The sequence below is a fragment of the Schistocerca americana genome, unplaced genomic scaffold, assembly GCF_021461395.2.
Source record: "Schistocerca americana isolate TAMUIC-IGC-003095 unplaced genomic scaffold, iqSchAmer2.1 HiC_scaffold_13, whole genome shotgun sequence".
Lineage (NCBI taxonomy): Eukaryota > Metazoa > Arthropoda > Insecta > Orthoptera > Acrididae > Schistocerca > Schistocerca americana.
The window spans coordinates 16,952,635-17,024,723 of NW_025725371.1; positions in this window are offsets into that span (position 1 = coordinate 16,952,635).

Below are 72,089 nucleotides of genomic sequence, written 5' to 3' on the forward strand. Positions count from 1 at the left end.
TTCACTTCAGGTTTACTGTATCCCTCTGACGTTCTTATTGACGATGAAACACAGTAATTGCATCGGAATTAGATACAAAAGGCACAATGCCGACTCATGTACAAAGAGACTGACTCTTCCTACTGTCTATGTTTTGAACCTTTCTGTGACACTAGATATATATTCCGATGCTTCACATCAGGTTCACTGTATCCCTTGGACCTTCGTATTGACGACGAAACACAGAAATTGCATAGGAATTAAATACAAAAGGCACAATTCCGACTTAAGTACAAGAAGACTGACTCTTCCTACTGTCTAAGTTTTGAACCATTCCCGTGACACTAGTTATAGATTCCGATGCTTCACTTCAGGTTTACCGTATTCCTCTGACTTTCATATTAACGATGAAACACAGAAATTGCATCGGAATTATATACAACAGGCGCAATCCCGACGTACGTACTAGAAGACTGACTCATCTTACTGTCTATGTTTTGAACCATTCCTGTGACACTAGTTATACATTCCGATGCTTCACTTCAGGTTTACTGTATCCCTTGGACCTTCTTATTGACTACGAAACACAGAAATTGCATCGGAATTAAATAGAAAAGGCACAATGCCGACTTAAGTTCAAGAAGACTGGCTCTTCCTACTGTATATGTTTTCAACCATTCCTGTGACACTAGTTATAGATTCCGATGCTTCACTTCATGTTTACTGTATCCATCTGACCTTCTTATTGACTATGAAGCACAGAAATTGCATCGGAATTAAATACAAAATGCACAATGCCGACTTAAGTACAAGAGGACTTACTCTTCTTACTGTCTATGTTTTGAACCATTCCTGTGACACTAGTTATAGATTCCGATGCTTCACTTCAGGTTTACTGCATCCCTTGGACCTTCTTGTTGACGACGAAACACAGAAATTGCATCGGAATTAAATAGGAAAGGCACAATGCCGACTTAAGTACAAGAAGACTGACTCTTCCTATTGTCTATGTTTTGAACCATTCCTCTGACACTAGTTATAGATTCCGATGCTTCACTTCGGGTTTACTGTATCCCTCTGACCTTCTTATTGACGATGAAACACAGGAATTGCATCGGAATTAAATAGAAAAGGCTCAATGCCGACTTAAGTACAAGCAGACTGACTCTTCTTACTGTCTATGTTTTGAACCATTCCTGTGACACTAGTTATAGATTCCGATGCTTCAGGTTTACTGTATCCCTTGGACATTCTTATTGACGACGAAACACAGAATTTGCATCGGAATTAAATAGAAAAGGCACAATGCCGACTTAAGTACAAGAAGACTGACTCTTCTTACTGTCTCTGTTATGAAGCATTCCTGTGACACTAGTCTTAGATTCCGATGCTTCACTTCAGGTTTACTGTATCCCTCTGACCTTCTTATTGACGATGAAACACAGAAATTGCATCGGAATTAAATCCAAAAGGCACAATGCCGACTTAAGTACAAGAAGACTGACTCTTCTTTCTGACTATGTTGTGAAAATTTCCTGTGAGACCAGTTTTTGATTCCGATGCTTCACTATATGTTTATTGTATCCCTTGGACCTTCTTGTTGACGACGAAACACAGAAATTGCATCGGAATTAAATAGAAAAGGCACAATGCCGACTTAAGAATAAGAAGACTGACTCTTTCTACTAACTACGATTTGAACATTTCATGTGAGACCAGTTTTAGATTCCGATGCTTCACTATATGTTAACTGTATCCCTTGGACCGTCTTATTGACGATGAAACAAAGAAATTGCATCGGATTTAAATACAAAAGGCACAATGCCGACTTAGTACATGAAGACTGACTCTTCTTTCTGTGTATGTCTTTAACCATTCCTGTGACACTAGTTACAGATTCCGATGCTTCACTTTAGGTTTACTGTATCCCTGTGACATTCTTATTGATGACAAAATACAGAAATTGCATCGGAATTAAATAGAAAAGGCACAATGCCGACTTAAGTACAAGCTACTCACTCTTCCTACTGTCTATGCTTTGAACCATTCCTGTGACACTAGTTATAGATTCCGATGCTTCACTTCAGGTTTACTGTATCCCTCTGACGTTCTTATTGACGATGAAACACAGTAATTGCATCGGAATTAGATACAAAATGCACAATGACGACTCATGTACAAGGAGACTGACACTTCCTACTGTCTATGTTTTGAACCTTTCTGTGACACTAGATATAGATTCCGATGCTTCACATCAGTTTCACTGTATCCCTTGGACCTTCTTATTGACGACGAAACACAGAAATTGCATCGGAATTAAATACAAAAGGCACAATTCCGACTTATGTACAAGAAGAAACACAGAAATTCCTACTGTCTATGTTTTGAACCATTCCCGTGACACTAGTTATAGATTACGATGCTTCACTTCAGGTTTACTCTATTCCTCTGACCTTCTTATTAACGATGAAACACAGAAATTGCATCGGAATTAAATACAAAGGGCGCAATCCCGACGTACGTACAAGAAGACTGACTCATCTTACTGTCTATGTTTTGAACCATTCCTGTGACACTAGTTATAGATTCCGATGTTTCACTTCAGGTTTACTGTATCCCTTGGACCTTCTTATTGAGGACGAAACACAGAAATTGCATCGGAATTAAATAGAAAAGGCACAATGCCGACTTAAGTACAAGAAGACTGGCTCTTCCTACTGTATATGTTTTCAACCATTCCTGCGACACTAGTTATAGATTCCGATGCTTCACTTCAGGTATACTGTATCCATCTGACCTTCTTATTGACTATGAAACACAGAAATTGCATCGGAATTAAATACAAAAGGCGCAATCCCGACGTACGTACAAGAAGACTGACTCATCTTACAGTCTATGTTTTTAACCATTCCTGTGACACTAGTTATAGATTCCGAAGCTTCGCTTCAGGTTTACTGTATCCCTTGGACCTTCTTATTGACTACGAAACACAGAAATTGCATCGGAATTAAATAGAAAAGGCACAATGCCGACTTAAGTACAAGAAGACTGGCTCTTCCTACTGTATATGTTTTCCACCATTCCTGTGACACTAGTTGTAGATTCCGATGCTTCACTTAAGGTTTACTGTATCCATCTGACCTTCTTATTGTCTATGAAACACAGAAATTGAATCGGAATTAAATACAAAATGGACAATGTCGACTTAAGTACAAGAGGACTTACTCTTCTTACTGTCTATGTTTTGAACCATTCCTGTGACACTAGTTATAGAATCCGATGCTTCACTTCAGGTTTACTGCATCCCTTGGAAATTCTTATTGACGACGAAACACAGAAATTGCATCGGAATTAAATAGGAAGGGCACAATGCCGACTTAAGTACAAGAAGACTGACTCTTCCCATTGTCTATGTTTTGAACCATTCCTGTGACACTAGTTATAGATTCCGATGCTTCACTTCAGGTTTACTGTATCCCTCTGACCTTCTTATTGACGATGAAACACAGAAATTGCATCGGAACTAAATAGAAAAGGCTCAATGCCGACTTAAGTACAAGCAGACTGACTCTTCTTACTGTCTATGTTTTGAACAATTCCTGTGACACTAGTTATAGATTCCGATGCTTCAGGTTTACTGTATCCCTTGGACATTCTTATTAACGACGAAACACAGAATTTGCATCGGAATTAAATAGAAAAAGCACAATGCCGACTTAAGTACAAGAAGACTGACTCTTCTTACTGTCTCTGTTATGAAGCATTCCTGTGACACTAGTCTTAGATTCCGATGCATCACTTCAGGTTTACTGTATCCCTCTGACCTTCTTATTGACGATGAAACACAGAAATTGCATCGGAATTAAATACAAAAGGCACAATGCCGACTTAAGTACAAGAAGACTGACTCTTCTTTCTGACTATGTTGTGAACCTTTCCTGTGAGACCAGTTTTAGATTCCGTTGCTTCACTATATGTTTATTGTATCCCTTGGACCTTTTTGTTGACGACGAAACACAAAAAATTGCATCGGAATTAAATAAATGAGGCACAATGCCGACTTAAGTACAAGAAGACTGACTCTTCCTAGTTTCCATGTTTTGAACCATTCCTGTGACACTAGTTATAGATTCCATTGCTTCACTTCAGGTTTACTGTATCCATCTGACATTCTTATTTACGATGAAACACACAAATTGCATCGGAATTAAATAGAAAAGGCACAATGCCGACTTAAGTACAAGAAGACTGACTCTTCTTACAGTCTATGTTTTGAACCAGTCCAGTAACACTAGTTAAAGATTCCGATGTTTCACTCAAATTTACTGTATCCCTCTGACCTTCTTATTGACGACGAAACACAGAAATTGCATCGGAATTAAATAGATAAGGCACAATGCCGACTTAAGAATAAGAAGACTGACTCTTCTTACTAACTATGATTTGAACATATCCTGTGAGACCAGTTTTAGATTCCGATGCTTCACTATATGTTAACTGTATCCCTTGGACCTTCTTATTGACGATGAAACACAGAAATTGCATCGGATTTAAATACAAAAGGCACAATGCCGACTTAGTACATGAAGAGCGACTCTTCATGCTGTGTATGTTTTTAACCATTCCTGTGACACTAGTTATGGATTCCAATGTTTCACTTTAGGTTTAGTGTATCTCTGTGACATTCTTATTGATGACAAAATACAGAAATTGCATCGGAATTAAATAGAAAAGGCACAATGCCGACTTAAGGACAAGCAGACTGACTCTTCCTACTGTCTATGCTTTGAACCATTCCTGTGACACTAGTTATAGATTCCGATGCTTCACTTCAGGTTTACTGTATCCCTCTGACGTTCTTATTGACGATGAAACACAGTAATTGCATCGGAATTAGATACAAAAGGCACAATGCCGACTCATGTACAAAGAGACTGACTCTTCCCACTGTCTATGTTTTGAACCATTCTGTGACACTAGATATATATTCCGATGCTTCACATCAGGTTCACTGTATCCCTTGGACCTTCTTATTGACGACGAAACACAGAAATTGCATAGGAATTAAATACAAAAGGCACAATTCCGACTTAAGTACAAGAAGACGGACTCTTCCTACTGTCTATGTTTTGAACCATTCCCGTGACACTAGTTATAGATTCCGATGCTTCACTTCAGGTTTACCGTATTCCTCTGACTTTCTTATTAACGATGAAACACAGAAATTGCATCGGAATTATATACAACAGGCGCAATCCCGACGTACGTACTAGAAGGCTGACTCATCTTACTGTCTATGTTTTGAAACATTCCTGTGACACTAGTTATACATTCCGATGCTTCACTACAGGTTTACTGTATCCCTTGGACCTTCTTATTGACTACGAAACACAGAAAGTGCATCGGAATTAAATAGAAAAGGCACAATGCCGACTTAAGTTCAAGAAGACTGGCTCTTCCTACTGTATATGTTTTCAACCATTCCTGTGACACTAGTTATAGATTCCGATGCTTCACTTCAGGTTTACTGTATCCATCTGACCTTCTTATTGACTATGAAACACAGAAATTGCATCGGAATTAAATACAAAATGCACAATGCCGACTTAAGTACAAGAGGACTTACTCTTCTTACTGTCTATGTTTTGAACCATTCCTGTGACACTAGTTATAGATTCCGATGCTTCACTTCAGGTTTACTGCATCCCTTGGACCTTCTTATTGACGACGAAACACAGAAATTGCATCGGAATTAAATAGGAAAGGCACAATGCCGACTTAAGTACAAGAAGACTGACTCTTCCTATTGCCTATGTTTTGAACCATTCCTCTGACACTAGTTATAGATTCCGATGCTTCACTTCGGGTTTACTGTATCCCTCTGACCTTCTTATTGACGATGAAACACAGAAATTGCATCGGAATTAAATAGAAAAGGCTCAATGCCGACTTAAGTACAAGCAGACTGACTCTTCTTACTGTCTATGTTTTGAACCATTCCTGTGACACTTGTTATAGATTCCGATGCTTCAGGTTTACTGTATCCCTTGGACATTCATATTGACGACGAAACACAGAATTTGCATCGGAATTAAATAGAAAAGACACAATGCCGACTTAAGTACAAGAAGACTGACTCTTCTTACTGTCTCTGTTATGAAGCATTCCTGTGACACTAGTCTTAGATTCCGATGCTTCACTTCAGGTTTACTGTATCCCTCTGACCTTCTTATTGACGATGAAACACAGAAATTGCATCGGAATTAAATCCAAAAGGCACAATGCCGACTTAAGTACAAGAAGACTGACTCTTCTTTCTGACTATGTTGTGAACATTTCCTGTGAGACCAACCTTTCTGTGACACTAGATATAGATTCCGATGCTTCACATCAGTTTCACTGTATCCCTTGGACCTTCTTATTGACGACGAAACACAGAAATTGCATCGGAATTAAATACAAAAGGCACAATTCCGACTTATGTGCAAGAAGAAACACAGAAATTCCTACTGTCTATGTTTTGAACCATTCCCGTGACACTAGTTATAGATTCCGATGCTTCACTTCAGGTTTACTCTATTCCTCTGACCTTCTTATTAACGATGAAACACAGAAATTGCATCGGAATTAAATACAAAGGGCGCAATCCCGACGTACGAACAAGAAGACTGACTCATCTTACTGTTTATGTTTATAACCATTCCTGTGACACTAGTTATAGATTCCGATGTTTCACTTCAGGTTTACTGTATCCCTTGGACCTTCTTATTGAGGACGAAACACAGAATTTGCATCGGAATTAAATAGAAAAGGCACAATGACGACTTAAGTACAAGAAGACTGGCTCCTCCTACTGTATATGTTTTCAACCATTACTGTGACACTAGTTATAGATTCCGATGCTTCACTACAGGTATACTGTATCCATCTGACCTTCTTATTGACTATGAAACACAGAAATTGCATCGGAATTAAATACAAAATGCACAATGCCGACTTAAGTACAAGAGGACTTACTCTTCTTACTGTCTATGTTTTGAACCATTCCTGTGACACTAGTTATAGATTCCGATGCTTCACTTCAGGTTTACTGCATCCCTTGGACCTTCTTATTGACGATGAAACACAGAAATTGCATCGGAATGAAATAAAAAATGCACAATGCAGACATAGGTACAAGCAGACTGACTCTTCTTACTGTCTATGTTTTGAACCATTCCTGTGACACTAGTTATAGATTCCGATGCTTCAGGTTTACTGTATCCCTTGGACATTCTTATTGACGACGAAACACAGAATTTGCATCGGAATTAAATAGAAAAGGCACAATGCCGACTGAAGTACACGAAGACTGACTCATCTTATTGTCTCTGTTATGAAGCGTTCCTGTGACACTAGTCTTAGATTCCGATGCTTCAGTTCAGGTTTACTGTATCCCTCTGACCTTCTTATTGACGATGAAACACAGAAATTGCATCGGAATTAAATACAAAAGGCACAATGCCGACTTAAGTACAAGAAGACTGACTCTTCTTTCTGACTATGTTGTGAACATTTCCTGTGAGACCAGTTTTAGATTCCGATTCTTCACTATATGTTTATTGTATCCCTTGGACCTTCTTGTTGACGACGAAACACAGAAATTGCATCGGAATTAAATAAATAAGGCACAATGCCGACTTAAGTACAAGAAGACTGACTCTTCATAGATTCCATGTTTTGAACCATTCCTGTGACACTAGTTATAGATTCCATTGCTTCACTTCAGGTTTACTGTACCCATCTGACATTCTAATTTACGATGAAACACTCAAATTGCATCGGAATTAAATAGAAAAGTCACAAAGCAGACTTAAGTACAAGAAGACTGACTCTTCTTACAGTCTATGTTTTGAACCATTCCTGTGACACTAGTTATAGATTCCGATGCTTCACTTCAGGTTTACTGCATCCCTTGGACCTTCTTATTGACGACGAAACACAGAAATTGCATCGGAATTAAATAGGAAAGGCACAATGCCGACTTAAGTACAAGAAGACTGACTCTTCCTATTGTCTATGTTTTGAACCATTCCTGTGACACTAGTTATAGATTCCGATGCTTCACTTCAGGTTTACTGAATCCCTCTGACCTTCTTATTGACGATGAAACACAGAAATTGCATCCGAATTAAATACAAAAGGCACAATGCCGTCTTAAGTACAAGAGGACTGACTCTTCTTACTGACTACGTTGTGAACATTTCCTGTAAGACCAGTTTTAGATTCCGATGCTTCACTATATGTTTACTGTATCCCTTGGACCTTCTTATTGACGATGAAACACAGAAATTGCATCGGAATTAAATACAAAAAGCACAATGCCGACTTAAGTACAAGAAGACTGACTCTTCCTACTGTCTATGTTTTGAACCATTCCTGTGACACTAGTTATAGATTCCGATGCTTCAGGTTTACTGTATCCCTTGGACATTCTTATTGACGACGAAACACAGAATTTGCATCGGAATTAAATAGAAAAGGCACAATGCCGACTTAAGTACAAGAAGACTGACTCTTCTTACTGTCTCTGTTATGAAGCATTCCTGTGACACTAGTCTTAGATTCCGATGCTTCACTTCAGGTTTACTGTATCCCTCTGACCTTCTTATTGACGATGAAACACAAAAATTGCATCGGAATTCAATAAATAAGGCACAATGCCGAATTAAGTACAAGAAGACTGACTCTCCCTAGTTTCCATGATTTGAACCATTCCTGTGACACTAGTTATAGATTCCATTGCTTCACTTCAGGTTTACTGTATCCATCTGACATTCTTATTTACGATGAAACACACAAATTGCATCGGAATTAAATAGAAAAAGCACAATGCCGAATTACGTACAAGAAGACTGACTCTTCTTACAGTCTATGTTTTGAACCATTCCTGTAACACTAGTTAAAGATCCCGATGTTTCACTTTAAATTTACTGTATCCCTCTGACCTTCTTATTGACGACGAAACACAGAAATTGCATCGGAATCAAATAAAAAATGCACAATGCCGAATTAAGTATGAGAAGACTGACTCTTCTTACTGACTATGATTTGAACATTTCCTGTGAGACCAGTTTTAGATTCCGATGCTTCTCTTCAGGTTTACTGTATCCCTCTGACCTTCTTATTGACGATGAAACACAGAAATTGCATCCGAATTAAATACAAAAGGCACAATGCCGTCTTAAGTACAAGAGGACTGACTCTTCTTACTGACTATGTTGTGAACATTTCCTGTAAGACCAGTTTTAGATTCCGATGCTTCACTATATGTTTACTGTATCCCTTGGACCTTCTTATTGACGATGAAACACAGAAATTGCATCGGAATTAAATACAAAAGGCACAATGCCGACTTAAGTACAAGAAGACTGACTCTTCCTACTGTCTATGCTTTGAACCATTCCTGTGACACTAGTTATAGATTCCGAAGCATTACTTCAGCTTTACTGTATCCCTCTGACGTTCTTATTGACGATGAAACACAGTAATTGCATCGGAATTAGATACAAAAGCACAATGACGACTCATGTACAAGGAGACTGACACTTCCTACTGTCTATGTTTTGAACCTTTCTGTGACACTAGATATAGATTCCGATGCTTCACATCAGTTTCACTGTATCCCTTGGACCTTCTTATTGACGACGAAACACAGAAATTGCATCGGAATTAAATACAAAAGGCACAATTCCGACTTATGTACAAGAAGAAACACAGAAATTCCTACTGTCTATGTTTTGAACCATTCCCGTGACACTAGTTATAGATTCCGATGCTTCACTTCAGGTATACTGTATCCATCTGACCTTCTTATTGACTATGAAACACAGAAATTGCATCGGAATTAAATTCAAAAGGCGCAATCCCGACGTACATACAAGAAGACTGACTCATCTTACAGTCTATGATTTTAACCATTCCTGTGACACTAGTTATAGATTCCGATGCTTCACTTCTTATTGACTACGAAACACAGAAATTGCATCGGAATTAAATAGAAAAGGCACAATGCCGACTTAAGTACAAGAAGACTGGCTCTTCCTACTGTATATGTTTTCCACCATACCTGTGACACTAGTTGTAGATTCCGATGCTTCACTTCAGGTTTACTGTATCCATCTGACCTTCTTATTGTCTATGAAACACAGAAATTGCGTCGGAATGAAATACAAAATGGACAATGCCGACTTAAGTACAAGAGGACTTACTCTTCTTACTGTCTGTGTTTTGAACCATTCCTGTGACACTAGTTATAGATTCCGATGCTTCACTTCAGGTTTACTGCATCCCTTGGACCTTCTTATTGGCGACGAAACACAGAAATTGCATCGGAATTAAATAGGAAAGGCACAATGCCGACTTAAGTACAAGAAGACTGACTCTTCCTATTGTCTATGTTTTGAACCATTCCTGTGACACTAGTTATAGATTCCGATGCTTCACTTCAGGTTTACTGAATCCCTCTGACCTTCTTATTGACGATGAAACACAGAAATTGCATCGGAACTAAATAGAAAAGGCTCAATGCCGACTTAAGTACAAGCAGACTGACTCTTCTTACTGTCTATGTTTTGAACCATTAATGTGACACTAGTTATAGATTCCGATGCTTCAGGGTTACTGTATCCCTTGGACATTCTTATTGACGACGAAACACAGAATTTGCATCGGAATTAAATAGAAAAGGCACAATGCCGACTTAAGTACAAGAAGACTGACTCTTCTTACTGTCTCTGTTATGAAGCATTCCTGTGACACTAGTCTTAGATTCCGATGCATCACTTCAGGTTTACTGTATCCCTCTGACCTTCTTATTGACGATGAAACACAGAAATTGCATCGGAATTAAATACAAAAGGCACAATGCCGACTTAAGTACAAGAAGACTGACTCTTCTTTCTGACTATGTTGTGAACATTTCCTGTGAGACCAGTTTTAGATCCGTTGCTTCACTATATGTTTATTGCATCCCTTGGACCTTCTTGTTGACGACGAAACACAGAAATTGCATCGGAATTAAATAAATAAGGCTCAATGCCGACTTAAGTACAAGCAGACTGACTCTTCTTACTGTCTATGTTTTGAACCATTAATGTGACACTAGTTATAGATTCCGATGCTTCAGGGTTACTGTATCCCTTGGACATTCTTATTGACGACGAAACACAGAATTTGCATCGGAATTAAATAGAAAAGGCACAATGCCGACTTAAGTACAAGAAGACTGACTCTTCTTACTGTCTCTGTTATGAAGCATTCCTGTGACACTAGTTATAGATTCCATTGCTTCACTTCAGGTTTACTGTATCCATCTGACATTCTTATTTACGATGAAACACACAAATTGCATCGGAATTAAATAGAAAAGGCACAATGCCGACTTAAGTACAAGAAGACTGACTCTTCTTACAGTCTATGTTTTGAACCATTCCGGTAACACTAGTTAAAGATTCCGATGTTTCACTCAAATTTACTGTATCCCTCTGACCTTCTTATTGACGACGAAACACAGAAATTGCATCGGAATTAAATAGAAAAGGCACAATGCCGACTTAAGAATAAGAATACTGACTCTTCTTACTAACTATGATTTGAACATATCCTGTGAGACCAGTTTTAGATTCCGATGTTTCACTATATGTTAACTGTATCCCTTGGACCTTCTTATTGACGATGAAACACAGATATTGCATCGGATTTAAATACAAAAGGCACAATGCCGACTTAGTACATGAAGACCGACTATTCTTGCTGTGTATGTTTTTAACCATTCCTGTGACACTAGTTATAGATTCCAATGTTTCACTTTAGGTTCAGTGTATCTCTGTGACATTCTTATTGATGACAAAATACAGAAATTGCATCGGAATTAAATAGAAAAGGCACAATGCCGACTTAAGGACAAGCAGACTGACTCTTCCTACTGTCTATGCTTTGAACCATTCCTGTGACACTAGTTATAGATTCCGATGCTTCACTTCAGGTTTACTGTATCCCTCTGACGTTCTTATTGACGATGAAACACAGTAATTGCATCGGAATTAGATACAAAAGGCACAATGCCGACTCATGTACAAAGAGACTGACTCTTCCTACTGTCTATGTTTTGAACCTTTCTGTGACACTAGATATATATTCCGATGCTTCACATCAGGTTCACTGTATCCCTTGGACCTTCTTATTGACGACGAAACACAGAAATTGCATAGGAATTAAATACAAAAGGCACAATTCCGACTTAAGTACAAGAAGACTGACTCTTCCTACTGTCTACGTTTTGAACCATTCCCGTGACACTAGTTATAGATTCCGATGCTTCACTTCAGGTTTACCGTATTCCTCTGACTTTCTTATTAACGATGAAACACAGAAATTGCATCGGAATTATATACAACAGGCGCAATCCCGACGTACGTACTAGAAGACTGACTCATCTTACTGTCTATGTTTTGAACCATTCCTGTGACACTAGTTATACATTCCGATGCTTCACTACAGGTTTACTGTATCCCTTGGACCTTCTTATTGACTACGAAACACAGAAATTGCATCGGAAATAAATAGAAAAGGCACAATGCCGACTTAAGTTCAAGAAGACTGGCTCTTCCTATTGTATATGTTTTCAACCATTCCTGTGACACTAGTTATAGATTCCGATGCTTCACTTCAGGTTTACTGTATCCATCTGACCTTCTTATTGACTATGAAACACAGAAATTGCATCGGAATTAAATACAAAATGCACAATGCCGACTTAAGTACAAGAGGACTTACTCTTCTTACTGTCTATGTTTTGAACCATTCCTGTGACACTAGTTATAGATTCCGATGCTTCACTTCAGGTTTACTGCATCCCTTGGACCTTCTTATTGACGACGAAACACAGAAATTGCATCGGAATTAAATAGGAAAGGCACAATGCCGACTTAAGTACAAGAAGACTGACTCTTCCTATTGTCTATGTTTTGAACCATTCCTCTGACACTAGTTATAGATTCCGATGCTTCACTTCGGGTTTACTGTATCCCTCTGACCTTCTTATTGACGATGAAACACAGAAATTGCATCGGAATTAAATAGAAAAGGCTCAATGCCGACTTAAGTACAAGCAGACTGACTCTTCTTACTGTCTATGTTTTGAACCATTCCTGTGACACTAGTTATAGATTCCGATGCCTCAGGTTTACTGTATCCCTTGGACATTCTTATTGACGACGAAACACAGAATTTGCATCGGAATTAAATAGAAAAGGCACAATGCCGACTTAAGTACAAGAAGACTGACTCTTCTTACTGTCTCTGTTATGAAGCATTCCTGTGACACTAGTCTTAGATTCCGATGCTTCACTTCAGGTTTACTCTATTCCTCTGACCTTCTTATTAACGATGAAACACAGAAATTGCATCGGAATTAAATACAAAGGGCGCAATCCCGACGTACGTACAAGAAGACTGACTCATCTTACTGTCTATGTTTTGAACCATTCCTGTGACACTAGTTATAGATTCCGATGTTTCACTTCAAATTTACTGTATCCCACTGACCTTCTTATTGACGACGAAACACAGAAATTGCATCGGAATTAAATAGAAAAGGCACAATGCCGACTTAAGAATAAGAAGACTGACTCTTCTTACTAACTATGATTTGAACATTTCCTGTGAGACCAGTTTTAGATTCCGATGCTTCACTATATGTTAACTGTATCCGTTGGACCTTCTTATTGACGATGAAACAAAGAAATTGCATCGGATTTAAATACAAAAGGCACAATGCCGACTTAGTACATGAAGACTGACTCTTCTTGCTGTGTATGTCATTAACCATTCCTGTGACACTAGTTACAGATTCCGATGCTTCACTTTAGGTTTACTGTATCCCTGTGACATTCTTATTGATGACAAAATACAGAAATTGCATCGGAATTAAATAGAAAAGGCACAATGCCAACTTAAGTACAAGCTACTCACTCTTCCTACTGTCTATGCTTTGAACCATTCCTGTGACACTAGTTATAGATTCCGATGCTTCACTTCAGGTTTACTGTATCCCTCTGACGTTCTTATTGACGATGAAACACAGTAATTGCATCGGAATTAGATACTAAATGCACAATGACGACTCATGTACAAGGAGACTAACACTTCCTACTGGCTATGTTTTGAACCTTTCTGTGACACTAGATATAGATTCCGATGCTTCACATCAGTTTCACTGTATCCCTTGGACCTTCTTATTGACGACGAAACACAGAAATTGCATCGGAATTAAATACAAAAGGCACAATTCCGACTTATGTACAAGAAGAAACACAGAAATTCCTACTGTCTATGTTTTGAACCAATCCCGTGACACTAGTTATAGATTCCGATGCTTCACTTCAGGTTTACTCTATTCCTCTGACCTTCTTATTAACGATGAAACACAGAAATTGCATCGGAATTAAATACAAAGGGCGCAATCCCGACGTACGTACAAGAAGACTGACTCATCTTACTGTCTATGTTTAAAACCATTCCTGTGACACTAGTTATAGATTCCGATGTTTCACTTCTGGTTTACTGTATCTCTTTTACCTTCTTATTGAGGACGAAACACAGAAACTGCATCGGAATTAAATAGAAAAGGCACAATGACGACTTAAGTACAAGAAGACTGGCTCTTCCTACTGTATATGTTTTCAACCATTCCTGTGACACTAGTTATAGATTCCTATGCTTCACTACAGGTATACTGTATCCATCTGACCTTCTTATTGACTATGAAACACAGAAATTGCATCGGAATTAAATACAAAATGCACAATGCCGACTTAAGTACAAGAGGACTTACTCTTCTTACTGTCTATGTTTTGAACCATTCCTGTGACACTAGTTATAGATTCCGATGCTTCACTTCAGGTTTACTGCATCCCTTGGACCTTCTTATTGACGATGAAACACAGAAACTGCATCGGAATGAAATAGATAACGCTCAATGCAGACATAAGTACAAGCAGACTGACTCTTCCTAGATTCCATGTTTTGAACCATTCCTGTGACACTAGTTATAGATTCCATTGCTTCACTTCAGGTTTACTGTATCCATCTGACATTCTAATTTACGATGAAACACACAAATTGCATCGGAATTAAATAGAAAAGGCACAATGCCGACTTACGTACAAAAAGACTGACTCTTCTTACAGTCAATGTTTTGAACCATTCCTGTAACACTAGTTAAAGATCCCGATGTTTCACTTTAAATTTACTGTATCCCTCTGACCTTCTTATTGACGACGAAACACAGAAATTGCATCGGAATCAAATAAAAAATGCACAATGCCGAATTAAGTATCAGAAGACTGACTCTTCTTACTGACTATGATTTGAACATTTCCCGTGAGACCAGTTTTAGATTCCGATGCTTCACTTCAGGTTTACTGTATCCCTCTGACCTTCTTATTGACGATGAAACACAGAAATTGCATCCGAATTAAATACAAAAGGCACAATGCCGTCTTAAGTACAAGAGGACTGACTCTTCTTACTGACTATGTTGTGAACATTTCCTGTAAGACCAGTTTTAGATTCCGATGCTTCACTATATGTTTACTGTATCCCTTGGACCTTCTTATTGACGATGAAACACAGAAATTGCATCGGAATTAAATACAAAAGGCACAATGCCGACTTAAGTACAAGAAGACTGACTCTTCTTACTGTCTATGCATTGAACCACTCCTGTGACACTAGTTATAGATTCCGATGCTTCACTTCAGGTTTACTTTATCCCTCTGACCTTCTTATTGACGACGAAACACAGAAATTGCATCGGAATTAAATAGAAAAGGCACAATGCCGACTTAAGTACAAGAAGACTGACTCTTCCTACTGTCTATGTTTTGAACCATTCCTGTGACACTAGTTATAGATTCCGATGCATTACTTCAGCTTTACTGTATCCCTTGGACCTTCTTATTTACGATGAAACACAGAAATTGCGTCGGAATTAAATACAAAAGCCACAATACCGACTTAAGTACAAGAAGACTGACTCTTCTTACTGTCTATGCATTGAACCACTCCTGTGACACTAGTTATAGATTCCGATGCTTCACTTCAGGTTTACTTTATCCCTCTGACCTTCTTATTGACGACGAAACACAGAAATTGCATCGGAATTAAATAAATAAGGCACAATGCCGACTTAAGTACAAGAAGACTGACTCTTCCTAGATTCCATGTTTTGAACCATTCCTGTGACACTAGTTATAGATTCCATTGCTTCACTTCAGGTTTACTGTATCAATCTGACATTCTAATTTACGATGAAACACACAAATTGCATCGGAATTAAATAGAAAAGACACAAAGCAGACTTAAGTACAAGAAGACTGACTCTTCTTACAGTCTATGTTTTGAACCATTCCTGTAACACTAGTTAAAGATTCCGATGTTTCACCTCAATTTTTCTGTATCCCTCTGACCTTCTTATTGACGACGAAACACAGAAATTGTATCGGAATTAAATAGAAAAGGCACAATGCCGACTTAAGAATAAGAAGACTTACTCTTCTTACTTACTAAGATTTGAACATTTCCTGTGAGACCAGTTTTAGATTCCGATGCTTCACTATATGTTAACTGTATCCCTTGGACCTTCTTATTGACGATGAAACACAGAAATTGCATCGGAATTAAATAGAAAAGGCTCAATGCCGACTTAAGTACAAGAAGACTGACTCTTCTTTCTTACTATGCTGTGAACATTTCCTGCGAGACCAGTTTTAGATTCCGATGCTTCACTATATGTATGTTATATCCCTTGGACCTTCTTATTGACGACGAAACACAGAAATTGCATCGGAATTAAATAAATAAGGCACAATGCCGACTTAAGTACAAGAAAACTGACTCTCCCTAGTTTCCATGATTTGAACCATTCCTGTGACACTAGTTATAGATTCCATTGCTTCACTTCAGGTTTACTGTATCCATCTGACATTCTTATTTACGATGAAACACACAAATTGCACCGGAATTAAATAGAAAAGGCACAATGCCGACTTACGTACAAAAAGACTGACTCTTCTTACAGTCAATGTTTTGAACCATTCCTGTAACACTAGTTAAAGATCCCGATGTTTCACTTTAAATTTACTGTATCCCTCTGACCTTCTTATTGACGACGAAACACAGAAATTGCATCGGAATCAAATAAAAAATGCACAATGCCGAATTAAGTATCAGAAGACTGACTCTTCTTACTGACTATGATTTGAACATTTCCTGTGAGACCAGTTTTAGATTCCGATGCTTCACTTCAGGTTTACTGTATCCCTCTGACCTTCTTATTGACGATGAAACACAGAAATTGCATCCGAATTAAATACAAAAGGCACAATGCCGTCTTAAGTACAAGAGGACTGACTCTTCTTACTGACTATGTTGTGAACATTTCCTGTAAGACCAGTTTTAGATTCCGATGCTTCACTATATGTTTACTGTATCCCTTGGACCTTCTTATTGACGATGAAACACAGAAATTGCATCGGAATTAAATACAAAAGGCACAATGCCGACTTAAGTACAAGAAGACTGACTCTTCTTACTGTCTATGCATTGAACCACTCCTGTGACACTAGTTATAGATTCCGATGCTTCACTTCAGGTTTACTTTATCCCTCTGACCTTCTTATTGACGACGAAACACAGAAATTGCATCGGAATTAAATAGAAAAGGCACAATGCCGACTTAAGTACAAGAAGACTGACTCTTCCTACTGTCTATGTTTTGAACCATTCCTGTGACACTAGTTATAGATTCCGATGCATTACTTTAGCTTTACTGTATCCCTAGGACCTTCTTATTTACGATGAAACACAGAAATTGCGTCGGAATTAAATACAAAAGCCACAATACCGACTTAAGTACAAGAAGACTGACTCTTCTTACTGTCTATGCATTGAACCACTCCTGTGACACTAGTTATAGATTCCGATGCTTCACTTCAGGTTTACTTTATCCCTCTGACCTTCTTATTGACGACGAAACACAGAAATTGCATCGGAATTAAATAGAAAAGGCACAATGCCGACTTAAGTACAAGAAGACTGACTCTTCCTACTGTCTGTGTTTTGAACCTTTCCTGTGACAACTAGTTATAGATTCCGATGCTTCACTTTAGGTTTACTGTATTCCTTTGACCTTCTTATTGACGACGAAACACAGAGATTGCATCGGAATTAAATACAAAAGGCACAATGCCGACATAAGTACAAGAAGACTGACTCTTCCTACTGTCTATGTTTTGAACCTTTCCTGTGACACTAGATATAGATTCCGATCCTTGACTTCAGGTTTACTGTATCCCTTGCCCCTTTTATTGACGACGAAACACAGAAATTGCATCGAAATTAAATAGAAAAGGCACAATGCCAACTTAAGTTCAAGAAGACTGACTCTTCCTACTGTCTATGTTTTGAACCATTCCTGTGACACTAGTTATAGATTCCGATGCTTCACATCAGGTTTACTGTATCCCTCAGACATTCTTATTGACGATGAAACACAGAAATTGCATCGGAATTAAAAACAAAAGGCACAATGCCGACTTAAGTACAAGAAGACTGACTCTTCCTAGTGTCTATGTTTTGAACCATTCCTGTGACACTAGTTATCGATTCCGATGCTTCACTTCAGGTTTACTGTATCCCTATGACCTTCTTATTGACGATGAAACACAGAAATTGCATCCGAATTAAATACAAAAGGCACAATGCCGTCTTAAGTACAAGAGGACTGACTCTTCTTACTGACTATGTTGTGAACATTTCCTGTGAGACCAGTTTTAGATTCCGATGCTTCACTATATGTTTACTGTATCCCTTGGACCTTCTTATTGACGATGAAAAACAGAAATTGCATCGGAATTAAATGCAAAAGGCACAATGCCGACTTAAGTACAAGAAGACTGACTCTTCCTACTGTCTATGTTTTGAACCTATCCTGTGACACTAGATATAGACTCCGATGCTTCACTTCAGGTTTACTGTATACCTTGCCCCTCTTATTGACGACGAAACACAGAAATTGCATCGGAATTAAATAGAAAAGGCACAATGCCGACTTAAGTACAAGAAGACTGACTCTACCTAATGTCTATGTTTTGAACCATTCCTGTGACACTAGTTATAGATTCCGATGATTCACTTCAGGTTTACTGTATCACTCAGACATTCTTATTGACGATGAAACACAGAAATTGCATCGGAATTAAAAACAAAAAGCACAATGCCGACTTAAGTACAAGAAGACTGACTCTTCTTACTGTCTATGTTTGAACCCTTCCTGTGACACTAGTTATAGATTCCTATGCTTCACTTCAGGTTTACTGTATCCCTTGGACCATCTTGTTGACGACGAAACACAGAAATTGCATCGGAATTAAATAGAAAAGGCACAATGCCGAATTAAGTACAAGAAGACGGATTCGTCTTACTGACTGTGTTTTGAACCATTCCTGTGACACTAGTTGTAGATTCCGATGCTTCACTTTAGGTTTACTGTATCCCTCTGACCTTCTTATTGACGATGTAACACAGAAATTGCATCGGAATTGAATACAAAAGGCACAATGGCGACTTAAGTACAAGAAGACTGACACTTCTTACTGACTATATTTTGAACATTTCCTGTGAGACCAGTTTTAGATTCCGATGCTTCACCATATGTTTACTGTATCCCTTGTACCTTCGTATTGACGACGAAACACAGAAATTACATCTTAATTAATTAGAAAAGCACAATGCCGACTTAAGTACAAGAAGACTGACTCTTCCTACTGTCTATGTTTTGAACCATTCCTGTGGCACTAGTTATAGATTCCGATGCTTTACTTCAGGTTTACTGTATCCCTCTGACATTCTTATTGACGATGAAACACAGAAATTGCATCGGAATTAAATCGAAAAGGCACAATCCCGACTTACGTACAAGAAGACTGACTCTTCTTACTGTCTATGTTTTGAACAATTCCTGTGACACTAGTTTTAGATTCCTATGCTCACTTCAGGTTTACTGTATCCCCTGGACCTTTCTTATTGACGACGGAACACAGAAATTGCATCGAAATTTAATAGAAAAGGCACAATGGCGACTTAAGTACAAGAAGACTAACTCTTCCAACTCTCTATGTTTTGAAGCATTCCTGTGACACTAGTTTTAGATTCCTATGCTCACTTCAGGTGTACTGTATCCCTTGGACCTTCTTATTAACGATGAAACACAGAAATTGTATCGGAATTAAATACAAAAGGCACAATGCCAACTTAGTACATAAGGAGTGACTCTTTTTGCTGTGTATGTTTTTAACCATTCCTGTGACACTAGTTATAGATTCCGATCCTTCACTTTAGGTTTACTGTATCCCTGTGACATTCTTATTGATGACAATTTACAGAAATTGCATCGGAATTAAATAGAAAAGGCACAATGCCGACGTAAGTACAAGAAGACTGACTCTTCCTACTGTATATGCTTTGAACCATTCCTGTGACACTAGTTATAGATTCCGATGCATCACTTCAGGTTTACTGTATCCCTCTGACCTTCTTATTGACGATGAAACACAGAAATTGCATCGGAATTAAATACAAAAGGCACTTTTGTCGACTTAAGTAGAAGAAGACTGACTCTTCTTACTGTCTATGTTTTGAACCTTTCCCGTGACACTAGTTATAGATTCCGATGCTTCACTTCAGTTTTACTGTATCCCTTGGACCTTCTTATTGACGACGAAACACAGAAGTTGCATCGGAATTAAATAGAAAAGGCACAATGCCGACTTAAGTACAAGAAGACTGACTCTTCTTACTGACTATGTTTTGAACATTTCCTGTGTGACCAGATTTTGATTCCGATGCTTAACTATATGTTTAGTGTATCCCTTGGACCGTCTTATTAACGACAAAACACAGAAATTGCATCGGAATTAAATGGAAAAGGCACAATGCCGACTTAAGTACAAGATGACTGACTCTAACTACTGTCTATGTTTGGAACCATTCCTGTGTCACTAGTTACAGATTCCGAAGCTTCACTTCAGGTGTACTGTATCCCTCTGACCTTCTAATTGACGATGAAACACAGAAATTGCATCGGAATTAAATACAAAAGGCACAATGCCGGCTTAAGTACAAGAAGACTGACTCTTCTTACTGTCTATGTTTTGAACCATTCATGTGACACTAGTTAGAGATTCCGATGCTTCACTTTAGGTTTACTGTATCCCTGTGACATTCTTATTGATGACAAAATACAGAAATTGCATCGAAATTAAATAGAAAAGGCACAATGCCGACTTAAGTACAAGAACACTGACTCTTCCTACTGTTTATGTCTTGAACCATTCCTGTGACACTAGTTATAGATTCCGATGCTTCACTTGAGGTTTACTGTATCCCTCTGACCTTCTTATTGACGATGAATAACGGAAATTGCATCGTTATTAAATATAAAAGTCACATTGCCGACTTAAGTACAAGAAGACTGAGTCTTCCTACTGTCTATGTTTTGAACCATTCCTGTGACACTTGTTATAGATTCCGATGTTTCACTTCAGTTTTACTGTATCCCTCTGACATTCTTATTGACGATGAAAAACAGAAATTGCATCGGAATTAAATAGAAAAGGCACAATGCCGACTTAAGTACAAGAAGACTGTCAGTTCTTACTGTCTATGTTTTGAACCATTCCTGTGACACTAGTTATAGATTACTATGCTTCACTACAGGTTTACTGTATCCCGTGGACCTTCTTATTGACGACGAAACACGGAAATTGCATCGGAATTAAATACAAAAGGCACAATGCCGACTTAAGTACAAGAAGACTGACTCTTCCTACTGTCTATGTTTTGAACCATTCCTGTGTCACTAGTTATAGATTCCGATGCTTCACTTTAGGTTTACTGTGTCCCTAGAACCTTCTTATTGACGATGAAACACAGAAATTGCATCGGAATTAAATACAAAATGCACAATGCAGACTTAAGTACAAGAAGACTGACTCTTCCTAATGTCTATGCTTTGAACCGTTCCTGTGACACTAGTTATAGATTCCGATGCTTCAGTTCAGGTTTACTGTATCCCTTGGACCTTGTTATTAACGATGAAACACAGAAATTGCATCGGAATTAAATACAAAAGGCACAATGCCGACTTAAGTAGAAGAAGACTGACTCTTCTTACTCTCTATGTTTTGAACCTTTTCTGTGACACTAGTTATAGATTCCGATTTTCACTTCAGGTTTACTGTTTCCCTTGGACCTTCTTATTGACGACGAAACACAGAAATTGCATCGAAATTAAATACAAAAGGCACAATGCCGACTTAAGTACAAGAAGACTGACTCTTCCTACTGTCTATGTTTTGAACCATTCCTGTGACACTAGTTATAGATTCCGATGCTACACTTCAGGTTTACTGTATCCCTCTGACCTTCTTATTGACGATAAAACACAGAAAATGCATCGGAATTAAATACAAAAGGCACAATGCCGACTTAAGTACAAGAAGACTGACTCTTCTTACTGTCTATGATTTGAACCTTTCCTGTGACACTAGATATAGATTCCGAAGCTTCACTTCAGGTTTACTGTATCCCTTGGACCTTCTTATTGACGACGAAACACAGAAATTGCATCGGATTTAAATTGAAATGGCACAATGCCGACTTAAGTACAACAAGACTGACTCTTCCTACTGTCTATGTTTTGAACCATTCCTGTGACACTAGTTATAGATTCCGATGCTTCACTCCAGGTTTACTGTATCCCTGTGACATTCTTATTGACGATGAAACACAGAAATTGCATCGGAATTAAAAACAAAAGGTCCAATGCCGACTTAAGTACAAGAAGTCTGACTCTTCTTACTGACTATGTTTTGAACATTTCCTGTGTGACCAGATTTTGATTCCGATGCTTAACTATATGTTTAGTGTATCCCTTGGACCGTCTTATTGACGACAAAACACAGAAATTGCATCGGAATTAAATGGAAAAGGCACAATGCCGACTTAAGTACAAGATGACTGACTCTAACTACTGTCTATGTTTTGAACCATTCCTGTGTCACTAGTTACAGATTCCGATGCTTCACTTCAGGTGTACTGTATCCCTCTGACCTTCTAATTGACGATGAAACACAGAAATTGCATCGGAATTAAATACAAAAGGCACAATGCCGGCTTAAGTACAAGAAGACTGACTCTTCTTACTGTCTATGTTTTGAACCATTCATGTGACACTAGTTATAGATTCCGATGCTTCACTTTAGGTTTACTGTATCCCTGTGACATTCTTATTGATGACAAAATACAGAAATTGCATCGGAATTTAATATTAAAGGCACAATGCCGACATAAGTACAAGAACACTGACTCTTCCTACTGTCTATGTCTTGAACCATTCCTGTGACACTAGTTATAGATTCCGATGCTTCACTTGAGGTTTACTGTATCCCTCTGACCTTCTTATTGACGATGAATAACGGAAATTGCATCGTTATTAAATATAAAAGTCACATTGCCGACTTAAGTACAAGAAGACTGAGTCTTCCCACTGTGTATGTTTTGAACCATTCCTGTGACACTTGTTATAGATTCCGATGTTTCACTTCAGTTTTACTGTATCCCTCTGACATTCTTATTGACGATGAAAAACAGAAATTGCATCGGAATTAAATAGAAAAGGCACAATGCCGACTTAAGTACAAGAGGACTGACAGTTCTTACTGTCTATGATTTGAACCATTCCTGTGACACTAGTTATAGATTACTATGCTTCACTACAGGTTTACTGTATCCCTTGGACCTTCTTATTGACGACGAAACACGGAAATTGCATCGGAATTAAATACAAAAGGCACCATGCCGACTTAAGTACAAGAAGACTGACTCTTCCTACTGTCTATGTTTTGAACCATTCCTGTGTCACTAGTTATAGATTCCGATGCTTCACTTTAGGTTTACTGTGTCCCTAGAACCTTCTTATTGATGATGAAACACAGAAATTGCATCGGAATTAAATACAAAATGCACAATGCAGACTTAAGTACAAGAAGACTGACTCTTCCTAATGTCTATGATTTGAACCGTTCCTGTGACACTAGTTATAGATTCCGATGCTTCAGTTCAGGTTTACTGTATCCCTGTGACCTTGTTATTAACGATGAAACACAGAAATTGCATCGGAATTAAATATAAAAGGCACAATGCCGACTTAAGTAGAAGAAGACTGACTCTTCTTACTCTCTATGTTTTGAACCTTTTCTGTGACACTAGTTATAGATTCCGATTTTCACTTCAGGTTTACTGTATCCCTTGGACCTTCTTATTGACGACGAAACACAGAAATTGCATCGAAATTAAATACAAAAGGCACAATGCCGACTTAAGTACAAGAAGACTGACTCTTCCTACTGTCTATGTTTTGAACCATTCCTGTGACACTAGTTATAGATTCCGATGCTACACTTCAGGTTTACTGTATCCCTCTGACCTTCTTATTGACGATGAAACACAGAAATTGCATCGGAATTAAATACAAAAGGCACAAAGCCGACTTAAGTAGAAGAACACAGACTCTTCCTACTGTCTATGTTTTGAACCATTCCTGTGACACTAGTTATAGATTGTGATGTTTCACTTCAGTTTTACTGTATCCCTCTGACATTCTTATTGACGATGAAAAACAGAAATTGCATCGGAATTAAATAGAAAAGGCACAATTCCGACTTAAGTTCAAGAAAACTGACTCTTCCAACTGTCTTTGTTTAGAACCATTCCTGTGACACTAGTTATAGATTCCGATGCTTCACTTCAGGTTTACTGTATCCCTTGGACCCTCTTATTGACGATGAAACACAGAAATTGCATCGGAATTAAATACAAAGGGCACAATGCCGACTTAAGTAGAAGAACACATACTCTTCCTACTGTCTATGTTTTGAACCATTCCTGTGACACTAGTTATAGATTGTGATGTTTCACTTCAGTTTTACTGTATCCCTCTGACATTCTTATTGACGATGAAAAACAGAAATTGCATCGGAATTAAATAGAAAAGGCACAATGCCGACTTAAGTACAAGAAGACTGACTGTTCTTACTGTCTATGTTTTGAACCATTCCTGTGACACTAGTTATAGATTACTATGCTTCACTTCAGGTTTACTGTATCCCTTGGACCTTCTCATTGACGACGAAACACGGAAGTTGCATCGGAATTAAATACAAAAGGCACAATGCCGACTTAAGTACAAGAAGACTGACTCTTCTTGCTGACTATGTTTTGAACATTTCCTGTGTGACCAGTTTTTGATTCCGATGTTTCAGTATATGTTTTCTGTATCCCTTGGACCGTCTTATTGACGATGAAACAGGGAAATTGCATCGGTATAAAATATGAAAGTCAAAATATAAGAGTCACATTGCCGACTTAAGTACAAGAAGACTGACTCTTCTTACTGTCTATATTTTGAACCATTCCTGTGACACTAGTTATAGATTCCGTTGATTCACTTCAGGTTTACTGTATCCCTCTGACCTTCTTATTGACGACGAAACACAGAGATTGCATCGGAATTAAATAGAAAAAGTACAATGCCGACATAAGTACAAGAAGACTGACACTTCTTACAGTCTATGTTTTGAACCATTCCTATAATACTAGTTATAGATTGCGATGCTTCACTGCAGGTTTACTGTATCCCTCTGACCTTCTTATTGACGACGAAACACAGAGATTGCATCGGAATTAAATACAAAAGGCACAATGCCGACTTAAGTACAAGAAGACTGACTCTTCTTACTGTCTATGATTTGAACCTTTCCTGTGACACTAGATATAGATTCCGAAGCTTCACTTCAGGTTTAATGTATCCCTTGGACCTTCTAATTGACGACGGAACACAGAAATTGCATCGGATTTAAATAGAAATGGCACAATGCCGACTTAAGTACAACAAGACTGACTCTTCCTACTGTCTATGTTTTGAACCATTCCTGTGACACTAGTTATAGATTCCGATGCTTCACTCCAGGTTTACTGTATCCCTGTGACATTCTTATTGACGATGAAACACAGAAATTGCATCGGAATTAAAAACAAAAGGTCCAATGCCGACTTAAGTACAAGAAGACTGACTCTTGTTACTGTCTATGTTTGAACCATTCCTGAGACACTAGTTATATATTCTTACGCTTCAATTCAGTTTTACTGCATCCCTTGGAACACCTTATTGACGACGAAACACAGAAATGGCATCGGAATTAAATAAAAAAGGCACAATGCCGACTTAAGTACAAGAAGATTGACTCTTCTTACTGACTGTGTTTTGAACCATTCCTGTGACACTAGTTATAGATTCCGATGTTTCACTTTAGGTTTACTGTATCCCTCTGACCTTCTTATTGACGATGTAAAACAGAAATTGCATCGGAATTAAATACAAAAAGGCACAATGGCGACTTAAGTACATGAAGACTGACTCTTATAACTGTCTATGGTCTGAACATTTCCTGTGACACTAGTTATTGAATCCTATGCTTCACTTCAGGTTTACTGTATCCCTTGGACCTTCTTATTGACACGAAGCACAGAATTTGCATCTGAATTAAATAGGACAGCACAATGCCAACTTAAGTACAAGAAGTCTGAATCTTCTTACTGACTATGTTTTGAACATTTCCTGTGAGACCAGTTTTAGATTCCGATGCTTTACTATATGTTTACTGTATCCCTTGGACCTTGTTATTGACGATGAAACACAGAAATTGCATCGGAATTAAATATAAAAGGCACAATGCCGACTTAAGTACAAAAAGACTGACTCTTCTTACTGTCTATATTTGAACCATTCCTGTGACACTAGTTATAGATTCCGATGCTTTACTTCAGGTTTACTGTATCCCTCTGACATTCTTATTGACGATGAAACACAGATATTGCATCGGAATTAAATCGAAAAGGCACAATGCCGACTTACGTACAAGAAGACTTACTCTTCTTACTGTCTATATTTGAACCATTCCTGTGACACTAGTTATAGATTCAGATGCTTCACTTCAGGTTTACTTTATCCCTCTGACCTTCTTATTGACGATGAAACACAAAAATTGCACCGGAATTAAATACAAAACTGACAATGCCGATTTATGTACAAGAAGACTGACTCCTCTTACTGTGTATGTTCTGAACCTTTCCTGTTGCACTAGTTATAGATTCCGACGCTTCACTTCAGGTTCACTGTATCCCTTGGACCTTCTTACTGACGACGAAACACAAAAATTGCATCTTAATTAAATAGAAAAGCACAATGCCGACTTTAGTACAAGAAGACTGACTCTTCCTACTGTCTAATTTTGAACCATTCCTGTGACACTAGTTATAGATTCCGATGCTTTACTTCAGGTTTACTGTATCCCTCTGACATTCTTATTGACGATGAAACACAGATATTGCATCGGAATTAAATCGAAAAGGCACAATGCCGACTTACGTACAAGAAGACTTACTCTTCTTACTGTCTATGTTTTGAACCATTCCTGTGACACTAGTTATACATTCCTATGCTTTACTTCAGGTTTACTGTAATCCCTTGGACCTTCTTATTGACGACGAAACACAGAAATTGCATCGGAATTAAATAGAAAAGGCACAATGCCGACTTAAGTACAAGAACACTGACTCTTCCTACTGTCTATGTTTTGATCCATTCCTGTGACACTAGTTATAGATTCCGATGCTTCACTTCAGGTTTACTGTATCCCTCTGACCTTCTTATTGACGATGAAACACAGAAATTGCATCGGAATTAAATACAAAAGGCACAATGCCGACTTAAGTACAAGAACACTGACTCATCCCACTATCTATGTTTGAACCATTCCTGTGACACTAGTTATAGATTCCGATGCTTCACTATAGGTTTACTGTGTCCCTAGGACCTTCTTATTGACGATGAAACACAGAAATTGCATCGGAATTAAATACAAAATGCACAATGCAGACTTAAGTACAAGAACACTGACTCTTCCTAATGTCTATGTTTTGAACCGTTCCTGTGACACTAGTTATAGATTCCGATGCATCAGTTCAGTGTTTACTGTATCCCTTGGATCTTTTTATTAACGATGAAACACAGAAATTGCATCGGAATTAAATACAAAAGGCACAATGCCGAATTAGTACATGAAGACTGACTCTTTTTGCTGTGTATGTTTTTAACCATTCCTTTGACACTAGTTATAGATTCCGATGCTTCACTTTAGGTTTTCTGTATCCCTGTGACATTCTTATTGATGACAAAATACAGAAATTGCATCGGAATTAAATAGAAAAGGCACAATGCCGACTTAAGTACAAGAGGACTGACTGTTCTTACAGTCTATGTTTTGAACCATTCCTGTGACACTAGTTATAGATTACTATGCTTCACTTCAGGTTTATTGTATCCCTTGGACCTTCTTATTGTCGACGAAACACGGAAGTTGCATCGGAATTAAATACAAAAGGCACAATGCCGACTTAAGTACAAGAAGACTGACTCTTCTTACTGACAAATTTTTTGAACATTTCCTGTGTGACCAGTTTTTGATTCCGATGCTTCCGTATATGTTTACTGTATCCCTTGGACCGTCTTATTGACGATGAAACAGGGAAATTGCATCGGTATAAAATATGAAAGTCAAAATATAAAAGTCACATTGCCGACTTAAGTACAAGAAGACTGACTCTTCTTACTGTCTATGCTTTGAACCATTCCTGTGACACTAGTTATAGATTCCGGTGCTTGACTTCAATTTTACTGTGTCGCTTGGACCTTCTTATTGACGATGAAACACAGAAATTGCATCGGAATTAAATACAAAATGCACAATGCCGACTTAAGTACAAGAAGACTGACGCTTCCTACTGTCTATGATTTGAACCGTTTCTGTGACACTAGTAATAGATTCCGATGCTTTACCTCAGGTTTACTGTATCCCTCTGACCTTCTTATTGACGATGAAACACAGAAATTGCATCGGAATTTAATACAAAAGGAACAATGCCGACTTAAGTACAAGAAGACTGACTCTTCTTACTGTCTATGTTTTGAACCATTCCTGTGACTCTAGTTATAGATTCCGATGCTTCATTTCAAGTTTACTGTATCCCTCTGACCTTCTTATTGACGATGAAACAAAGAAATTGCATCGGAATTAAATACAAAAGGCACAATGCCAACTTTAGTACAAGAAGACTGACTCTTCTTACTGTCTATGTGTTGAACCTTTCCTGTGACACTAGTTATAGATTCAGATGCTTCACTTCAGGTTTTTTGTATCCCTTGGACCTTTTTATTGACGACGAAACAATGAAATTGCATCGGAATTAGATAAAAATGCACAATGCCGACTTAAGTACAAGAAGACTGATTCTTCCTACTGTCTATGTGTTGAACCTTTCCTGTGACACTAGTTATAGATTCAGATGCTTCACTTCAGGTTTACTGTATCCCTTGGACCTTTTTATTGACGACGAAACAATGAAATTGCATCGGAATTAGATAAAAAATGCACAATGCCGACTTAAGTACAAGAAGACTGACTCTTCCTACTGTCTATGTTTTGAAACATTCCTGTGACACTAGTTATAGATTCCGATGCTTCACTTCAGGTTTACTGGATCCCCCTGACCTTCTTATTGACGACGAAACACGGAAGTTGCATCGGAGTTAAATACAAAAGGCACAATGGCGACTTAAGTACAAGGAGTCAGACTCTTCTTACTGCCTATGTTTTGAACCATTCCTGTGACACTAGTTATAGGTTACTATGCTTCACTTCAGGTTTACTGTAACCCTTGGACCTTCTTATTGACGACGAAAAACAGAAGTTGCATCGGAATTAAATACAAAGAGCACAATGCCGACTTAAGTACAAGAAGACTGACTCTTCCTACTGACTATGTTTTGAACATTTCCTGTGTGACCAGTTTTTGATTCCGATGCTTCACTATATGTTTACTGTATCCCTTGGACCGTCTTATTGACGACAAAACACAAAAATTGCATCGGAATTAAATAGAATGGGCACAATGCCGACTTAAGTACAAGAAGACTGACTCTTCCTACTGTCTATGTTTTGAACCATTCCTGTGACACTAGTTAAAGATTCCGATGCTTTACTTTAGGTTTACTGTATCCCTCTGACCTTCTTATTGCCAATGAAACACAGAAATTGCATTGGAATTCAATAGAAAAGGCACAATGCCGACTTAAGTACAAGAAGACTGACTCTTCTCACTGTCTATGTTTTGAACCATTCCTGTGACACTAGTTAAAGATTCCGATGCTTCACTTTAGGTTTACTGTATCACTCTGACCTTCGTATTGACGACGAAACACAGAAATTGCATCGAAATTAAATAGAAAAGGCACAATGCCGACTTAAGTTCAAGGAGACTAACTCTTCCTACTCTCTATGTTTTGAACCATTCCTGTGACACTAGTTATAGATTCCGATGCTCCACTTCAGGTTTTCTTTCTCCCTCTGACCTTCTTATTGACGACGTAACGCAGAAATTGCATCGGAATTAATTACAAAAGACACAATGCCGACTTAAGTACAAGAAGACTGACTCTTCTTACTGTCCATGTTTTAAATCATTCCTTTGACACTAGTTATAGATTCCGATGCTCCACTTAAGGTTTACTTTATCCCTCTGACCTTCTTATTGACGACGAAACACCGAAATTGCATCGGAATTAAATAGAAAAGGCACAATGCCGACTTAAGTACAAGAAGACCGACTCTTCCAACTGTCTATGTTTTGAACCATTCCTATGACACTAGTTATAGATTCCGATACTTCACTTCAGGTTTACTGTATCCCTTGGACCTTCTTACTGACGACGAAACAGAGAAATTGCATCGGAATTAAATAGAAAAGGCACAATGCCGACTTAAGTTCAAGAAGATGAAGTCTTCCTAATTTCTATGCTTTGAACCATTCCTGTGACACTAGTTATAGATTCCGATGTTTCACTTCAGGTTTACTTTATCCCTCTGACCTTCTTATTGACGACGAAATACAGAAATTGCATCGGAATTAAATAGAAAAGGCACAATGCCGACTTAAGTACAAGAAGACTGACTCTTCCTACTGCCTATGTTTTGAACCATTCCTGTGACACTAGTTATGGATTCCGATGCTTCACTTCAGGTTTACTGTATCCCTTGGACCTTCTTATTGACGACGAAAAACAGAAATTGCAACGGAATTAAATACAAAAGGCACAATGCCGACTTAAGTACAAGAAGACTGACTTTTCTTACTGTCTATGCTTAGAACCATTCCTGTGACACTAGTTATAGTTTTCGATGCTTCACCTCAGGTTTACTGTAACCCTCTGACCTTCTTATTGACGATGAAACACAGAAATTGCATCGGAATTTAATACAAAAGGCATAATGCCGACTTAAGTACAACAAGACTGACTCTTCTTACTGTCTGTGTTTTGAACCATTCCTGTGACACTGGTTATAGATTCCGATGCTTTACTTCAGGTTTACTGTATCCCTCTGACCTTCTTATTGACGATGAAACAAAGAAATTGCATCGGAATTAAATACAAAAGGCACAATGCCACCTTAAGTACAAGAAGACTGACTCTTCTTACTCTCTATGTGTTGAACCTTTCCTGTGACACTAGTTATAGATTCAGATGCTTCACTTCAGGTTTACTGTATCCCTTGGACCTTTTTATTGACGACGAAACAATGAAATTGCATCGGAATTAGATAAAAAATGCACAATGCCGACTTAAGTACAAGAAGACTGACTCTTCCTACTGTCTATGTTTTGAAACATTCCTGTGACACTAGTTATAGATTCCGATGCTTCACTTCAGGTTTACTGTATCCCTCTGACATTCTTATTTACGTTGAAACACAGAAATTGCATCGGAATTAAATAGAAAAGGCACAATGCCTACTTAAGTACAAAACAACTGACTCTTCTTACTGTCTATGTTTTGAACCATTCCTGTGACACTAGTTTTAGATTCCGATGCTTTACTTCAGGTTTACTGTATCCCTCTGACCTTCTTATTGACGATGAAACACAGAAATTGCATCGGAATTTAATACAAAAGGCACAATGCCGACTTAAGTACAAGAAGACTGACTCTTCTTACTGTCTATGTTTTGAACCATTCCTGTGACACTAGTTATAGATTCCGATGCTTCACTTCAGGTTTACTGTATCCCTCTGACCTTCTTATTGACGATGAAACAAAGAAATTGCATCGGAATTAAATACAAAAGGCACAATGCCACCTTAAGTACAAGAAGACTGACTCTTCTTACTCTCTATGTGTTGAACCTTTCCTGTGACACTAGTTATAGATTCAGATGCTTCACTTGAGGTTTACTGTATCCCTTGGACCTTTTTATTGACGACGAAACAATGAAATTGCATCGGAATTAGATAAAAAATGCACAATGCCGACTTAAGTACAAGAAGACTGACTCTTCCTACTGTCTATGTTTTGAAACATTCCTGTGACACTAGTTATAGATTCCGATGCTTCACTTCAGGTTTACTGTATCCCTCTGACATTCTTATTGACGATGAAACACAGAAATTGCATCGGAATTAAATACAAAAGGCACAATGGCGACTTAAGTACAGGAAGACTGACTCTTCTTACTGTCTATGATTTGAACCATTCCTGTGACACTCGTTATAGATTCCGAATCTTCACTTCAGGTGTACTGTATCCGTCTGACCTTCTTATTGACGATGGAACACAGTAATTGCATTGGAATTAAATACAAAAGGCACAATGCCGACTAAAGTACAAGAAAACTGACTCTTCTTACTGTCTATGTTTTGAACTATTCCTGAGACACTAGTTATAGATTTCGATGCTTCACTTCAGGTTTACTGTATCCCTCCGACCTTCTTATTGACGACGAAACACAGAAATTGCAACGGAATTTAATCGAAAACACAATTCCGACTTAAGATCAAGAAGACTGACTCTTCCAACTGTCTATGTTTTGAACCATTACTGTGACACTAGTTATAGATTCCGATGCTTCACTTCAGGTTTACTGTATCCCTTGGACCTTCTTATTGACGACGAAACACAGAAATTGCATCGGAATTTAATCGAAAAACACAATTCCCACTTAAGTTCATGAAGTCTGACTCTTCCAACTGTCTATGTTTTGAACCATTCCTGTGACACTAGTTATAGATTCCGATGCTTCACTTCAGGTTTACTGTATCCCTTGGACCTTCTTATTGACGATGAAACACAGAAATTGCATCGGAATTAATGACAAAAGGCACAATGCCGACTCAAGTTCAAGAAAACTGGCTCTTCTGATTGTCTATGTTTTCGACCTTTCCTGAGAGACCGGTTATAGATTCCGATGCTTCACTTCAGGTTTACTGTATCCCTTGGGCCTTCTTATTGACGAGATAACACAGAAATTGCATCGGAATTAAATAGAAAAGACACAATGTCGACTTAAGTACAAGAAGACTGACTCTTCTTACTAACTATCTTTTGAACATTTCCTGTGAGACCAGTTTTAGATTTCGATGCTTCACTATATGTTTACTGTATCCCTTGGACCTTCTTATTGACGATGAAACACAGAAATTGCATCGGAATTAAATACAAAAGGCACAATACCGACTGAAGTACAAGAAGACTGACTCTTCTTACTGACTATGTTTTGAACATTTCCTGTGAGACTAGTATTAGATTCCGATACTTCACTATATTTTTACTGTATCCCTTGGACCTTCTTATTGACGATGAAACACAGAAATTGAATCGGAATTAAATACAAAAGGCACAATACCGACTTAAGTACAAGAAGACTGACTCTTCTTACTGACTATGATTTGAACATTTCCTGTGAGACCAGTTTTTGATTCCGATGCTTCACTATCTTTTTACTGTATTTCTTGGACCTTCTTATTGATGATGAAACACAGAAATTTTATCAGAATTGAATACGAAAGGCGCAATGCCGACTCAAGTACAAGTAGACTGGCTCTTCTTACTATCTATGTTTTGAAGCTTTTCTGTGGGACCGGTTTTAGATTCCGATGCTTCACTTCAGGTTTGCTGTATCCCTTGGACCTTCATATTGATGACGAAACACAGAAATTGAATCGGAATTAAATAGAAAAGCAGAATTCTGACATAACTACAAGAAAACTAACTCTTCTTACTGTCTATGTTTTGAACCTTTCCTGAGAGACCAGTTTTAGATTCGGATGCTTCACTTCAGTTTTACTGTATCCCTTGGACCTTCTTATTGACGATGAAACACAGAAATTTCATCGGAATTAAATACAAAAGGCATAATGCCGACTTAGGTACAAGAAGACTGACTCTTCTTACTGACTATGTTTTCAACATTTCCTGTGTGACCAGTTTCAGATTCTGATGCTTCACTATATGTTTACTGTATCCCTTGGACTTTCTTATTGACGATGAAACACTGAAATTACATCGGAATTAAATACAAAAGCCACAATGCCGACTTAAGTACAAGAAGACTGACTCTTCTTACTGACTATCTTTTGAACATTTCCTGTGAGACCAGTTTTAGATTCCGATGCTTCACTATATGTTTACTGTATCCCATGGACCTTCTTATTGACGATGAAACACAGAAATTGCATCGGAATTAAATACAAAAGGCAAAATGCCGACTTAAGTGCAGGAAGACTGACTCTTCCTACTTAATATGATTTCAACATTTCCTGTGAGACCAGTTTTAGATTCCGATGCTTCACTGTATGTTTAATGTATCCCTTGGACATTCTTATTGACGATGAAACACAGAAATTGCATCGGAATTAAACAGTAATGGCACAATGCCGACTTAAGTACAAGCAAACTGACACTTCTTACTGTCTATGTTTTAACCATTTCTGTGACACTAGTTATAGATTCCGATGCTTCACTTCAGGTATACTGTATCTCTCTGACCTGTGTATTGACGATGAAACACAGAAATTGCATCGGAATTAAATACAAAAGGCACAATGCCGACTCAAGTACATGAAGACTGGCTCTTCTTACTGTCTATGTTTTGAACCATTCCTGTGACACTAGTTATAGATTCCGATGCTTCACTTAAGGTTTACTGTATCCCTCTGACCTTCTTATTGACGATGAAACACAGAAATTGCATCGGAATTAAATACATAGGCACAATTCCGACTCAAGTACAAGAAGACCGGCTCTTCTTACTGTCTATGTTTGAACCATTCCTGTGACACTAGTTATAGATTCCGATGCTTCACTTCAGGTTAACTTTATCCCTCTGACCTTCTTATTGACGATGAAACACAGAAATTGCATCGGAATTAAATAGAAAATGCACAATGCCGACTAAAGTACAAGAAAACTGACTTTTCTTACTGTCTATGATTTGAACCATTCCCGTGACACAAGTTATAGATTCCGATGCTTCACTTCAGGTTTACTGTATCCCTCTGACATTCTTATTGACGATGAAACACAGAAATTCCATCGGAATTACATACAAACGGCACAATGCCGAATTAGGTACAAGAAAACTGACTCTTCTTACTGTCTATGTTTTGAACCATTCCTGTGACACTAGTTATAGATTCCGATGCTTCACTAGAGGTTTACTGTATCCCTCTGAACTCCTTATTGACGATGAAACACAGAAATTGCATCGGAATTAAATACAAAAGGCACAATGCCTACGTAAGAACAAGAAGACTGACTCTTCTTACTGTCTATGTTTTGAACCATTCCTGTGACACTAGTTATAGATTCCGATGCTTCACTTCAAGTTTACTGTATCCCTCTGACATTCTTATTGATGATGTAACACAGAAATTGCATGGGAATTAAATACATAGGCACAATGCCGACTCAAGTACAAGAAGACTGGCTCTTCTTAGTGTCTATGCTTTGAACCATTCCTGTGACACTAGTTACAGATTCTGATGCTTCGCTTGAGGTTTTCTGTATCCCTTGTACCTTCTTATTGACGATGACACACAGAAATTGCATGGGAATTAAATACATAGGCACAATGCCGATTCAAGTACAAGAAGTCTGACTCTTCCAACTGTCTATGTTTTGATCCATTCCTGTGACACTAGTTATAGATTCCGATGCTTCACTTCAGGTTTACTGTATCCCTTGGACCTTCTTATTGACGAGAAATTACGGAAATTGCATCGTTATTAAATATAAAAGTCACATTGCCGACTTAAGTACAAGGAGACTGAGCCTTCCTACTGTCTATGTTTTGAACCATTCCTGTGACACTAGTTATAGATTCCGATGTTTCACTTCAGGTTTACTGTATCCCTCTGACATTCTTATTGACGATGAAGCACAGAAATTGCATCGGAATTAAATACAAAAGGCACAATGCCGACTAAAGTACAAGAAGACTGACTCTTCTTACTGTCTATGTTTTGAACTATTCCTGAGACACTAGTTATAGATTCCGATGCTTCACTTCACGTTTACTGTATCCCTTCGATCTTCTTATTGACGACGAAACACAGAAATTGCAACGGAATTTAATCGAAAACACAATTCCGACTTAAGATCAAGAAGACTGACTCTTCCTACTGTCTATGTTTTGAACCATTCCTGTGACACTAGTTATAGATTCCGATGCTTCACTTCAGGTTTAGTGTATCCCTTGGACCCTCTTATTAACGATGAAACACAGAAATTGCATCGGAATTAAATACATAAGGCACAATGCGGACTTACGTACAAGAACACTGACTCTTCCTACTGTCTATGTTTTGAACCATTCCTGTGACACTAGTTATAGATTCCGATGCTTCACCTCGGGTTTACTGTATCCCTTGGACCTTCTTATTGACGATGAATTGCCGAAATTGCATCGTTATTAAATATAAAAGTCACATTGCCGACTTAAGTACAAGAAGACTGAGTCTTCCTACTGTCTATGTTTTGAACCATTCCTGTGACACTAGTTATAGATTCCGATGTTTCACTTCAGGTTTACTGTATCCCTCTGACATTCTTATTGACGATAAAGCACAGAAATTGCATCGGAATTAAATAGAAAAGGCACAATGCCGACTTAAGTACAAGAAGACTGACTCTTCTTACTGTCTAAGCTTTGAACCATTCCTGTGACTCTAGTTATAGATTCCGATGCTTCACTTCAGGTTTACTGTATCCCTCTGACCTTCTTATTGACGATGAAACAAAGAAATTGCATCGGAATTAAATACAAAAGGCACAATGCCAACTTAAGTATAAGAAGAATGTCTCTTCTTACTGTCTATGTGTTGAACCTTTCCTGTGACACTAGTTATAGATTCAGATGCTTCACTTCAGGTTTACTGTATCCCTTGGACCTTTTTATTGACGACGAAACAATGAAATTGCATCGGAATTAGATAAAAAATGCACAATGCCGACTTAAGTACAAGAAGAGTGACTCTTCCTACTGTCTATGTTTTGAAACATTCCTGTGACACTAGTTATAGATTCCGATGCTTCACGTCAGGTTTACTGTATCCCTCTGACCTTCTTATTGACGACGAAACACGGAAGTTGCATCGGAGTTAAATACAAAAGGCACAATGGCGACTTAAGTACAAGAAGACAGACTGTTCTTACTGCCTATGTTTAGAACCATTTCTGTGACACTAGTTATAGGTTACTATGCTTCACTTCAGGTTTACTGTAACCCTTGGACCTTCTTATTGACGACGAAAAACAGAAGTTGCATCGGAATTAAATACAAAGAGCACAATGCCGACTTAAGTACAAGAAGACTGACTCTTCTTACTGACTATGTTTTGAACATTTCCTGTGTACCAGTTTTTGATTCCGATGCTTCACTATATGTTTACTGTATCCCTTGGACCGTCTTATTGACGACAAAACACAGAAATTGCATCGGAATTAAATAGAATAGGCACAATGCCGACTTAAGTACAAGAAGACTGACTCTTCCTACTGTCTATGCTTTGATCCATTCCAGTGTCACTAGTTATAGATTCCGATACTTCACTTCAGGTTTACTGTATCCCTCTGACCTTCTTATTGACGACGAAACACGGAAGTTGCATCGGAATTAAATAGAAAAGGCACAATGCCGACTTAAGTACAAGAAGACAGACTCTTCTTACTGTCTATGTTTTGAACCATTCCTGTGACACTAGTCATAGATTCCGATGCTTCAGTTCAGGTTTACTGTATCCCTTGGACCTTCTTATTGACGCCGAAACACAGAAATTGCATCGGAATTAAATAGAAAAGGCACAATGCCGACTTAAGTTCAAGAAGACTGACTCTTCCAACTGTCTATGTTTTGAACCATTCCTGTGACACTAGTTATAGACTCCGATGCTTCACTTCAGGTTTACTGTATCCCTTGGACCTTCTTATTGACGATGAAACACAGAAATTGCATCGGAATCAAATACAAAAGGCACAATGCCGACTTAAGTACAAGAACACTGACTCTTCCTACTGTCTATGTTTTGAACCATTCCTGTGACACTAGTTATAGATCCCGATGCTTCACTTCAGGTTTACTGTATCCCTTGGACCTTCTTATTGACGACGAAACACAGAAATTGCATCGGAATAAAATAGAAAAGGCACAATGCCGACTTAAGTTCAAGAAGACTGACTCTTCCAACTGTCTATGTTTTGAACCATTCCTGTGACACTAGTTATAGACTCCGATGCTTCACTTCAGGTTTACTGTATCTCTTGGACCTTCTTATTGACGATGAAACACAGAAATTGCATCGGAATTAATGACAAAAGGCACAATGCCGACTCAAGTTCAAGAAAACTGGCTCTTCTGACTGTCTATGTTTTCGACCTTTCCTGAGAGACCGGTTATAGATTCCGATGCTTCACTTCAGGTTTACTGTATCCCTTGGGCCTTCTTATTGACGAGATAACACAGAGATTGCATCGGAATTGAATAGAAAAGACACAATGTCGACTTAAGTACAAGAAGACTGACTCTTCTTACTAACTATCTTTTGAACATTTCCTGTGAGACCAGTTTTAGATTTCGATGCTTCACTATATGTTTACTGTATCCCTTGGACCTTCTTATTGACGATGAAACACAGAAATTGCATCGGAATTAAATACAAAAGGCACAATACCGACTGAAGTACAAGAAGACTGACTCTTCTTACTGACTATGTTTTGAACATTTCCTGTGAGACCGGTTTTAGATTCCGATGCTTCTCTTCAGGTATACTGTATCTCTCTGACCTGTGTATTGACGATGAAACACAGAAATTGCATCGGAATTAAATACAAAAGGCACAATGCCGACTCAAGTACATGAAGACTGGCTCTTCTTACTGTCTATGTTTTGAACCATTCCTGTGACACTAGTTATAGATTCCGATGCTTTACTTAAGGTTTACTGTATCCCTCTGACCTTCTTATTGACGATGAAACACAGAAATTGCATCGGAATTAAATACATAGGCACAATTCCGACTCAAGTACAAGAAGACCGGCTCTTCTTAGTGTCTATGTTTTGAACCATTCCTGTGACACTAGTTATAGATTCCGATGCTTCACTAGAGGTTTACTGTATCCCTCTGAACTCCTTATTGACGATGAAACACAGAAATTGCATCGGAATTAAATACAAAAGGCACAATGCCTACGTAAGAACAAGAAGACTGACTCTTCTTACTGTCTATGTTTTGAACCGTTCCTGTGACACTAGTTATAGATTCCGATGCTTCACTTCAAGTTTACTGTATCCCTCTGACATTCTTATTGATGATGTAACACAGAAATTGCAAGGGAATTAAATACATAGGCACAATGCCGACTCAAGTACAAGAACACTGGCTCTTCTTACTGTCTATGCTTTGAACCATTCATGTGACACTAGTTACAGATTCTGATGCTTCGCTTCAGGTTTACTGTATCCCTTGGACCTTCTTATTGACGATGACACACAGAAATTGCATGGGAATTAAATACATAGGCACAATGCCGATTCAAGTACAAGATGACTGGCTCTTCTTACTGTCTATGTTTTGAACCATTCCTGTGACACTAGTTATTGATTCCGATGCTACACTTCAGGTTTACCGTATCCCTTGGACCTTCTTATTGACGATGAAACACAGAAATTGCATCGGAATTAAATACAAAAGGCACAATGCCGACTTAAGTACAAGAAGACTAACTCTTCCTACTGTCTATGTTTTGAACCATTCCTGTGACACTAGTTAAAGATTCCGATGCTTCACTTCAGGTTTACTGATTCCTTGGACCTTCTTATTGACGATGAAACACAGAAATTGCATCTTAATTAAATAAAAAAAGGGACAATGCCGACTTAAGTACAAGAAGACTGACTCTTCTTACTGTCTATGTTTTGAACCATTCCTGTGACACTAGTTATAGACTCCGATGCTTCACTTCAGGTTTACTGTATCCCTTGGACCTTCTTATTGACGATGAAACACAGAAATTGCATCGGAATTGAATACAAAAGGCACAATGCCGACTTAAGTACAAGAAGACTGACTCTTCCTACTGTCTATACTTTGAACCATTCCTGTGACACTAGTTATAGATTCCGATGCTTCACTTCAGGTTTACTGTATCACTTGGACCTTCTTATTGACGATGAAACACGGAAATTGCATCGGTATAAAATATAAAAGTCACATTGCCGACTTAAGTCCAAGAAGACTGACTCTTCTTACTGTCTATGTTTTGAACCATTCCTGTGACACTAGTTATAGATTGCGATGCTTCACCTCAGATTTACTGTATCCCTCTGACCATCTTATTGACGATGAAACACAAAAATTGCATCGGAATTAATGACAAAAGGCACAATGCCGACTCAAGTTCAAGAAGACTGGCTCTTCTGACTGTCTATGTTTTCGACCTTTCCTGTGAGACCGGTTATAGATTCCGATGCTTCACTATATGTTTACTGTATCCCTTGGACCTTCTTATTGACGATGAAACACAGAAATTGCATCGTAATTAAATACAAAAAGCACAATACCAACTTAAGCACAAGAAGACTGACTCTTCTTACTGACTATGTTTTGAACATTTCCTGTGAGACTAGGTTTAGATTCCGATGCTTCACTATATTTTTACTGTATCCCTTGGACCCTCTTATTGACGATGAAACACAGAAATTGAATCACAATTAAATACAAAAAGCACAATACCGACTTAAGTACAAGAAGACTGACTCTTCTTACTGACTATGATTTGAACATTTCCTGTGAGACCAGATTTAGATTCAGATGCTTCACTATATTTTTACTGTATCCCTTGGACCGTCTTATTGACGATGAAACACAGAAATTTCATGAGAATTAAATACGAAAGGCGCAATGCCGGCTCAAGTACAAGTAGACTGGCTCTTCTTACTGTCTATGTTTTGAAGCTTTTCTGTGGGACTGGTTTTAGATTCCGATGCTTCACTTCAGGTTTACTGTATCCCTTGGACCTTCATATTGATAACGAAACACAGAAACTGATTCGGAATTAAATAGAAATGGCACAATGCTGACATAACTACAAGAAATCTAACTCTTCTTACTGTCTATGTTTTGAACCTTTCAGGTGAGACCAGTTTTAGGTTCGGATGCTTCACTTCAGTTTTACTGTATCCCTTGGACCTTCTTATTGACGATGAAACACAGAAATTTCATCGGAATTAAATACAAAAGGCACAATGCCGACTTAGGAAGAAGAAGACTGACTCTTCTTACTGACTATGTTTTGAACATTTCCTGTGAGACCAGTTTTAGATTCTGATGCTTCACTATTTGTTTACTTTATCCCTTGGACCTTCTTATTGACGATGAAACACTGAAATTGCATCGGAATTAAATACAAAAGCCACAATGCCGACTTAAGTACAAGAAGACTGACTCTTCTTACTGACTATCTTTTGAACATTTCCTGTGAGACCAGTTTTAGATTCCTATTCTTCACTATATGTTTACTGTATCCCTTGGACCTTCTTATTGACGATGAAACACAGAAATTGCATCGGAATTAAATACAAAAGGCATAATGCCGGCTCAAGTACAAGAAGACTGGCTCTTCTTACTGTATATGTTTGGAACCATTCCTGTGACACTAGTTATAGATTCCGATACTTCACTTCGGGTTTACTGTATCCCTCTGACCTTCTTAATGACGATGAAACACAGAAATTGCATCGGAATTAAATTCAAAAGGCACAATGCCGACTCAAGTACATGAAGACTGGCTGTTCTTACTGTCTATGATTTGAACCATTCCTGTGACACTAGTTATAGATTCCGATGCTTCACTTAAGGTTTACTGTATCCCTCTGACCTTCTTATTGACGATGAAACACAGAAATTGCATCGAAATTAAATACATAGGCACAATTCCGACTCAAGTACAACAAGACCTTCTCTTCTTACTGTCTATGTTTTGAACCGTTCCTGTGACACTAGTTATAGATTCCGATGCTTCATTTCAGGTTAACTTTATCCCTCTGACCTTCTTATTGACGATGAAACACGGAAATTTCATCGGAATTAAATACAAAAGGCACAATGCCGACTCCGGTACTAGAAGACTGACTCTTCTTAATGACTATGTTTTGAACATTTCCTGTGAGACTAGTTTTAGATTCTGATGCTTCACTATATGTTTACTGTATCCCTTGGACCTTGTTATTGACGATGAGACACTGAAATTACATCGGAATTAAATACAAAAGGCACAATGCCGAATTAAGTACAAGAAAACTGACTCTTGTTGCTGTCTATACTTTGAACCATTCCTGTGACACTTGTTATAGATTCCGATGCTTCACTACAGGTTTACTGTATCCCTCTGACCATCTTATTGATGATGCAACACAGATATTGCATCGGAATTAAATACAAAGGTCACAATACCGACTTAAGTACAAGAAGACTGAATCTTCTTACTGACTATGTTTTGAAGATTTCCTTTGAGACCAGTTTTAGATTCCGATGCTTCACTCTATTTTTACTGTATCCCTTGCATCTTCGTATTGACGATGAAACACAGATATTGCATCAGAATTAAAATCCAAAGGCAAAATGCCGATTTAAGTGCAGGAAGACTGACTCTTCCTACTTACTATGATTTCAACATTTCCTGTGAGACCAGTTTTAGATTCCGATGCTTCACTATATGTTTACTGTATCCCTTGGACCTTCTTATTGACCATGAAACACAGAAATTGCATCGGAATTAAACCGAAAAGGCACAATGCCGACTTAAGTACAAGCAAACTGACACTTCTTACTGTCTATGTTTTAACCATTTCTGTGACACTAGTTATAGATTCCAATGCTTCACTTCAGGTATACTGTATCCCTCTGACCTTCTTATTGACGATGAAACACAGAAATTCCATCGGAATTGAATACAAAAGGCACAATGCCGAGTTAAGTACAAGAAAACTGACACTTCTTACTGTCTATGTTTTGAACCATTCCTGTGACACTAGTTATAGATTCCGAAGCATCACTTCAGGATTACTGTATCCCTCTGACATTCTTATTGATGATGAAACACAGATATTGCCTCGGAATTAAATACAAAAGGCACAATGCCGACTTAAGTACAAGAAGACTGACTCTTCTTACTGTCTATGTTTGGAACCATTCCTGTGACACTAGTTATAGATTCCGATACTTCACTTCGGGTTTACTGTATCCCTCTGACCTTCTTATTGACGATGAAACACAGAAATTGCATCGGAATTAAGCACAAAAGGCACAATGCCGACTCAAGTGCATGAAGACTGGCTCCTCTTACTGTCTATGTTTTGAACCATTCCTGTGACACTAGTTATAGATTCCGATGATTCACTACAGGTTTACTGTATCCCTCTGAGCTCCTCATTGACGACGAAACACAGAAATTGCATCGGAATTAAATACAAAAGGCACAATGCCAACGTAAAAACAAGAAGACTGACTCTTCTTACTGTCTATGTTTTGAACCATTCCTGTGACACTAGTTATAGATTCCGATGCTTCACATCAGGTTAACTTTATCCCTCTGACCTTCTTATTGACGATGAAACACAGAAATTGCATCGGAATTAAATAGAAATGGCACAATGCCGACTTAAGAACAAGAAAACTGACTTTTCTTACTGTCTATGTTTTGAACCATTCCCATGACACAAGTTATAGATTCCGATGCTTCACTTCAGGTTTACTGTATCCCTCTGACATTCTTATTGACGATGAAACACAGAAATTGCATCGGAATTAAACACAAAAGGCACAATGCCGAATTAAGTACAAGAAAACTGACTCTTCTTACTGTCTATGTTTTAAACCATTCCTCTGACACTAGTTATAGATTCCGATGCTTCACTACAGGTTTACTGTATCCCTCTGAGCTCCTCATTGACGACGAAACACAGAAATTGCATCGGAATTAAATACAAAAGGCACAATGCCAACGTAAAAACAAGAAGACTGACTCTTCTTACTGTCTATGTTTTGAACCATTCCTGTGACACTAGTTATAGATTCCGATGCTTCACTTCAGGTTTACTGTATCCCTCTCACTTTCTTATTGATGATGTAACACAGAAATTGCATGGGAATTAAATACATAGACACAATGCCGACTCAAGTACAAGAAGACTGGCTCTTCCACTGTCTATGTTTTGAACCATTCCTGTGACACCAGTTATAGATTCCTAAGCTTCACTTCAGGTTTACTGTATTCCTCTGTCCTTCTTATTGACGATCAAACACAGAAATTGCATCGGAATTAAATACAAAAGGCATAATGCCGACATAAGTACAACAAGACTGACTCTTCTTACTGTCTATGTTTTGAACCATTCCTGTGACACTGGTTATAGATCCCGATGCTTCACTTCAGGTTTACTGCGTCCATCTGACCTTCTTATTGACGATGAAACACAGAAATTGCATCGGAATTAAATAGAAAAGGCACAATGCCGACTTAAGTACAAGAAAACTGACTTTTCGTACTGTATATGTTTTCAACCATTCCCGTGACACAAGTTATAGATTCCGATGCTTCACTTCAGGTTTACTGTATCCCTCTGACATTCTTATTGACGATGAAACACAGAAATTGCATCGGAATTAAATACAAAAGGCACAATGCCGAATTAAGTACAAGAAAACTGACTCTTCTTACTGTCTATGTTTTGAACCATTGCTGTGACACTAGTTATAGATTCCGATGATACACTACAGGTTTACTGTATCCCTCTGAACTCCTTATTGACGATGAAACACAGAAATTTCATCGAAATTAAATACAAAAGGCACAATGCCTACGTCAGTACTAGAAGACTGACTCTTCTTACTGTCTATGTTTTAAACCTTTCTTGTGACACTAGTTATAGATTCCGATGCTTCACTTCAGGTTTACTGTATCCCGCTGACTTTCTTATTGACGATGTAACACAGAAATTGCATCGGAATTAAATACATAGCCACAATGCCGACTCAAGTACAAGATGACTTGCTCTTCTTACTGTCTATGTTTTGAACCATTCCTGTGACACTAGTTATAGATTCCGATGCTGCGCTTCAGGTTTACTGTATCCCTTGGACCTTCTTATTGACGATGAAACACAGAAATTGCAACGAAATTAAATACATAGGCACAATGCCGATTCAAGTACAAGAAGACTGGCTCTTCTTACTGTCTATGTTTTGAACCATTCCTGTGACACTAGTTATTGTTTCTGATGCTACACTTCAGGTTTACTGTATCCCTTGGACCTTCTTATTGACGATGAAACACAGAAATTGCATCGGAATTAAATACAAAAGGCACCATGCCGACTTAAGTACAAGAAGACTGACTCTTCCACTGTCTATGTTTTGAACCATTCCTGTGACACTAGTTATAGATTCCTAAGCTTCACTTCAGGTTTACTGTATTCCTCTGTCCTTCTTATTGACGATCAAACACAGAAATTGCATCGGAATTAAATACAAAAGGCATAATGCCTACTTAAGTACAACAAGACTGACTCTTCTTACTGTCTATGTTTTGAACCATTCCTGTGACACTGGTTATAGATTCCGATGCTTCACTTCAGGTTTACTGCGTCCATCTGACCTTCTTATTGACGATGAAACACAGAAATTGCATCGGAATTAAATGGAAAAGGCACAATGCCGACTTAAGTACAAGATAACTGACTTTTCGTACTGTCTATGTTTTGAACCATTCCCGTGACACAAGTTATAGATTCCGATGCTTCACTTCAGGTTTACTGTATCCCTCTCACATTCTTATTGACGATGAAACACAGAAATTGCATCGGAATTAAATACAAAAGGCACAATGCCGAATTAAGTACAAGAAAACTGACTCTTCTTACTGTGTATGTTTTGAACCATTGCTGTGACACTAGTTATAGATTCCGATGATTCACTACAGGTTTACTGTATCCCTCTGAACTCCTTATTGACGATGAAACACAGAAATTTCATCGAAATTAAATACAAAAGGCACAATGCCTACGTAAGTACTAGAAGACTGACTCTTCTTACTGTCTATGTTTTAAACCTTTCTTGTGACACTAGTTATAGATTCCGATGCTTCACTTCAGGTTTACTGTATTCCGCTGACTTTCTTATTGACGATGTAACACAGAAATTGCATCGGAATTAAATACATAGCCACAATGCCGACTCAAGTACAAGAAGACTTGCTCTTCTTACTGTCTATGTTTTGAACCATTCCTGTGACACTGGTTATAGATTCCGATGCTTCACTTCATGTTTACTGCATCCCTCTGACATTCTTATTGACGATGAAACACAGAAATTGCATCGGAATTAAATAGAAAAGGCACAATGCCGACTTAAGTACAAGAAGACTGACTCTTCTTACAGTCTATGATTTGAACCATTCCTGTGACACTTGTACTAGATTCCTATGATTCACTTCAGGATTACTGTATCCCTTGGACCTTGATATTGACGACGAAACACAGAAATTGCATCGAAATTAAATAGAAAAGGCACAATGCCGACTTAAGTACAAGAAGCCTGACTCTCATCACTGTCTATGTTTTGAACCATCCCTGTGACTCTAGTTATAGATTCCGATGCTTTACTTCACGTTTACTGTATCCCTCTGACTTTCTTATTGACGATGAAACATAGAAATTGCATCGGAAATAAGTACAAAAGCCACAATGCCGACTTAAGTACAAGAAGACTGACTCCTCTTATTGTCTATGATTTGAACCATTCCAGTGACACTAGTTATTGATTCCGATGCTTCACTTCAGGTTTACTGTATCCCTCTGAGCTTCTTACTGACGATGAAACACAGATATTGCATCGGAATTAAATACAAAAGGCACAATGCCGACTTAAGTAAAAGATATCTGACTCTTCTTACTGTCTGTGTTTTGAACCATTCCTGTGACACAAGTTATCGATTCCGATGCTTCACTTCAGGTTTACTGTATCGCTTTGACCTTCTTATTGACGATGAAACACAGAAATTGCATCGGAATTAAATACAAAAGGCACAATGCCGAGTTAAGTACAAGAAAACTGACTCTTCTTACTGTCTATGTATTTAACCATTCCTGTGACACTAGTTATAGATTCCGAAGCTTCACTTCAGGTTTACTGTATCCTTCTAACCTTCTTATTGATCATGAAACACAGAAATTGCATCGGAATTAGATACAAAAGGCACAATGCCGACTTAAGTACAAGAAGACTGACTCTTCTTACTGTCTATGTTTTGAACCATTCCTGTGACACTAGTTATCGATTCCGATGCATCACTTTAGGTTTACTGTATCCCTCTGACCTTCTTATTCACGATGAAACACAGAAATTGCATCGGAAATAAATACAAAAGCACAATGCCCAAATAACTACAAGAGAACTGACTCTTCCTACTGTATTAGTTTTGAACCATTTCTGTGACACTAGTTATAGATTCCGATGCTTCACTTAAGGTTTACAGTATCCCTCTGACCTTCATATTGACGATGAAACACAGAAATTTCATCGGAATTAAATAAAAAAGGCACAATGCCGACTTAAGTACAAGAAGACTGACTCCTCTTACTGTCTATGTTTTGAACCATTCCAGTGACACTAGTTATAGATTCCGATGCTTCACTTCAGGTTTACTGTATCCCTCTGACATTCTTATTGACGATGAAACACAGAAATTGCATCGGAATTAAATAGAAGAGGCACAATGCCGACTTAAGTACAAGAAGACTGACTGTTCTTACTATTTATGTTTTGAACCATCCCTGTGACACTAGTTATAGATTACTATGCTTCACTTCAGGTTTACTGTATCCCTTGGACCTTCTTATTGACGACGAAACACAGAAGTTGCATCGGAATTAAATACAAAAGGCACAATGCCGACTTCAGTACAAGAACACTGACTCTTCTTACTGTCTATGTTTGAACCATTCATGTTACACTAGTTATAGATTCCGATGGTTCACTTCAGGTTTACTGTATCCCTTGGACCTTCTTATTGACGACGATACACAGATATTGCATCGGAATTAAAAAGAAAACGCACAATGCTGACTTAAGTTCAAGAAGACTGACTCTTCCAACAGTCTACGTTTTGAACCATTCCTGTGACACTAGTTATAGATTCCGATGCTTCACTTCAGGTTTACTGTATCCCTTGGACCTTCTTATTGACGATGAAACACAGAAATTGCATCTGAATTAAATACAAAAGGCACAATGCCGACTTAAGTACAAGAACACTAACTCTTCCTACTGTCTATGTATTGAACTATTCCTGTGACACTAGTTATAGATTCCGATGCTTTACCTCGGGTTTACTGTATCCCTTGGTCCTTCTTATTGACGATGAAACACGGAAATTGCATCGGTGTAAAATATAAAAGTCACATTGCCGACTTAAGTACAAGAAGACTGACTCTTCTTACTGTCTATGTTTTGAACCATTCCTGTGACACTAGTTACAGATTGCGATGCTTCACCTCAGGTTTACTGTATCCCTCTGACCTTCTTATTGACGATGAAACACAGAAATTGCATTGCAATTAAATACAAAAGGCACAATGCCGACTTAAGTACAAGAAGACTGACTCTTCCTACTGTCTATGTTTTGAACCATTCCTGTGAGACTAGTTGTCGATTCCGATGCTTCACTTCAGGTTTACTGTATCCCTCTGACCTTCTTATTCACGATGAAACACAGAAATTGCATCGGAAATAAATACAAAAGCACAATGCCGAATTAAGTACAAGAGAACTGACTCTTCCTACTGTATTTGTTTTGAACCATTCCTGTGACACTAGTTATAGATTCCGATGCTTCACTTAAGGTTTACTGTATCCCTCTGACCTTCTTATTGACGAAGAAACACAGAAATTGCATCGGAATTAAATACATAGGCTCAATTCCGACTCAAGTACAAGAAGACCGGCTCTTCTTACTGTCTATGCTTTGAACCATTCCTGTGACACTAGTTATAGATTCCGATGCTTCACTTCAGGTTGACTTTATCCCTCTGACCTTCTTATTGACGATGAAACACAGAAATTGCATCGGAATTAAATAAAATAGGCACAATGCCGACTGAAGTACAAGAAGACTGACTCCTCTTACTGTCTATGTTTTGAACCATTCCTGTGACACTAGTTATAGATTCCGATGCTTCACTTCAGGTTTACTGTATCCCTCTGACATTCTTATTGACGATGAAACACAGAAATTGCATCTGAATTAAATAGAAAAGGCACAATGCCGACATAAGTACAAGAAGACTTACAGTTCTTACTGTCTATGTTTTGAACCATTCCTGTGACACTAGTTATAGATTACTATGCTTCACTTCAGGTTGACTGTATCCCTTGGACCTTCTTATTCACGATGAAACACAGAAATTGCATCGGAAATAAATACAAAAGCACAATGCCGAATTAAGTACAAGAGAACTGACTCTTCCTACCGTATTTGTTTTGAACCATTCCTGTGACACTAGTTATAGATTCCGAGGCTTCACTTAAGGTTTACTGTATCCCTCTGACCTTCTTATTGACGAAGAAACACAGAAATTGCATCGGAATTAAATACATAGGCTCAATTCCGGCTCAAGTACAAGAAGACCGGCTCTTCTTACTGTCTATGCTTTGAACCATTCCTGTGACACTAGTTATAGATTCCGATGCTTCACTTCAGGTTTACTGTATCCCTTGGACCTTCTTATTGACGATGAAACACAGAAATTGCATCTGAATTATATACAAAAGGCACAATGCCAACTTAAGTACAAGAACACTGACTCATCCTACTGTCTATGTATTGAATCATTCCTGTGACACTAGTTATAGATTCCGATGCTTTACTACGGGTTTACTGTATCCCCTGGTCCTTCTTATTGACGATGAAACACGGAAATTGCATCGGTGTAAAATATAAAAGTCACATTGCCGACTTAAGTACAAGAAGACTGACTCTTCTTACTGTCTATGTTTTGAACCATTCCTGTGACACTAGTTACAGTTTGCGCTGCCTCACCTCAGGTTTACTGTATCCCTCTGACCTTCTTATTGACGATGAAACATAGAAATTGCATCGCAATTAATTACAACAGGCACAATGTCGACTCATGTTCAAGAAGACTGGCTCTTCTGACTGTCTATGTTCTGAACTTTTCCTGTGAGACCGGTTATAGATTCCGATGCTTCACATCAGGTTTACTGTATCCCTTGGACCTTCTTATTGACGATAAAACACAGAAATTTCATCGGAATTAAATAGAAAAGGCACAATGCCGACTCAAGTACAAGAAGACTGACTCTTCTTACTGACTATGATTTGAACATTTTCTGTGAGACCAGTTTTAGATTCCGATGCTTCACTATATTTTTACAGAATCCCTTGGACCTTCTTATTGACGGTGAAACACAGAAATTGCATCAGAATTAAATACGAAAGGCGCAATGCCGACTCAAGTACAAGTAGACTGGCTCTTCTTACGGTCTATGATTTGAAGCTTTTCTGTGGGACCGGTTTTAGATTCCGAGGCTTCACTTCAGGTTTACTGTATCCCTTGGACCTTCATATTGATGACAAAACACAGAAATTGAATCAGAATTGAATGGAAAAGGCACAATGCTGACATAAGTACAAGAAAACTAACTCTTCTTACCGTCTATGTTTTGAACAATTCCTGTGACACTAGTTACACATTCCGATGCTTCCCTTCAGGTTTACTGTATCCGTCTGACCTTCTTATTGACGATGTAGCACTTTAATTGCATCGGAATTAAATACAAAAGGTAAAATGCCGACTTAAGTACAAGAGAACTGACTCTTCTTACTGTATTTGTTTTGAACCATTCCTGTGACACTAGTTATGGATTTCGATGCTTCACTTCAGGTTTACTGTATACCTCTGGCCTTCTTATTGACGATGAAACACAGATATTGCATCGGGATTAAATACAAAAGGCACAATGCCGACTTAAGTACAGGATATCTGACTCTTCTTACTGTCTGTGTTTTGAACCATTCCTGTGACACTAGTTATAGATTCCGATGCTTCACTTCAGGTTTACTGTATCGCTCTGACCTTCTTATTGACGATGAAACACAGAAATTGCAGCGGAATTAAATACAAAAGGCACAATGCCGAGTTAAGTACAACAAAACTGACTCTTCATACTGTCTATGTTTTAACCATTCCTGTGACACTAGTTATAGATTCCGAAGCTTCACTTCAGGTTTACTGTATCCTTCTGACCTTCTTATTGATGATGAAACACAGAAATTGCATCGGAAGTAAATACAAAAGGCACAATGCCGACTTAAGTACAAGAAGACTGACCCTTCTTACTGTCTATGATTTGAACCTTCCCTGTGACACTAGTTATCGAACCGATGCTTCACTTCAGGTTTACTGTATCCCTCTGACCTTCTTATTCACGATGAAACACAGAAATTGCATCGGAAATAAATACAAAAGCACAGTGCCGAATTAAGTACAAGAGAACTGACTCTTCCTACTGTATATGTTTTGAACCATTCCTGTGACACTAGTTATCGATTCCGATGCTTCACTTCAGTTTAACTTTATCCCTCTGACCTTCTTATTGACGATGAAACACAGAAATTGCATCGGAATTAAATAGAAAAGGCACAATGCCGCCTTAAGTACAAGAAAACTTACTTTTCTTACTGTCTATGTTTTGAACCATTCCAGTGACACAAGTTATAGATTCCGATGCTTCACTTCAGGTTTACTGTTTCCCTTCTGACCTTCTTGTTGACGATGAAACACAGAAATTGCATCGGAATTAAATACAAAAGGCACAATGACGAATTAAGTACAAGAAAACTGACTCCTCTTACTGTCAATGCTTTGATCCATTCCTGTAACACTAGTTATAGATTCCGATGCTTCACTTCAGGTTTACTGTATACCTCTGACCTCCTTATTGACGAAGAAACACAGAAATTGCATCGGAATTAAATACAAAAGGCACAATGCCTACGTAACTACAAGAAGACTGACTCTTCTTACTGTCTATGTTTCGAACCATTCCTGGGACACTAGTTATAGATTCCGATGCTTCACTTTTGCCTTACTGTAACCCTCTGACTTTCTCATTGACGATGAAACACAGAAATTGCATAGGAATTAAATACAAAAGGCACAATTCCCAATGAAGTACAAGAAAACAGACTCTTCTTACTGTCTATGTTTTGAACCATTCCTGTGACACTAGTTATAGATTCCGATGCTTCACTTCAGGTTTACTGTATCCCTGTGACCTTCTTATTGACGATGAAACACAAAAATTGCATCGGAATAAAATACAAATGGCACAATGCCAACTTAAGTACAAGAGGACTGACTCTTCATACTGTCTATGTTTTGAACTATTCCTGTGACACTAGTTATAGATTCCGATGCTTCACTTCAGGTTTACTGTATCCCTCTGACCGTCTTAATGACGATGAAACACAGAAATTGTATCGGAATTAAATACATAGGCACAATGCCGACTCCAGTACAAGAAGACTGGCTCTTCATACTGTCTATGTTTTGAACCATTCCTGTGACACTACTTATAGATTCCGATGCTTCACTTCTGGTTTACTGCATCCCTCTGACCTTCTTATTGACGATGAAACACAGAAATTGCATCGGAATTAAATACAAAAGCACAATGCCGACTGAAGTACAAGAGAACTGACTCTTCCTACTGTCTATGTTTTGAACCATTCCGGTGACACTAGATATAGATTCCGATTCTTCACTTCAGGTTTACTGTATCCCTCTGACCTTCTTGTTGACGATGAAACACAGATATTGCATCGGAATTAAATACAAAAGGCACAATGCCGACTTAAGTACAAGAAAACTGACTATTCAATCTGCCTATGTTTTGAACCATTCATGTGACACTAGTTATAGATTCCGATGCATCCCTTCAGGTTCACTGTATCCCTCCTGCCTCCTTATTGACGATGAAACACAGAAATTGCATCGGAAATAAATACAAAAAGCACAATGCCGACTTAAGTACAAGAAAACTGACTCTTCTTACTGTCTATGATTTGAACTATTCCAGTGACACTAGTTATAGATTCCGATGCTTCACTTCAGGTTTACTGTATCCCTCGGAGATTCCTATTGACGATGAAACACATAAATTGCATCGGAATTAAATAACAAAAGCACAATGCCGACTTAAGTACAAGAAAACTGACTCTCCTTACTGTCTATGTTTTAAACCATTCCTTTGACACTAGTTATGGATTCCGATGCTCCACTTCAGGTTTACTGTATCCCTCTGACGTTCTTATTGACGATGAAACACAGAAATTGCATCGGAATTAAATACAAAAGGCACATTGCCGACTTAAGTACAAGAAGACTGACTTTTCTTACTGTCTATGCTTTGAACCATTCCTGTGACACTAGTTATAGATTCCGATGCTTCACTTCAGGTTCACTGTATCCCTCTGACCTTCTTATTGACGATGAAACACAGAAATTGCATCGGCATTATGTACAAAAGGCACAATGCTGACTTAAGTACAAGAAAACTGACTCTTCTCACTGTCTATGTTTTGAACCATTCATGTGACACTAGTTATATATTCCGATGCTTCACTGCAGGTTTATTGTATCCCTCTGACCTTATTGTTGACGATGAAACACAGAAATCGCATCTGAATTAAATACAAAAGGTACAATGCCGACTTAAGTACAAGAAAACTGACTCTTCTTACAGTCTATGTTTTGAACCTTTCCTGTGCCACTAGTTATAGATTCCGAAGCTTCACTTCAGGTTCACTGTATCCCTCTGACCTTCTTATTGACGATGAAACATTGAAATTGCATCGGAATTAAATAGAAAATTCACAATGCCGACTTAAGTAGAAGAAAACTGACTCTTCTTACTGTCTACGTTTTCAAACATTCCTGTGACATTACTTATATATTACGATGCTTCACTTCAGGTTTACTGTATCCCTCTGACCTTCTTATTGAAGATGAAACACAGAAATTGCATCGGAATTAAATACAAAAAGCACAATGCCGACTTAAGTACAAGAAAACTGACTCTTCTTACTGTCTATGATTTGAACTATTCCAGTGACACTAGTTATAGATTCCGATGCTTCACTTCAGGTTTACTGTATCCCTCTGAGATTCTTATTGACGATGAAACACAGAAATTGCATCGGAATTAAATAACAAAAGCACAATGCCGACTTAGGTACAAGAAAACTGACTCTTCTTACTGTCTATGTTTTAAACCATTCCTTTGACACTAGTTATAGATTCCGATGCTCCACTTCAGGTTTACTGTATCCCTCTGACCTTCTTATTGGCGATGAAACACAGAAATTGCATCGGAATTAAATACAAAAGGCACAATGCCGACTTAAGTACAAGAAGACTGACTTTTCTTACTGTCCATGCTTTGAACCATTCCTGTGACACTAGTTATAGATTCCGATGCTTCACTTAGGGTTCACTGTATCCCTCTGACCTTCTTATTGACGATGAAACACAGAAATTGCATCGGCATTAAATACAAAAGGCACAATGCTGACTTAAGTACAAGAAATCTGACTCTTCTCACTGTCTATGTTTTGAACCATTCATGTGACACTAGTTATATATTCCGATGCTTCACTGCAGGTTTACTGTATCCCTCTGACCTTATTGCTGACGATGAAACACAGAAATCACATCGGAATTAAATACAAAAGGTACAATGCCGACTTAAGTACAAGAAAACTGACTCTTCTTACTGTCTATGTTTTGAACCTTTCCTGTGCCACTAGTTATAGATTCCGAAGCTTCACTTCAGGTTCACTGTATCCCTCTGACCTTCTTATTGACGATGAAACACTGAAATTGCATCGGAATTAAATAGAAAAATCACAATGCCAACTTAAGTAGAAGAAAACTGACTCTTCTTACTGTCTACGTTTTCAAACATTCCTGTGACATTAGTTATATATTACGATGCTTCACTTCAGGTTTACTGTATCCCTCTGACCTTCTTATTGAAGATGAAACACAGAAATTGCATCGGAATTAAATACAAAAGGCACAATGCCGACTGAAGTACAAGAAAACTGACTCTTCTTACTGTCTATGTTTTGAACCATTCCTGTGACACTAGTTATAGATTCCGATGCTTCACTTCAGGTTTACTGTATGCCTCTGACCCTCTTATGGACGATGAAACACAGAAATTGCATCGGAATTAAATACAACAGCACAATGCCGACTGAAGTACAAGAGAACTGACTCTTCCTACTGTCTATGTTTTGAACAATTCCGGTGACACTAGTTATAGATTCCGATTCTTCACTTCAGGTTTACTGTATCCCTCTGACCTTCTTATTGACGATGAAACACAGATATTGCATCGGAATTAAATACAAAAGGCACAATGCCGACTTAAGTAGAAGACAACTGACTATTCAATCTGTCTATGTTTTGAACCATTCATGGGACTCTAGTTATAGATTCCGATGCTTCACTACAGGTTTACTGTATCCTTCTGACCTTCTTATTGACGATGAAACACAGAAATTGCATCGGAAATAAATACAAAAAGCACAATGCCGACTCAAATACAAGACGACTGGCTCTTCTTACTGTCTATGTTTTGAACCATTCCTGTGACACTAGTTATAGATTCCGATGCATCCCTTCAGGTTCACTGTATCCCTCCTACCTTCTTATTGACGATGAAACACAGAAATTGCATCGGCATTAAATACAAAAGGCACAATGCTGACTTAAGTACAAGAAAACTGACTCTTCTCACTGTCTATGTTTTGAACCATTCATGTGACACTAGTTATATATTCCGATGCTTCACTGCAGGTTTACTGTATCCCTCTGACCTTATTGTTGACGATGAAACACAGAAATCGCATCTGCATTAAATACAAAAGGTACAATGCCGACTTAAGTACAAGAAAACTGACTCTTCTTACTGTCTATGTTTTGAACCTTTCCTGTGCCACTAGTTATAGATTCCGAAGCTTCACTTCAGGTTCACTGTATCCCTCTGACCTTCTTATTGACGATGAAACACTGAAATTGCATCGGAATTAAATAGAAAAATCACAATGCCGACTTAAGTAGAAGAAAACTGACTCTTCTTACTGTCTACGTTTTCAAACATTCCTGTGACATTACTTATATATTACGATGCTTCACTTCAGGTTTACTGTATCCCTCTGACCTTCTTATTGAAGATGAAACACAGAAATTGCATCGGAATTAAATACAAAAGGCACAATGCCGACTTAAGTACAAGAAAACTGACTCTTCTTACTGTCTATGATTTGAACTATTCCAGTGACACTAGTTATAGATTCCGATGCTTCACTTCAGGTTTACTGTATCCCTCTGAGATTCTTATTGACGATGAAACACAGAAATTGCATCGGAATTAAATAACAAAAGCACAATGCCGACTTAAGTACAAGAAAACTGACTCTTCTTACTGTCTATGTTTTAAACCATTCCTTTGACACTAGTTATAGATTCCGATGCTCCACTTCAGGTTTACTGTATCCCTCTGACCTTCTTATTGGCGATGAAACACAGAAATTGCATCGGAATTAAATACAAAAGGCACAATGCCGACTTAAGTACAAGAAGACTGACTTTTCTTACTGTCCATGCTTTGAACCATTCCTGTGACACTAGTTATAGATTCCGATGCTTCACTTAGGGTTCACTGTATCCCTCTGACCTTCTTATTGACGATGAAACACAGAAATTGCATCGGCATTAAATACAAAAGGCACAATGCTGACTTAAGTACAAGAAATCTTACTCTTCTCACTGTCTATGTTTTGAACCATTCATGTGACACTAGTTATATATTCCGATGCTTCACTGCAGGTTTACTGTATCCCTCTGACCTTATTGCTGACGATGAAACACAGAAATCACATCGGAATTAAATACAAAAGGTACAATGCCGACTTAAGTACAAGAAAACTGACTCTTCTTACTGTCTATGTTTTGAACCTTTCCTGTGCCACTAGTTATAGATTCCGAAGCTTCACTTCAGGTTCACTGTATCCCTCTGACCTTCTTATTGACGATGAAACACTGAAATTGCATCGGAATTAAATAGAAAAATCACAATGCCGACTTAAGTAGAAGAAAACTGACTCTTCTTACTGTCTACGTTTTCAAACATTCCTGTGACATTAGTTATATATTACGATGCTTCACTTCAGGTTTACTGTATCCCTCTGACCTTCTTATTGAAGATGAAACACAGAAATTGCATCGGAATTAAATACAAAAGGCACAGTGCCGACTTAAGTACAAGAAAACTGACTCTTCTTACTGTCTATGTTTTGAACCATTCCTGTGACACTAGTTATAGATTCCGATGCTTCACTTCAGGTTTACTGTATGCCTCTGACCCTCTTATGGACGATGAAACACAGAAATTGCATCGGAATTAAATACAACAGCACAATGCCGACTGAAGTACAAGAGAACTGACTCTTCCTACTGTCTATGTTTTGAACAATTCCGGTGACACTAGTTATAGATTCCGATTCTTCACTTCAGGTTTACTGTATCCCTCTGACCTTCATATTGACGATGAAACACAGATATTGCATCGGAATTAAATACAAAAGGCACAATGCCGACTTAAGTACAAGACAACTGACTATTCAATCTGTCTATGTTTTGAACCATTCATGGGACTCTAGTTATAGATTCCGATGCTTCACTTCAGGTTTACTGTATCCTTCTGACCTTCTTATTGACGATGAAACACAGAAATTGCATCGGAAATAAATACAAAAAGCACAATGCCGACTCAAATACAAGACGACTGGCTCTTCTTACTGTCTATGTTTTGAACCATTCCTGTGACACTAGTTATAGATTCCGATGCATCCCTTCAGGTTCACTGTATCCCTCCTACCTTCTTATTGACGATGAAACACAGAAATTGCATCGGAAATAAATACAAAAGGCACAATGCCGACTTAAGTACAAGAAAACTGACCCTTCTTACTGTCTATGATTTGAACCATTCCTGTGACACAAGTGATAGATTCCGATGCTTCACTTCTGGTTTGCTGTATCCCTCTGACCCTATTATTGACGATGAAACACAGTAACTGCATCGGAATTAAATAGAAAATGCACAATGCCGACTTAAGTACAAGGAAACTGACTCTTTTTACTGTCTATGTTTTGAACCATTCCTGTGACACTAGTTATTGATTCCGATGCTTCACTTTATGTTTACTGTATCCCTCTGACCTTCTTATTGACGATGAAACAAAGAAATTGCATCGGAATTACATACAAAAGCACAATGCCGACTTAAGTACAAGAAAACTGACTCTTCTTACTGTCTATGTTTTGAACCATTCCTGTGCCACTAGTTATAGATTCCGAAGCTTCACTTCAGGTTCACTGTATCCCTCTGACCTTCTTATTGACGATGAAATACAGAAATTGCATCGGAATTCATTACAAACGGCACAATGCCGATTTAAGTACAAGAAAACTGACTCTTCTCACTGTCTATGTTTTGAACCATTTATGTGAAACTAGTTATAGATGCCGATGCTTCTCTGCAGGTTTACTGTATCCCGCTGCCCTTCTTATTGACAATGAAATACAGAAATTGCATCGGAATTAAATACAAATGGTACAATGCCGACTTAAGTACAAGAAAACTGACTCTTCTTACTGTCTATGTTTTGAACCATTCATGTGACACTCGTTACAGGTTCCGATGCTTTACTTCAGGTTTACTGTATCCCTCTGACATTCTTATTGACGATGAAACACAGAAATTGCTTCGGAATTAAATACAAAAGGCAGAATGCCGACTTAAGTACAAGATAACTGACTCTTCTTACTGTCTATGTTTTGAACCATTCCTGTGACACTAGTTATCGATTCCGATGATTTATTTCAGGTTTAGTGTATGCCTCTGACCTTCTTATTGACGATGAAACTCAGAAATTGCATCGGTATTAAATACAAAAGGCACAATGCTGACTTAAGTACAAGTAAACTGACTCTTCTTACTGTCTATGTTTTGAACCATTCATGTGACACTAGTTATAGATTCCGATGCTTCACTGCAGGTTTACTGTATCCCTCTGACCTTCTTAGTGACGATCGAACACAGAAATTGCATCGGAATTAAATACAAAAGGCACAATGCCGACTTAAGTACAAGAAAACTGACTCTTCTTACTGTCTATGTTTTGAACAATTCCTGTGACACTAGTTACAGATTCCGATGCTTCACTTCAGGTTTTCTGTATCCCTCTGACCTTATTGACGATTAAACAAAGAAATTGCATCGGAATTAAATACAAAAGGCACAATGCCGACTTAAGTGCAAGAAAACTGACTCTTCTTTCTATCTATGTTCTGAACCTCTCCTGTGACACTAGTTATAGATTCCGATGCTTCACTTCACGTTTACTGTATCGCTCTGACCTTCTTATTGACGATGGAACACAGAAATTGCATCGGAATTAAATACAAAAGGCACAATGCCGACTTAAGTACAAGAAAACTGACTCGTCTGACTGTCTATGTTTGAACCATTCCTGTGACACTAGTTATAGATTCCGATGCTTCACTTCAGGTATACTGTATCCCTCAGACCTTCTTATTGAGGATGAAACACAGAAATTGCATCGGAATTAAATACAAAAGGCACAATGCCGAATTAAGTAGAAGAAAACTGACTCTTCTAACTGTCTATGTTTTGAACCATTCCTGTGACACTAGTTATAGATTACGATGCTTTACTTCAGGTTTACTGTATGCCTCTGACCTTCTTATTGACGATGAAACACAGAAATTGCATCGGAATTAAATCCAAAAGGCACAATGCCGACTTAAGTAAAAGAAAACTGATTCTTCTTACTGTCTATGTTTGAACCATTCCTGTGACACTAGTTATAGATTCCGATGCTTCACTTCAGGTTTACTGTATTCCTCTGACCTTCTTATTGACGATGAAAGACAGAAATTGCATCGGCATTAAATACAAAAGGCACAATGCTGACTTAAGTACAAGAAAACTGACTCTTCTTACTGTCTATGTTTTGAACCATTCATGTGACACTAGTTGTAGATTCCGATGTTTCACTGCAGGTTTACTGTACCCTCTGTCCTTCTTATAGACGATGAAACACAGAAATTGCATCGGAATTAAATACAAAAGGCACAATGCCGACTGAAGTACAAGAAAAGTGACTCTTCTTACTGTCTATGTCTTGAACCATTCCTGTGACACTACTTATAGATTTCGATGCTTCACGTCAGGTTTACTGTATCCCTCTGACCTTCTTATGACGATGAAACACAGAAATTGCATCGGAATTAAATACAAAAGGCACAATGCCGACTTAAGTACAAGAAAACTGACTCCTCTTACTGTCTATGTTTTGAACCATTCCTGTGACACTAGTTATAGATTCCGATGCTTCACTTCAGGTTTACTGTATCCTTCTGACCTTCTCATTTACGATGAAACACAGATATTGCATCGGAATTAAATACAAAAGGCACAATGCCGACTTAAGTAGAAGAAAACTGACTCTTCTTACTGTCTATGTTTTGAACCATTCCTGTAACACTAGTTATAGATTCCGATGCTTCACTTCACGTTTACTGTATCGCTCTGACCTTCTTATTGACGATTAAATACAGAAATTGCATCGGAATTAAATACAAATGGTACAATGCCCACTTGAATACAAGAAAATTGACTCTTCTTACTGTCTATGTTTTGAACCATACCTGTGACACTAGTTATAGATTCCGTTGCTTCACTTCTGGTTTACTGTATCCCTCTGACCTTCTTATTGACGATGAAACACAGAAATTGCATCGGAATTAAGTACAAAAGGCACAATGCCGACTTAAGTACAAGAAGACTGACTTTTCTTACTGTCTATGCTTTGAACCATTCCTGTGACACTAGTTATAGATTCCGATGCTTCACTTCAGGTTCACTGTATCCTTCTGACCTTCTTATTGACGATGAAACACAGAAATTGCATCGGCATTAAATACAAAAGGCACAATGCTGAATTAAGTACAAGAAAACTGACTCTTCTTACTGTCTATGTTTTGAACCATTCATGTGACACTAGTTATATATTCCAATGCTTCACTGCAGGTTTACTGTATCCCTCTGACCTCATTATTGACGATGAAACACAGAAATCGCATCGGAATTTAATACAAAAGGTACAATGCCGACTTAAGTACAAGAAAACTGACTCTTCTTACTGTCTATGTTTTGAACCTTTCCTGTGCCACTAGTTATAGATTCCGAAGCTTCACTTCAGGTTCACTGTATCCCTCTGACCTTCTTATTGACGATGAAACACTGAAATTGCATCGGAATTAAATAGAAAAATCACAATGCCGACTTAAGTAGAAGAAAACTGACTCTTCTTACTGTCTACGTTTTCAAACATTCCTGTGACATTAGTTATATATTACGATGCTTCACTTTAGGTTTACTGTATCCCTCTGACCTTCTTATTGAAGATGAAACACAGAAATTGCATCGGAATTAAATACAAAAGGCACAATGCCGACTTAAGTACAAGAAAACTGACTCTTCTTACTGTTTATGATTTGAAGCATTCCTGTGACACTAGTTATAGATTCCGATGCTTCACTTCAGGTTTACTGTATCCCTCTGACCTTCTTATTGACGATGAAATACAGAAACTGCATCGGAATTAATTACAAACGGCACAATGCCGATTTAAGTACAAGAAAACTGACTCTTCTTACTGTCTGTGTTTTGAACCGTTCATGTGACACTAGTTATAGATGCCGATGCTTCTCTGCATACTTACTGTATCCCGCTGCCCTTCTTATTGACGATGAAATACAGAAATTGCATCGGAATTAAATACAAAAGGTACAATGCCGACTTAAGTACAAGAAAACTGACTCTTCTTACTGTCTATGTTTTGAACCATTCATGTGACACTCGTTATAGATTCCGATGCTTTACTTCAGGTTTACTGTATCCCTCTGACATTCTTATTGACGATGAAATACAGAAATTGATTCGGAATTAAAAACAAAAGGCACAATGCCGACTTAAGTACAAGATAACTGACTCTTCTTACTGTCTATGTTTTGAACCATTCCTGTGACACTAGTTATAGATTCCGATGCTTCACTTCAGGTTTACTGTATCCCTCTGACCATCTTATTGACAATGGAACACAGATATTGCATCGGAATTAAATATAAAAGGCACAATGCCGACTTAAGTACAAGAAAAGTGACTCTTCTTACTGTCTATGTTTTGAACAATTCCTGTGACACTAGTTATAGATTACGATCCTTCACATCGTGTCTACCGTATCCCTCTGACCTTCTTATTGACGATGAAACACAGATATTGCATCGGAATTAAATACAAAAGGCCCAATGCCGACTTAAGTACAAGAAAACTGACTATTCAATCTCTCTATGTTTTGAACCATCCATGTGACTCTAGTTATAGATTCCGATGCTTCACTTCAGGTTTACTGTATCCTTCTGACCTTCTTATTGACGATGAAACACAGAAATTGCATCGGAATTAAATACAAAAGGCACAATGCCGACTCAAATACAAGACGACTGGCTCTTCTTACTGTCTATGTTTTGAACCATTCCTGTGACACTAGTTATAGATTCCGATGCATCCCTTCAGGTTCATTGTATCCCTCCTACGTTCTTATTGACGATGAAACACAGAAATTGCATCGGAATTAAATACAAAAGGCACAATGCCGACTCAAATACAAGACGACTGGCTCTTCTTACTGTCTATGTTTTGAACCAATCCTGTGACACTAGTTATAGATTCCGATGCATCCCTTCAGGTTCATTGTATCCCTCCTACGTTCTTATTGACGATGAAACACAGAAATTGCATCGGAAATAAATACAAAAGGCACAATGCCGACTTAAGTACAAGGAAACTGACTCTTCTTACTGTCTATGTTTTGAACCATTCCTGTGACACTAGTAATAGATTCCGATGCTTCACTTCAGGTTTACTGTATCCCTCTGTGATTCGTATTGACGATGAAACACAGAAATTGCATCGGAATTATATAACAAAGGCACAATGCCGACTTAAGTACAGGAAAACTGACTCTTCTTACTGTCTATTTTTTGAACCATTCATGTGACACTAGTTATAGATTCCGGTGCTTCACTTCAGGTTTACTGTATCCCTCTGACCTTCTTATTGACGATGAAACACAGAAATGTCATCGGAATTAAATACAAGAGGCACAATGCCGACTTAAGTACAAGAAAACTGACTCTTCTTACTTTCCATGTTTTGAACCATTCCTGTGACACTAGTTATGGATTCCGATGCTTCACTTCAGGTTCACTGTATCCCTCTGACCTTCTTATTGACGATGAAACACAGAAATTGCATCGGCATTAAATACAAAAGGCACAATGCTGACTTAAGTACAAGAAAACTGACTCTTCTTACTGTCTATGTTTTGAACCATTCATGTGACACTAGTTATATATTCCGATGCTACACTGCAGGTTTACTGTATCCCTCTGACCTTATTATTGACGATGAAACACAGAAATCGCATCGGAATTAAATACAAAAGGTACAATGCCGACTTAAGTACAAGAAAACTGACCCTTCTTACTGTCTATGTTTTGAACCTTTCCTGTGCCACTAGTTATAGATTCCGAAGCTTCACTTCAGGTTCACTGTATCCCTCTGACCTTCTTATTGACGATGAAACACTGAAATTGCATCGGAATTAAATAGAAAAATCACAATGCCGACTTAAGTAGAAGAAAACTGACTCTTCTTACTGTCTACGTTTTCAAACATTCCTGTGACATTAGTTATATATTACGATGCTTCACTTTAGGTTTACTGTATCCCTCTGACCTTCTTATTGAAGATGAAACACAGAAATTGCATCGGAATTAAATACAAAAGGGACAATGCCGACTTAAGTACAAGAAAACTGACTCTTCTTACTGTTTATGATTTGAACCATTCCTGTGACACTAGTTATAGATTCCGATGCTTCACTTCAGGTTTACTGTATCCCTCTGATCTTCTTATTGACGATGAAATACAGAAACTGCATCGGAATTTATTACAAACGGCACAATGCCGATTTAAGTACAAGAAAACTGACTCTTCTTACTGGCTATGTTTTGAACCGTTCATGTGACACTAGTTATAGATGCCGATGCTTCTCTGCAGGCTTACTGTATCCCGCTGCCCTTCTTATTGACGATGAAATACAGAAATTGCATCGGAATTAAAAACAAAAGGCACAATGCCGACTTCAGTACAAGAAAACTGACTCTTCTTACTGTCTATGTTTTGAACCATTCCTGTGACACTAGTTATAGATTCCGATGCTTCACTTCAGGTTTACTGTATCCCTCTGACCTTCTTATTGACGATGGAACACAGATATTGCATCGGAATTAAATATACAAAGCACAATGCCGACTTAAGTACAAGAAAAGTGACTCTTCTTACTGTCTATATTTTGAACAATTCCTGTGACACTAGTTATAGATTACGATCCTTCACATGGTGTCTACCGTATCCCTCTGACATTCTTATTGACGATGAAACACAGATATTGCATAGGAATTAAATACAAAAGGCACAATGCCGATTTAAGTACAAGAAAACTGACTATTCAATCTCTCTATGTTTTGAACCATCCATGTGACTCTAGTTATAGATTCCGATGCTTCACTTCAGGTTTACTGTATCCTTCTGACCTTCTTATTGACGATGAAACACAGAAATTGCATCGGAATTAAATACAAAAGGCACAATGCCGACTCAAATACAAGACGACTGGCTCTTCTTACTGTCTATGTTTTGAACCATTCCTGTGACACTAGTAATAGATTCCGATGCATCCCTTCAGGTTCATTGTATCCCTCCTACGTTCTTATTGACGATGAAACACAGAAATTGCATCGGAAATAAATACAAAAGGCACAATGCCGACTTAAATACAAGAAAACTGACTCTTATTACTGTCTATGTTTTGAACCATTCCTGTGACACTAGTAATAGATTCCGATGCTTCACTTCAGGTTTACTGTATCCCTCTGAGATTCGTATTGACGATGAAACACAGAAATTGCATCGGAATTAAATAACAAAGGCACAATGCCGACTTAAGTACAGGAAAACTGACTCTTCTTACTGTCTATTTTTTGAACCATTCATGTGACACTAGTTATAGATTCCGGTGCTTCACTTCAGGTTTACTGTATCCCTCTGACCTTCTTATTGACGATGAAACACAGAAATTTCATTGGAATTAAATACAAGAGGCACAATGCCGACTTAAGTACAAGAAAACTGACTCTTCTTACTTTCCATGTTTTGAACCATTCCTGTGACACTAGTTATAGATTCCGATGCTTCACTTCAGGTTCACTGTATCCCTCTGACCTTCTTATTGACGATGAAATACAGAAATTGCATCGGAATGAAATACAAAAGGCACAATGCCGACTTAAGTGGAAGAAAACTGACTCTTCTTACTGTCTATGCTTTGAACCATTCCTGTGACACTAGTTATAGATTCCGATGCTTCACTTCTGGTTTGCTGTATCCCTCTGACCCTCTTATTGACGATGAAACACAGAAATTGCATCGGAATTAAATAGAAAATGCACAATGCCGACTTAAGTACAATGAAACTGACTCTACTTACTGTCTATGTTTTGAACCATTCCTGTGACTCTAGTTATTGATTCCGATGCTTCACTTTATGTTTACTGTATCCCTCTGACCTTCTTATTGACGATGAAACAAAGAAATTGCATCGGAATTACATACAAAAGCACAATGCCGACTTAAGTACAAGAAAACTGACTCTTCTTACTGTCTATGTTTTGAACCATTCCTGTGCCACTAGTTATAGATTCCGAAGCTTCACTTCAGGTTCACTGTATCCCTCTGACCTTCTTATTGACGATGAAATACAGAAATTGCATCGCAATTAATTACAAACGGCACAATGCCGATTTAAGTACAAGAAAACTGACTCTTCTTACTGTCTATGTTTTGAACCATTCATGTGAAACTAGTTATAGATGCCGATGCTTCTCTGCAGGTTTACTGTATCCCGCTGCCCTTCTTATTGACGATGAAACGCTGAAATTGCATCGGAATTGAATTCAAAAGATATAATGCCGACTTAAGTACAAGAAAACTGGCTCTTCTTACTGTCTATGTTTTCAAGTATTCCTGTGACACTAGTTATAGATTCCGATGTTTCACTTCAGGTTTACTGTGTCCCTCTAACCTTCTTATTGTCGATGAAACACAGAAATTGCATCGGAATTAAATAGAAAATGCACAATGCCGACTTAAAAACAAGAAACATGACTCTTCTTACTATCTATGTATTGAACCATTCCTGTGACACTAGTTATAGATTCCGATGCTTCACTTCAGGTTCACTGTATTTCTCTGACCTTTTTATTGACGATGAAACACAGAAATTGCATCGGAATGATATACAAAAGGCACAATGCCGACTTAAGTAGAAGAAAACTGACACTTCTTACTGTCTATGTTTTGAACCATTCCTGTGACACTAGTTATAGATTCCGATGCTTCACTTCAGGTTTACTGTATCCCTCTGACCTTCTTATTGACGATGAAACACACAAATTGCATCGGAATTAAATAGAAAAGGCACAATGCTGACTTTAGTACAAGAAAACTGACTCTTCTTACTGTCTATATTTTGAACTATTCCTGTGACACGAGTTATAGATTCCGATGATTTATTTCAGGTTACTGTATGCCTCTGACCTTCTTATTGACGATGAAACACAGAAATTGCTTCGGAATTAAATACAAAAGGCACAATGCTGACTTAAGTACAAGAAAACTGACCCATCTTACTGTCTATGATTTGAACCATTCATTTGACACTAGTTATAGATTCCGATGCTTCACTGCAGGTTTACTGTATCCCTCTGACCTTCTTAGTGACGATGAAACACAGAAATTGCATCGGAATTAAATACAAAAGGCACAATGCCGACTTAAGTACAAGAAAACTGTCTCTTCTTACTGTCTATGTTTTGAACAATTCCTGTGACACTAGTTACAGATTCCGATGCTTCACTTCAGGTTTACTGTATCCCTCTGACCTTCTTATTGACGATTAAACAAGGAAATTGCATCGGAATTAAATACAAAAGGCACAATGCCGAATTAAGTGCAAGAAAACTGACTCTTCTTTCTATCAATGATCTGAACCATTCCTGTGACACTAGTTATAGATTCCGATGCTTCACTTCACGTTTACTGTATCGCTCTGACCTTCTTATTGACGATTAAATACAGAAATTGCATCGGAATTAAATACAAAAGGCATAATGCCGACTTAAATACAAGAAAATTGACTCTTCTTACTGCCTATGTTTTGAACCATACCTGTGGCACTAGTTATAGATTCCGATGCTTCACTTCAGGTTTACTGTATCCCTCTGACCTTCTTATTGGCGATGAAACTCAGAAATTGCCTCGGAATGAAATACAAAAGGCACAATGCCGACTTAAGTACAAGAATGCTGACTCTTCTTGATGTCTATGTTTTGAACCATTCATGTGACACTAGTTATAGATTCCGATGCTTCACTGCAGGTTTACTGTATCCCTCTGACATTCTTATTGACGATGGAACACAGAAATTGCATCGGAATTAAATACAAAAGGCACAATGCCGACTAAAGTACAAGAAAACAGACTCTTCTTACTGCCTATGTTTTGAACCATTCCGGTGACACTAGTTATAGATTCCGATTCTACACCTCAGGTTTACTGTATCCCTCTGACCTTCTTATTGACGATGAAACACAGATATTGCATCGGAATTAAATACAAAAGGCACAATGCCGACTTAAGTAGAAGAAAACTGACTCTTCTTACTGTCTATGTTTTGAACCATTCCTGTGACACTAGTTATAGATTACGATGCTTTACTTCAGGTTTACTGTATGCCTCTGACCTTCTTATTGACGATGAAACACAGAAATTGCATCGGAATTAAATCCAAAAGGCACAATGCCGACTTAAGTACAAGCAAACTGACACTTCTTACTGTCTATGTTTGAACCATTCCTGTGACACTAGTTATAGATTCCGATGCTTCACTTCAGCTTTACTGTATCCCTCTGACCTTCTTATTGACGATGGAACACAGATATTGCATCGGAATTAAATATAAAAGGCACAATGCCGACTTAAGTACAAGAAAAGTGACTCTTCTTACTGTCTATGTTTTGAACAATTCCTGTGACACTAGTTATAGATTACGATCCTTCACATCGTGTCTACCGTATCCCTCTGACCTTCGTATTGACGATGAAACACAGAAATTGCATCGGATTACATACAATAGGCACAATGCCGACTTAAGTACAAGAAAACTGACTCTTCTTACTGTCTATGTTTGAACCGTTCCTGGGACTCTAGTTATAGATTCCGATGCTTCACTTCAGGTTCACTATTTCCCTCTGACCTTCTTAATGACGATGAAACGTTGAAATAGCATCGGAATTAAATACAAAAGGCACAATGCCGACTTAAGTACAAGAAAACTGACTCTTCTTATTGTCTATGTTTTGAACCATTCCTGTGACACTAGTTATAGATTCCGATGCTTCACTTCAGGTTTACTGAATGCCTCTGACCCTCTTATTTACGATGAAACACAGAAATTGCATCGGAATTAAATATAACAGCACAATGCTGACTGAAGTACAAGAGAACTGACTCTTCCTACTGTCCATGTTTTGAACCATTCCGGTGACACTAGTTATAGATTCCGATTCTTCACTTCAGGTTTACTGTATCCCTCTGACCTTCTTATTGACGATGAAACACAGATATTGCATCGGAATTAAATACAAAAGGCACAATGCCGACTTAAGTACAAGAAAACTGACTATTCAATCTGTCTATGTTTTGAACCATCCATGTGACTCCAGTTATAGATTCCGATGCTTCACTTCAGGTTTACTGTATCCTTCTGACCTTCTTATTGACGATGAAACACAGAAATTGCATCGGAATTAAATACAAAAGGCACAATGCCGACTCAAATACAAGACGACTGGCTCTTCTTACTGTCTATGTTTTGAACCATTCCTGTGACACTAGTTATAGATTCCTATGCATCTCTTCAGGTTCATTGTATCCCTCCTACGTTCTTATTGACGATGAAACACAGAAATTGCATCGGAAATAAATACAAAAGGCACAATGCCGACTTAAGTACATGAAAACTGACTCTTCTTACTGTCTATGTTTTTAACCATTCCTGTGACACTAGTAATAGATTCCGATGCTTCACTTTAGGTTTACTGCATCCCTCTGAGATTCGTATTGACGATGAAACACAGAAATTGCATCGGAATTAAATAACAAATGTACAATGCCGACTTAAGTACAGGAAAACTGACTCTTCTTACTGTCTATTTTTTGAACCATTCATGTGCCACTAGTTATAGATTCCGCTGCTTCACTTCAGGTTTACTGTATCCCTCTGACCTTCTTATTGACGAAGAAACACAGAAATTGCATCGGAATTAAATACAAGAGGCACAATGCCGACTTAAGTACAAGAAAACTGACTCTTCTTACTTTCCATGTTTTGAACCATTCCTGTGACACTAGTTATAGATTCCGATGCTTCACTTCAGGTTCACTGTATCCCTCTGACCTTCTTATTGACGATGAAATACAGAAATTGCATCGGAATGAAATACAAAAGGCACAATGCCGACTTAAGTAGAAGAAAACTGACTCTTCTTACTGTCTATGCTTTGAACCATTCCTGTGACACTAGTTATAGATTCCGATGCTTCACTTCTGGTTTGCTGTATCCCTCTGACCCTCTTATTGACGATGAAACACAGAAATTGCATCGGAATTAAATAGAAAATGCACAATGCCGACTTAAGTACAATAAAACTGACTCTTCTTACTGTCTATGTTTTGAACCATTCCTGTGACACTAGTTATTGATTCCGATGCTTCACTTTATGTTTACTGTATCCCTCTGACCTTCTTATTGACGATGAAACTCAGAAATTGCCCCGGAATTAAATACAAAAGGCACAATGCCGACTTAAGTACAAGAATGCTGACTCTTCTTGATGTCTATGATTTGAACCATTCATGTGACACTAGTTATAGATTCCGATGCTTCACTGCAGGTTTACTGTATCCCTCTGACCTTCTTATTGACGATTGAACACAGAAATTGCATCGGAATTAAATACAAAAGGCACAATGCCGACTAAAGTACAAGAAAACAGACTCTTCTTACTGTCTGTGTTTGAACCATTCCTGTGACACTAGTTATAGATTCCGATGCTTCACTTCAGGTTTACTGTATCCCTCTGACCTTCTTATTGAGGATAAAACACAAAAATTGCATCGGAATTAAACACAAAAGGCACAATGCCGAATTAAGTAGAAGAGAACTGACTCTTCTTACTGTCTATGTTATGAACCATTCCTGTGACACTAGTTATAGATTACGATGCTTTACTTCAGGTTTACTGTATGCCTCTGACCTTCTTATTGACGATGAAACATAGAAATTGCATCGGAATTAAATCCAAATGGCACAATGCCGACTTAAGTACAAGCAAACTGACACTTCTTACTGTCTATGTTTGAACCATTCCTGTGACACTAGTTATAGATTCCGATGCTTCACTTCAGGTTTACTGTATCCCTCTGACCTTCTTATTGACGATGGAACACAGATATTGCATCGGAATTAAATATAAAAGGCACAATGCCGACTTAAGTACAAGAAAAGTGACTCTTCTTACTGTCTATGTTTTGAACAATTCCTGTGACACTAGTTATAGATTACGATCCTTCACATCGTGTCTACCGTATCCCTCTGACCTTCTTATTGACGATGAAACACAGAAATTGCATCGGATTAAATACAATAGGCACAGTGCCGACTTAAGTACAAGAAAACTGACTCTTCTTACTGTCTATGTTTGAACCGTTCCTGTGACTCTAGTCATAGATTCCGATGCTTCACTTCAGGTTCACTATTTCCCTCTGACCTTCTTATTGACGATGAAACGTTGAAATTGCAACGGAATTAAATACAAAATGCACAATGCCGACTTAAGTACAAGAAAACTGACTCTTCTTACTGTCTATGTTTTGAACCATTCCTGTGACACTAGTTATAGATTCCGATGCTTCACTTCAGGTTTACTGTATGCCTCTGACCCTCTTATGGACGATGAAACACAGAAATTGCATCGGAATTAAATACAACAGCACAATGCCGACTGAAGTACAAGAGAACT